Source organism: Vanellus vanellus (genome assembly GCF_965231255.1).
Source record: "Vanellus vanellus genome assembly, chromosome: 1".
Classification (NCBI taxonomy): Eukaryota; Metazoa; Chordata; class Aves; order Charadriiformes; family Charadriidae; genus Vanellus; species Vanellus vanellus.
The window spans coordinates 136,482,118-136,553,717 of record NC_138905.1 but is presented as its reverse complement, the minus strand read 5'-3'; the positions used below and the strand labels follow the sequence as shown (position 1 = coordinate 136,553,717).

General features: G+C 40.2%; 3 protein-coding genes across 4 annotated transcripts in view; 2 read left to right on the top strand and 1 right to left on the bottom strand.

The window, feature by feature from the left end:
- SYAP1 (synapse associated protein 1) overlaps positions 1-15,172 on the top strand; it is a 22,680-nt gene extending 7,508 nt beyond the window's left edge. The window contains exons 4-9 of the mRNA XM_082498512.1: positions 1,634-1,707; positions 2,039-2,178; positions 3,892-4,037; positions 11,228-11,286; positions 12,289-12,436; positions 13,988-15,172. Of these exons, the coding sequence (XP_082354638.1) occupies positions 1,634-1,707; positions 2,039-2,178; positions 3,892-4,037; positions 11,228-11,286; positions 12,289-12,436; positions 13,988-14,115 (695 nt within the window). The 3' untranslated portion in view covers positions 14,116-15,172. The remainder of the gene's footprint in view (positions 1-1,633; positions 1,708-2,038; positions 2,179-3,891; positions 4,038-11,227; positions 11,287-12,288; positions 12,437-13,987) is intronic.
- A 17,981-nt stretch (positions 15,173-33,153) lies between these two features.
- Positions 33,154-54,750, top strand: TXLNG (taxilin gamma; the record flags this gene model as incomplete). Of its 2 annotated transcripts, none has more annotated exons than XM_082479629.1 (10): positions 33,154-33,345; positions 41,930-42,248; positions 42,946-43,037; positions 46,365-46,535; positions 47,288-47,482; positions 48,899-49,018; positions 49,871-49,945; positions 52,628-52,720; positions 53,234-53,329; positions 54,358-54,750. In XM_082479629.1, 10 exons carry the CDS (start codon positions 33,154-33,156, stop codon positions 54,676-54,678), a joined length of 1,674 nt encoding a protein of 557 aa, XP_082335755.1. In that variant the 3' UTR covers positions 54,679-54,750. The 2 variants fall into 2 exon arrangements, with proteins under 2 accessions (XP_082335755.1, XP_082335756.1); XM_082479630.1 differs by lacking the exon at positions 33,154-33,345 and adding an exon at positions 39,090-39,175.
- A 10,751-nt stretch (positions 54,751-65,501) lies between these two features.
- RBBP7 (RB binding protein 7, chromatin remodeling factor) overlaps positions 65,502-71,600 on the bottom strand; it is a 9,791-nt gene continuing 3,692 nt past the window's right edge. Inside the window, exons 5-12 of the mRNA XM_082482295.1 lie at positions 70,427-70,542; positions 69,657-69,817; positions 69,103-69,229; positions 68,934-69,011; positions 68,280-68,356; positions 67,765-67,822; positions 66,862-66,972; positions 65,502-66,091 (exon numbers count right to left, since the gene is read on the bottom strand). Coding sequence (XP_082338421.1) covers positions 66,023-66,091; positions 66,862-66,972; positions 67,765-67,822; positions 68,280-68,356; positions 68,934-69,011; positions 69,103-69,229; positions 69,657-69,817; positions 70,427-70,542 — 797 coding nt within the window. The 3' untranslated portion in view covers positions 65,502-66,022. The remainder of the gene's footprint in view (positions 66,092-66,861; positions 66,973-67,764; positions 67,823-68,279; positions 68,357-68,933; positions 69,012-69,102; positions 69,230-69,656; positions 69,818-70,426; positions 70,543-71,600) is intronic.

The window sequence follows — 71,600 nt, the reverse complement described above, 5'->3', positions numbered from 1 at the left end:
ACATTGCATAAGCTCAAACTTGCTGGAAACTGGATAATTGAACTATACCTAAACCTAATCTATCAAAACTCTGATTAATGAAACACATTACAGCAGAACTTAACATATATTGTGGAAGAGGAAGATGACATTTTTAAGTGAGGTTAGTGTTACATTATCTAGGTGATTTAGATTTTCTTTTTTAACCAAATTCAGCTTTGTGAAATTAACTCAAAGATCACTGTGCTAGTAAAGCTGATCTCTTATTGTTGTTTTGAATCTTAAGCCTGTGTATTTATTGAAAACAGGTATGCTGATTATTTTTGAGCATTAGTGATCATGTCATACTTTCATAATAACATGAAAAACACGGGTTAGGGTTTGCACTATAGTATTTAATTAGTATTGCTGTAGGAGTTGCTCTGCTTACATTAAAGGCATAATTGCTCTTTTGCTTTCCCATAAATCATTTGCTTTATAATTATCTGTGATCTAAATCCTTTGAGTTATCCACCCATGTACTATTGACATCAGTGGATCTATTTGAGACTTTAAAATAAGCCAAATATTTTTTTACGTTGTGTTTCATCATGTGCTTTTATCTCTTTTAATGTGTTACCTGCATGCAGTAATTTCTGACAGTTAATCTATTGTTAGTCTTGAGAATGAGCTGGTTTTAAATGGATTATGATAAAAATTTTCATATTGTCTGTAGTTAATATCTTCTTCTGGTTTCTTCTTGCAAGACTTCTTATGTGATTGTGTTGTCTGTATTTCTGTCTTTTTTTGTCCCTTAGCAAACTTTGGCATCTGTTAATATATTTCTACAAGTTTCATGAAAATAGGTAGCTAGATTGCCGAAAAAGGAGTAACAGATGGCCTAACTGAAAGAAGCATTAGCATCAGGTGTGAATCCATGTGGGTGTAAGATCTTGCTGATGTCAGGTGCATAGGCAAATAAGCATTGTTGGTTTAAGTGCACAAGAACTATTTGTTTACTGTTACAGATGCATCATAATGTCTCTGTAGGCTGAATCTGCATTGACAGTGAAGAGATTAATAGATTTCTACACATCTGCAATATTTTATTTTCTTCTATGTGCAGCCTACAGAACTATTTTGGAAGTATCTGTGTAAATATATAGATCAGCTGAACTTGAGTATCATTATTCAGTGTGTAACATGTTGTAATTTATAACAAATTTATAACTTATTTTTCTCCATTGCTAAAGGATTGTTGTCTTCTGGGTGTTACAAAATTAATACAATAGTAAATCATTTTGAATACTTATTTTAGATAAAGTTTACATGTTTAAAGTGAATCTAGAAATTTCTATTTGCAGGTGGCTTAACCAGGTATACAGCACTACTTCAGTACCTAAAGTATGAGGCACCACTACAAAGAAATCCCCACAGTCTTTGTTTTACAAAACCAGAAATTTTTTTTTTTTTTTTTTAACCTCTGATAAGCAAAGATCCATTCTTAAGACTTTCTCTTTTATGCCATGAGCTTAGTTTAGGGAAAAGGAACAATGAATTGGCTTACTGATGACTGCTCATTTTTGTGACATCATATGCTACTTTATGTGAGGTTTGGGTGGTTGGTTTTTTTTAAGTAATACACATGCAATTATTTTTCTCCTTTCAATAACAGAAGCAGCAGTGCCTCCCTGGGTAGACAGCAATGAAGAAGAGACAATTCAACAACAAATACTGGCCTTATCAGCAGTAAGTATTTAGTTTCATGGAAGATCTGATTTTTTTCTGTTGGAAAAGTTTTTCAAAGTAATTTTGGCTGGCATTATTAATTATGTATTTTTAGTATACTTCTTCTTATGTGTCTGACACTGCATTGATTATCTGCAAGCATAAATAGTTCTTTCAGTATCAACTTGAGCCAAAGTAGAACACCAATGTATTTTTTATTTTTATAAAGGCTTTGCAGCTTTGTGGTATGGTAGAATTATGTGGGAAGGGGGATTGCTTTGCTGGTCTTGTGTATGGAATATGATATCCATTTTCTGATATTGGTTAATGATCATAAATATGTTCTTCAAAGGATAAACGAAATTTTCTGCGGGATCCTCCAGCAGGTGTGCAGTTTAATTTTGACTTTGATCAAATGTACCCTGTTGCAATGGTGATGTTACAAGAAGATGAACTTCTCAATAGGATGAGGTTTGATCTCGTTCCCAAACAGTAAGTAATTTCTGCTGGTAACTGTGTATGGTTGTACTTTTTAATGTGTCTGTAAATATTCATAAATTACTTCTTTTTACTGCCTTAAATTCTTTCTTTATATACTTCCCCTGTATGTATTTTATATCTGCTAATTTCAAATGGCATGGAATCTTGTATGTGCATTGTAGTTTAGCAATTAGAGAAAAGAACAGAAGATCTGTTAGAAATTCAGAACCTGTTGACTTAAGTACGGGAGAGGCTTTACATTTTTCTGTGTACAGTGTGCTAAATTAATTGAAAATCTTTTTCCCGAGCAAAGGTACATGCAGCAACAAAAATGTTCAGATCTATTGGTGTAACTGACACCCCAAAAAGGTCACTAGAGATAGTCAGAAGCCCCCTGGAGAAACGGTGAAAGAATGCATCACAAAACAGCAGCAATGCAAGCAAGAAAAACTGGTTTTGAATAGGCAATGGGAAAAGCTTTGCATTGTGACTGCCTTCCTTCTAGTGAACCAAACTAAAAGATCCATAAGGTCTTTGTCCCGGCAGTTTTGGCCTGTTCCAGTATGGCTTCTTGATCCCAGCTTTATTCCAGTGCGGTTCTCCTTCCTTCTCCACTCCCAAAGTCTGTTCCTTAAGCTTGTTTCACAGGTCAACGTTCTTTTAAAGCAGGACTTCCCAACATTAGTCTTTTGTCTCAGGATGGAAACAGGAAAGAAAACATCTTTCTTTGTGCACTTTGCTATCTTAAATCTCCTTTTGTAAACCTTCCCAGTTCCTTATGTTATTTACCCCATTCTCTGGTGTTCTTTGCTGCTGTCAGTCCTAAAGCTCTACCCATATTCTAGGTCTTCATCAGATCTGTCTCTGCTCTGTCTTTAGCCTCTGGTCGTGCTATTCTTACCTATCCTACCTCATTGCTTAATATTTTTTTTTTTTTCTGTTCGTACTCTCAGTAGTCACTGTTTGCCTGAATGGGGAGAAGGTAACTTCACTCTCTCTTTCTTTCTTACTTGACCTACATACCTTCCTCCCCACGGGCCTTACTATTTCTGACTTCTGTTCCCTCTGGGTTAAAGTTGGGTTTTTTCTTGCTTGTCTGGAGGATTATCAGAGGTAAACGTTACCTAAGAAATGGGATAGTCTCCTGCTTATCAGAGCTGGTCATTTGCGAGATGGCAGTTTCTAGTTATGGAAGGTCCTGCAGACATGCTGAAAGATGTGAAGATAGTGAAATAGTTCTGCTGCAATCTAGGAATTGCTTCTGCCTGTAGATCAAAGATGTTCCAGTTCCACCTCAGGTCTAGGAAAGATGTAGATGAATATAGTTTGACAATGATAAAATGTTGGGTTTAGAGCATAAGTGAACAGAACAGGGTTATTTGGTGTGTTTGGTTTGTTTACATATTTGGCAAGAGAGATGGAACAGCATAATATTTTTCCAAACTATGTATTGCTGCATGCTGTTAAGCTTTTTCATAATAAATTGTTGTTGTTATTGTTATTATTATATGCCCAAGTCCATTGTAACTGTCTTGTAAGAGATCAAGAACTTCTACAATGACAGATTTTTAAAAACTGTGTTAATATCACAAATTTCTAAGTTTTTACTTAAACGGCAGCTGTGCCTGCTCCTTCCCTCTGAGTATTTAATTTTATTTCATTGCTAGGTGATAAAAGGAACCCTATTTCCAAACGTAGTAATCAAAATCTCTTTGCTGTCTCTAGCGTAAAGGAGGAGGTCTTCTGGAGAAATTATTTCTACAGGGTATCCCTAATTAAACAGTCTGCACAACTCACTGCACTTGCAGCTCAACAGCAAGCAGTAGGAAAAGAAGAGAACAAAGGCAGAGAAGAGGATAGTCAACTGAAAGGTATGGAAAGGGTTTGTTTTAGCACAGCTTATTAAGTTAGTGTCATACATACTGACTGTACACATTAAATGACATCAAATTTCTATCGTGGATTCATAAAATCAGAGCTTCTCTCATAATTCTTGGTCTGTTTTTCTGGACGGTGGAAGAGGGGGGCTCCTAAGTGCTTTTAAGTCATTTTCCAATTTCAGCCAACTTTGTCAGAAGAGTGGAAATCTCAAGAGATGAAATTTTGTACTTGGCTTATAACAACTCAAGACCACTAGTGGTCTCTGGTGTGCTTTTTTGACTTGCCTGAAAGAAGCAGGAGGTAACTTTGGTTCACCCGATAAGATGAGAGGTACTAGCCAACCCAGCCAGCTGGCATACAGTTTGCGCTTGGCTTTTGCCTAGGCTTCAGGCCAAGCAAAGTTAGTGATATGGGAGTAGAGTTACTGTGGTAGTGGAGGCAGAGATGCATGCAGGACATGGAAAGACAGACCATGTATTATAGAAATGAAGGAAGATGGGGACCAAGAGGCTACATGGGATTCAACCTTGAGATGAAAAAGCCGCTTGAATGTAGGCATCTTCATTTACACTGATCAGTTTATACAGATTTTTCTTACTGACTTACTGAACCATTGGGCATCTTTATCTGCATGCAAACAAATTCTGCAAGCAGGAATATCTGCAGCTGAAAGAATGTAAAGCTCTCACTGACTAAGACAAAAGGTAACTAGTAGCTTATTAAATCTTAGCTTAAGACAGGTATGCTTAACACCCCTGATAAGACACCTAAACAATCTTGGCAGGCTGGGTAGGCGTTAGGCAGAAGGAGAAAGCCTTCACTGCACTTTGGAACAGATTCTCATATCCTCAAAATCAATAAACTGTCATAATCCACAAAATCCATTAATGCTGAGGTCCTGTTGACACTGCTGGTCTGACTGACAAGCAACTGATCCCTGCAAAGTTGACTCTTTTCTCCCCTTTCGAATATAGTATCTTTCCATATTGGTATTTTTCCTCTTGAGTCCTTGCACTGCTAATGAGCCCATCTTTCTAATTCTAGCTCAGTTTCTAATTTCACCTTTCTTATCTTTTTACAGACTTTCTCACAGCTCTTTTGCACAATTTAGTAATTTTCTGCACAGTCTGAGCTAAGGTTACTCAGCTGGGCCTTGGCTCCTTGGACACAGGCAGCCGAGCCTTGGGGTGAAGGGGAGGTTACAAAGGGTATTACAGAGTCGGGCTTGCATGTTGCATAAAAGATGCCTTTTCAAAAAGGACTGTAGTAGTTTCCTCAAGCTTTTTTTTGTGTATGTGTGCTTTTGCTGTCAGTTTGTCTCATTCTGTTTCTCGTAGGTTCTGTTCAGAGTGCGTGTGTGTGAGCATAGGCAAGGTCCCCATCTAGAGTGAACAAATTATTTTTATCTGAGTTAAAATCCAAGCAATGCTGACAGGACAGGTCACTCCAGAATCTACTGTGCAGACAAAGAGGCACTAATTTTGACTCCCTTTATCCGGGACAGTTGTCTGCTGTCCTAATGGGCTATATACAATCAAACATTGCAGCATGTCCCCATGTTGAACAGCATGCTGTCAATCATAGAAACATTACTCACATTATTTCAGGCTATTTAAGCTTAAAAAAAATCATGGCCTCACTTGAGCATATTACATGGAGCACAGAGGAGACTTAGGCCAAATCTATGCAAAGTGACCATAGGCCTTGTGCCCTCCAGAGGATGCTGGCCTTTGAGGAGAGTAACTATTGTCAGCACGTACCAGTGGGCTGTAGGTAGCAGGATTCCCTCCCTGGGAAGATTGACAAAGACAGTATAGAAATAGCCCAACATGATTTATGTGTTTACTATAATGATGTAATTCTTTTGTTCAGTACAGTTCAAAAGACTGCTTTAAGCAAAGGAGTACAGAACTTATCTTTGGTTTGGTTTTCTTCTGTACCTTTAATTTAAAATATGTGCAGGTTAAAAAATGAAGATGAGAATTACAAGATAGTGAATCTTCCTACTGTTTTTGTAGTTTTGTAAGGATGTTCTTTTCTCACTGCAGAAACAGAAGAGCAGTAGAGGAAATGACAGAAATGTTTTGTCTTTACCTTTTAGTGCAGACTGTATTTAGGTTCATTTCCTGCTTGCCTGTTCATGTCATGTCACTTCTGCACTCTACTTATTCAGCTTCTGTTTTTGTCATTTTCTGTGAGCAAATTGTGTTTGCTGTCACACTGTGCAGGTGCTAGTAACTCAGGAAATTGCTGGGATTCTTATAATTGCATAAACTTTTGCACCTAACTGGCATCTAAATGCATTTGTCTAATTTTCTTTCTTTCTTGCATTTCTTTATTGTTGTGATTTTTTTTTTTTTTTAAATCTTTTTGATTTCTGTTCCTCTGGATTTCTTATTACACCAACTGATAGGATTATTTTATAGACTATTAAGATTAGGGACTGTCTTCTCTGGTTTCTGTAGCGCCTCACAAGAGATCTTTGAATCATAGAATCATTAGGGTTGGAAGAGACCTTTAAGATCAAGTCCAGCCATTAACCTAGCACTGCCAAGTTACCTCTAAACCATGTCTCTCAGCACCACATCAACACATCTTTTAAATACCCCCAGGGAAGGGGACTCAGCCACTTCCCTGGGCAGCCTGTTCCAATGCTTGATAAAACTTTAAGTTAAGAAATCTTTCTTAATGTTCAATCTAAACCTCTGCTCGGATAACTTAAAGACGTTTCCTCTTGTCCTATCACTTGTTACTTGGGAGACCGACCCCCACCTCTCTACAACCTCCTTTCAGGTAGCTGTAGAGAGTGATAAGGTCTCCCTTCAGCCTCCTTTTCTCCAGGCTAAACAACACCAGTTCCCTCAGCCACTCCTCATAAGACTTGTTCTCCAGACCCCTCACCATCTTTGTTGCCTTTCTCTGGACACGCTCCAGCACCTCAATGTCTTTCTTGTAGTGAACTGAACACAGTACTTGAGGTGCAGGCTCACCAGTGCCGAGTACAGGGGGATGATCACTTCCCTAGTCCTGCTGACCACACTATTCCTGATGCAGGCCAGGATGCCATTGGCCTTCTTGGGACCTGGGCACACTGCTGGCTCATATTCGGCCACCTATCAACCAACACCCCCAGGTTGTTTTCTGCCAGGCAGCTGTCCAGCCACTCTTCCCCAAGTCTGTAGCCTGCATGGGGTTGTTGTGACCCATGTGCAGGACCTGGCACTTGGCCATGCTGAACCTCATACCATTGCCCTCAGCTCATTGATCCAGCGTGTCCAGGTCCCTCTATAGAGACTTCCTACCCTCAAGCAGATCAACACTCCTGTCCAACTTGGTGTCGTCTGCAAACTTACTGAGGGTGCACTCAATCCCCTTATCCAGATCTTTGATAAAGATATTAAACAGAACAGGACTCAGCACTGAGCCCTGTGGAACACCACTTGTGACTGGCCACCAACTGGATTTAACTCCATTCACCGCAACTCTCTGGGCATGGCAGTCCAGCCAGTTTTCCACACAGTGAAGTGTATGCCCATCCAAGCCAGGAGCAACCAGTTTCTCCAGGAGAATGCTGTGGGAAACACTGTCAAAAGCCTTACTAAAGTCCAGGTAAACAACATCCACAGCCTTTCCCTCATCCACTAAGCAGGTCGCCTTGTCATAGAAGGAGATCAGGTTAGTCAAGCAGGACCTGCCCTTCATAAACCCGTGCTGACTGTGTCTGATCGCCTGGTTGTCCTGTATGTGCTGCGTGATGCCACTGAAGATGTTCTGCTCCATGACCTTCCCCAGCACCAAGGTCAGACTGACAGGACTGTAGTTCCCGAAAATTCCTTCTGGCTCTTCTTGCAGATGGGTGTCACATTTGCTATCTTCCAGTCACCTGGGACCTCCTCAGTTAGCCAGGACTGCTGATAAATGATGGAAAGTGGCTTGGTGAGCACTTCCACCATCTCCCTCAGTACCCTTGGGTGGATCCTATCCTGCCCCATAGATTTGTGTGTGTCTAAGTGGTGGAGCAGGTCACTCACTATTTCTGCTTGGATTATGGGGGGTTCATTCTGCTCCCTATCCCTGTCATCCAGCTCAGGGGGCTGGGTACCCAGAGAACAACTGGTCTTACTATTAAAGACTGAGGCAAAGAAGGCATTAAGTACCTCAGCTCTTTCCTTATCCTTTGTCACTATATTTCCCTCCACATCCAATAATGGATGGAGAGTCTCCTCAGTCTTCCTTTTGTTGGTAATGTTTTTATAGAAACATTTTTTTTATTGCCTTTTACAGCAGTAGCCAGATTTTCTCCCTGCATAGCCTCACACAATCTTTGTAGTCTTCATGAGTGGCCTGCCACTTTTTCCGTAGGCCATAAACTTTCCTTTTCTCCCTGAGTTCCAGCCAGAGCTCTCGGTGCAGCCAAGCTGGTCTTCTTCCCCACTGGCTCTTACAGCACATGGGGATGGCCAGCTCCTGCGCCTTAAAGATTTCCTTCTTGAAGAATGTCCAGCCTTCCTGGACTCCTTTGCCCTTCAGGACTGTCTCCCAAGGGATTCTGTCAACCAGTCTCCTAAACAGGTCAAAAATGTTGAGTATTGGATCCTTTCACTTGCTACTACATTTAATCCTCTGTATAGAGGAAAAGGTTGCGTTTGGAAAGATTAGAAACATAAATTCTGCCAAAAGATATTTTCTTCACTTTTGTTTATAAGCGTATTCTCTGTGAAGTTTGTTTACTCGCAGTATGCTTCTCTTTTCCACTGAACTTTTTATTTGATTTCTGTTTCTGCATATCATTGCTTCACTAAATCAATTTCAGAAAAAAAGAAAGCTGCTACGGTTGTGGCTGACTGGCTAGTCAAATAGAAGTTACTCTATTGTTAATTACAGTGCTGAAGGTTTCCTTTATGTAAGATAAATATGTAGTTAAAGGGGCAGTCTTAAACTGTAAGTTCCTAGGGCAGCATAATCATTTTTTTTTTTTTTTTTTTTTTTTTTTACAGTACTCACATTTGCCAAACTATAGCTGTTTTAACTGAAGTGTCTCAATTCTACAGGAAAGGTGGCAATTGACCCTATTGAACAACAAAACTGTTATCTTTGAGTCATCCAAACCCTTGGAAATTGCCATTCAAAGAGAAAGTTGCTGGATAATATCCAAAGAGTTACTCTAGTAAAATTGCCATTGTGACTGAAAACAAAACATATCATTATTAAAAAAAAAAATAAATAAAACAACCAAGGACAAAAAAAGCGCACTGTCTTTTGTCCTGTTGCAGATCTCATACAATTCAGGAGACCAGTGTAGGATATACAGATAGATCTACTGTCCTAATGACTGTACATTCTTTAATGGAAAAGATACTTTTACCAGACTGGTAAATACATGTTTTGTTTGATTTGAAAATTGCCTAGATTTGGGAAGCTCTGAATCATCTGTGTTATTTTTGATTTAAATAACCTTTTTGAAGGTTGGATTCCCTAATTAGAGGCTAAAACTGGAAGTAATTGCCTGTTGGTGACTCTTCATAATGTTCAGAGTTTCTTCTTAAAGCTGACTGATGTCTATAAAGTAGAACTAATTGCCTTCCATTTTTATCTCTGTCTGTCTCCTCCTTACCTGCTGTTTTAATAAAGTTAAATTAGCATGGTTGATGTCCCTTCTTTTTTCCTTTCACAAATGGAAGATTTGTCCACTAAACAAATGTTCTAGTGTAGAGACTGTATAAAATGACAAAAGGCAAAGTTCTAGGCCTTCTCCAGGTATTAGTAACTATTTACTTGGGAATGAAGTTACCTCAGAGGCAGAGAGCATATCAGCAGTGAAGATGACGCCAGACCAGTAGATCCAGAACAGCACTAACAGTATGTTTGTCACATCAGACTGGTGCATGGCCCAGTGCAGAGCTGCTGTGCCACTTCTGCATGACAGCAGCAGATGGAGCTTGAGGCACCTCTCTTGCACAGTGCTTTGGGTACTTGGTGCTGAACAGTGAAGAGTTAGTGCCGTGTTCTACAGCCTCCCCGAGCAGGGAGTGCTGGAGCCTCTTTGGCTGTGGTGTTGGGTGTAGTAACAGAGCCTCTGAAGATTAGGAGGGGGAAGGAAGACAGGATGGGACAGAGCATTGGGCATTGAGTAGAGGAGTTGTATAAGCAGTGATGGCTACCAGGTAGGGGATTATTTTAAGTAGAACTGATCTTAATTTTAAAAATTAAACCTGAAAAAATTCTCTCTTCAGAAATTGTTGAGTAAGCAGGAAGGTTCCACCCGGGCACACTGCAATAAGCAGAGCTGCAAGCTCAGAGCTGCTTTGCACGTTTAAACAAATAGAACTGCTAAGCAAGCACTCCATCACCACCACAACCTGCCCTGTATGTTAATTGGTCTTGCAGCCACCTGGCTCTTTACTGTGACTGCTCTGCCCTACTAGTTGCATGAGGAAGAAAGCTGGTGTGTTCCTTTGCCTCCCAAGAAAAAGATCTGTCCTTGCTTGTAAATAATGGTTGTCTTCCTAGCACCATGCCACTAAATACAGAATGCACAGTGAGTTTTCTTAGGAAGTCAGGAACAGCCTTAGGAAGTCAGGAACAGCTTCTAGGGTTTATGTTTTTCAGTGACTTCCTCTGCCTGTGTGAAAGAAGGTAAGGCTGCAGATGACTCTTCTCGTGTGTGATTAGGGGTGTGGATACAGACGTAGTCTGGTGTGCCTAAGAGCTAACTAGTGCCCATGTCAGTAGTGGTACCCAACCAGGGGAGTTTGTGAACTTCTGTGATAGGCAGTAGCTAGATTTCATGACCAAGTCTACACCTTTGTAACTCTAAATATCTTGTGACATGCAGTGCAATCTGTGTTTTATAGAAGATGTTCTTTCAGGTTCCCAGCTGTTCCTATACAATTCTTTGGATTGTTTTCAGGGGCAGGGGCATTCCTGTGATTTAATTTTGGAGTCGTAATAAGGAAACGGTTTGCTAAATTTGTCTTCCTTAATTAATAATAGAAAATTGCTTCTCTTCCATTTGGTTGTTGCAAATGCTTCACCTATGGCTGAATTCAGTCTTTAACCACCAGGATTCCTTAAAACTTAAAATACAATATTTTCTTGTACATTTAGTAGCTATGGAGATTAAATGAGATCTTTATATATTTAACTGTAATCTACCTTTCTTTTTTTTCCATCTTGATAGAAACAGTACGGCCAAAAACACCGCCTGTTACAATAAAGCCTCAAATAAAATCTCAAGAGGTAAAAATGCAGTTATATTTTATCTGGTACTTAGTATGTGAAACTGTTACTTAATAGATAATTATGCATCCTTTTGAGTAAGCTGTGCTATGAAACCATAATATTATAATATCTGACAGTCCTAACTTGCTGCTGTTCTGTTGTGATATTAAGTTTTAGTGCATTTTAAACCCATTTTCAGTGGAAGAAACTGTAGTTTATTTGAAGAATACTTTCATTAGTATCCTGCACGTCATAATAAAATGTTTTTACTCTGAAGAGTGACGTTTCCAAAATGTTTGGAGTAGAAGGTTTCCATTGTGTTTAGACATGAGGAATACCTTTGTAAAAATATATTGGTGTGCCATGTTCTGTCCAACTCTTCAACAGTTGTCAAGCTTAAATATAGGAAATATAAATGATGCATTGCAATAGCAACATTATTTTATTGCAACAGCAAGAAGAGTTTTGCTTGATACTGCAGAAACCTTTAACTTAGACACGTAATGACCCTTGTTCACTTCTGGATTGTAAAATCACTGCCAGAGAACACTCTTGGCAGAAGCAGTGCTGTGCATTCACTTGCTAATAAGCAGTGGAATAAATTAAGCTAGAAAGATTTCCGAAGAACAATCATCTCTATCTTATTTGTGTGTAGAAAACTTAATGAATTGTGGTCAAAATTTAATATTATATTAGTCTTAGGTGCCATTCTAAACTACTTATGAGTTTATTATTTTTTCTGAAGATTACAAAAACAGAATTAAAGTTAAGAGAACACAAAAAGGACCCTAGGATGAAAAGCAGATCATTTTCAGTATAAATGTCTAATGTTTTTGTCTGTACAAAAACACTCTTAAAGAAAAATAGCCTATAAAGAAAAATAGTTGTCAAAGTAACGCATTTGGTTTGGGTTTTTGCTGGCTCTATTTAAAAGGTAGTCAGTCACATGAGTGGAAGTATGTATCAGTGACATTTTTTTCCCCTTTTTGGATCAATTTATACAAAACTGTCTTACTGCAGGATGAGGAAGAGATTTCCACAAGTCCAGGTGTATCAGAATTCGTGAGTGATGCTTTTGATGCCTGTAATCTGAATCAGGAAGACCTAAGAAAAGAAATGGAGCAACTGGTGCTAGACAAGAAGAAAGAGGAGACTTCAGTAGTAGAAGGTAAAGATATTATTACCTTCTGTGTCTTAAATACAGCTATTCTAAGATAGGTTGATTTTAAAAAAAAAAAAAGTAATTCAATTTAAGAAAGTAGATTCATGCCTGTTTTTCAAAGTGTGTGAAATGACCTGCAATGAAATATTGCAGAAATTAATGATAATTCTCACCACAGTCGAACCATGTCTTACAAAGAACGTTAGCTGTGAGGAGTTTAAATCCAAAGAACCTAAAAATTTTTAGGTGGCTCTTTTATGAAAGTGCCAGTGGAGTATTTTTTTCTGTCTACCTCCTCCTTTCCCTGCCCTCTCTTTCCTACGTCCTTTTATGTATGAATTTTTCTTTCTTTAATTGACGTCCTTGTAGGTAAAGTACAGTATTTGGAAGTCAGGCTATGTTTTCTTCTTGTGACACCAGCTAAAAAGGCAATGTTTGCACTAGACTGTGAGCTTGCAGGTGCCTCTGTAAAAAGTTTACATGCATTTGGAACAGTTAAAATTTAGCAAAGAGCTTTGAAATGATGAGAAGGAAATAAAGTGGAGCTTATAATTAATATAATTCAGAAGAACTAATGCCAGTGTAAAAAGCATAAAAACAATCTGTGATTATGTGCTTCTGGCCATACACAATGAACAATTTACTATGAAAACACATGTATATGTAGATGCTATTTTCAGAATTCATCTTGGTTTGGATGTTGCTGAATCCTTGTTTTCTGAAATTGTTATTTTTTCCAATACATAGCCAAGCTTGAAGAATTCTAGTAAGTAATACCAGTTCCTTGCATCTAGGTTTTTGATGGACGTGTTTCAGTATGTCATTAATGTGTAATTTGTTCAGAGACATCTCAGCTAGCCTTAGTAACTTGGACTATGGAATTACGTACCTTCAAATCTAGGCTGAAGTACTAACCAACATGTAATGCGTCACCCATTTCCTCACCCGTACTCTTGCATATGATAGGTAGAACTAATTAAAACAGAGATTAACAACACGGGAATGCCTTCTGACTCATTTTTTGCCCTGAAGTATGAAGTATGATTACCTTTAACCCTGATTAAATGAGCTTGCCTAGCTATAAATGTCAGTGAGGAGAATACCTGCTTCTTTTTTTTTTTTTTTTTTTTAAATTATCCACAGTATTTAAGCGTGATTTGTTTTTTGATAACAGTATATCCAACAAACTTCTGAACTTCATTTTTTTCCAGAGATTTAAAAGTACGAAGGGAGATTCAGTGGATAGTAGACTGAAAGACTGTAGGAAATGACCTTACAAAGGGACACTTGTTACGACTAAGCTCCATATTTGCTTTTTATATCTTTATTATAGTATGCACATAGGAATATTGTAGACATGTATATTAATTAATTCCTATCTGTGGTCAATAAGAAGGTAAAATTTCTGATCTTGAAGTTCCTTTAATTTTTAAGGAGAAATGTCCATAAAGTTTGGCAGATATAAGAGAGATTCAGTGCAAATTCATCTAGTTTTATATAAATAAGTGATATTCTATATTATCAAGTTAATTCTTGCACATCATTTATCTCTTGTAGAAGAAACTGCTGATTGGGAAAAGGAATTACAACAAGAGCTTCAAGAGTATGAGGTGGTGACAGAATCAGAAAAGCGTGATGAAAACTGGGATAAAGAAATAGAAGAAATGCTGCAAGAAGAAAATTAAGCATTTTCACAAAATCACTATAACCCTAAGTTTTTTCTGAGAACTGACATGGATTTCTGCTTTCATATTTTGCTTACAAAAGAGCTTCAAAAGACATAAAAGAATCTCAAATAGGTATAATTCCATATGGGGATACAACCAGTATTTCTGTTCTTTATATGAGCAGTTTCTGAACTTCTACATTCTTAAAAAAAAAAAAAAACACACTGAAGATTATGTGTCATAATTAAAAACAGTAACATTATTACATAAAGGAACATTTTAGTTCGAGGCATTTTTAGATGGTCAAAAAGTTCTGCAAAGAGATTTCTAAATCGAAGAATCTCAGTTTTTTTTTGTCTGCGGCCTTCTGTTTGCGATGTGAAAATGGATGTTGTAAGTAAATTAGTCATGGAAAATAACTCTCTCATCACATTTGCACTCTGATCCCTGTATAATCTGTAAATCTGTACTATTTTTAAGGTACTTGTAGCTAGTAGCTTTCATGTGAATTTAACTTCCTTAATGTATGTAGCCAAAGAATTTATAGAAAACCCTATTGAATAACTTCTGATAATTTGTTAAAAAAATACTAATTCAGACTTCAAAAGAAGTACTGATTAATTATTGATCAGGTATGATTAACTGGCAAACATTTAAGCATTTAAATAAGAACAGAGTTATAAACTGCTTGAATTAAACTGTTGCTTTTGTTAAATCATCATCTTGAGATATTGCCTTTCCCTACAGAGAGAAGAAATGATTTAACGCATTCTTTTTTCAGAAGACTGTTATGTCTTCATTTACTTTTGCTGTCTGAGTGAGAGCAAATTAAATGTTTCTCTTTAAGTGCTGAAACAATTGTGTAAAAACTTTGGCTGCTTTGGATGTCTTTATTAAATACTGTAGATATGTATAAAATTGGCTCATTTATTTGGAGGGAGGGCAGATTGAGGGGCAGGCATACTTCAGACTTTATACAGATGTCAAAAATATACCCTGTCACAGTGCTTAAGACATGGAATTTAAATAAAAAATAGTTTTCTTTAAAAGATTTTTTTTTATTGTTCTTATGCATCTGGATGTTTCTTTTAGTTTCACCATTAAGTCAGTATCTTTATGTCTATAAATGGAAATTTGATGTTTTATTTGTCATCTATCTCATAAACTTCTGTGACAAAACATTCATGAAATTCCAAATACAAAGGAAAATGGAAAAAATGAAATAGGTAGGAGCCATTAAGCACAGCTGAATTATAAACGTGTTACATATGGTAAGCACTGTCTTAATGACATAGTTCTGCAGAAAACTTTTGTGAAGAGACTGAAAAGATTATAGCTGTAATTATTCAGTCAATGTTCATCCCGTGGGAATTGAAACCAGCTAAGTAGTTTTAACTGCTGTTACTGTAAGAAAGGCCTATTTAAAATTGTCTCTATTAGCAACTTGGACAGAAAGCCCTCCTGTATTTCTCATCATGGAAAATGAATTGTTTTAAACCTGCATACATTTGGCTTCTCAAATTAGTTTCTCTATTACCATACACTTTCTCAACTGCAAATCATCTTAAGCATGATTTGCATTTTTATAGTGTTTTTGACTTTTAGTTAACAGATGCAAGATAAGTCGTGGTAAATAAGATGTATTTCAGGAGCTTTTTATATCTGGGATTAATTAGATGCCACAAAAATTAAATCTGTTACGCTCATAAAAATCAGACTATTCAAAGCTTAATGTTTACTCTCAACAAATACAACTGCTCATAGATTTAAGCTGGAGACACTAGGATCTGTCTACTGTACAGTTTGACGCAACACCTTCTAAAAAGACGGCTAGTTCTATTCTGATAGTGGCAAATCTTCCCTAGATGACTAAGAGCTCAAAATCACTGCTCCAAATGTCCGCTTTCTTAAAAACCAGCCTGATCATTCCTAGTGTTTTCAGATATATATGATGGTCTTATGTGCACGGGGTCTGTACATCAAGCTTCATCTTTCTTTTCATGTGAGCATAACCTATACAGTGGTTATATATATTAAACTCCATCTGTCACAAAAGATGGCTCCTGCATATGAAACCATAGGTTTCCAAGTCTCACGAAAAGCAAGTATGTCTAAAAAAAAAGAAAAAAAAAAAACCAACTAAAACCCACTATTTAAATTTGCATTTTAAAAGGCAATAATGTAGCAAGGCTGGATCTGACTTGAGCTCTGACATTTAAGGTCTCTTATCAAAAATCATATTAATATTTTCAAATCTGCATATCTGTTTTTAACCTGGAAAGCTGAAATAAGTTCTGTATAATCCTGCAGTTTTCAAGACTGGCTCATGCCTTTCATTTAGGTTACTGCTACAAGTGCCTAGCACGGGTTTTTTGTGCATGGTGAGAGGGAAAGAATCTGCATTCCACTTGTCACACAAGATGAACGCAGGTAGACCTCTTCACATTCGTGGTGAATTTGGTAGGCCTTTGTAGCCCAAATGTGTCATAATAATATATTTCATGAGCAAGTATGCTGGTGTTTTCCTAACAACATCATTCCAAGCACTGGGATGGTGCAGATGCTAAAATCCAGCAAAGCGACAACAGTATGAAATAGATGACAAAACCAAGAATGGATAGAAATAATACTAACCTGGGGAGACAATGTAACAGAAATTGCAGTTGTTTAAAACATTGAGGAAAAGCAAACAAACAAAAAGACTGTGAACAAGTTTTCTTGGAAGAAGCTAAGCTTGCAGATTTTGGAATTAATCTTTGAGAAACAGGGAAAAAGGTTGTCAGGAATCATTTAGGTTAGCTTAGAACAGTATATAGCTTTTTTCCGAGATACAAACACCTCCAGTTATTCTGTGCACCGAAGCATCCTCTTCAACTATTAGTTTGCTAGTCCAGTTGGTATTAGTGAGTACGTGTATGGAATTTTTTGATTTGGTAATTTGTTTGGAGAAGGAGGAAGAGGAAAGATCGTAAAATCCTAGAATAAAAAAAAGTGTAGTAAAATATACCCTTACATTTTTTGATAGTTTACAGCTGTTCTCTAAACAAAGTTAACCAAAGCTTTCAATTTCCTGAATTGTTTCAGTAAACTTTGAATTTCTTTAGTTTGCCACTTCAGTTGGATCATAAAAGTATGGGTTTTTTTTTCTCCTTGCTGTTTGGTTATCTTGGTGTTTGTTTGGTGGGGTTACATGTGTAGCACTGAAGCGCAGGATGTCAATTTTAACCTCCTGCATTTAAAGAATAACCTGGTACAGGAGCATATCACCTGCCCGGGAGATGCATCCTTGAACTGTTGGCCGCTCACATATTATTGACTTTTACTTTGCAATAGCTATTACATAAAAGGGAACGAAGCGTATCTGTCTGGTTACTTATCGGCGTGCTGCCGAGCAATAGCAGCCACGTCGGGCCCTCGGTCCATGTGCTGGATCTCGAGCCTCGTTGTATGATTACAGTGCCGAGAACCACACTGATAAGGGTCTGGGTTTCGATTCAGCAGCAGTTGTATTGTCCGGCCTCATACTGTTTGTCTCAGTAAGCGCTGACCGATATAACAACAGTACAGTAGCATAGTCTTAAATAATGTTAGCCATTAGTAGGTTTTTGTTCCCAAATACCCATTTTCAATGTTTTTTTCCTTTGGTTTTAGACGTTAAGGGGTTGGGTTTTTTTTTACATCAGCGTTCCAATTTTTTAAATGAAATGGAGAGTAACAGTGAATTAATTTCTTGCTATATTTTCCTTCTGTTCTATTGAAGTTAATTATTTCAGAAAACAACAATTCCTACAAAAAAAATCAGAAGACACACATGGCTTCATTTTCTTCTCAGTATAGCCCAGTATTGGCTCTCTATATATACATATAAAGACCATGCATATATATAAATGCAAAACCACAACTATCAGTGTGTCTAAATATACTCAAAAAATCATGATGTACTTTTCCTTTTCAGCTGTTGTTTTTAACTAGATACCATTCCATGAGGCGGAGCAACCAAAATAATTATCATTAGTTTGTCACTCTATCTTTTTTAATGAGACAGCTCTCTGTAGAAATTATCTTGAAGAATGAATCACTTGCTTCGTTTCTTAACAGCCTGGTTCTTATTATGGCACAGGTTGGGAACGTTTTCCTTTGCTGATTCAGGGATTCATGAAGCTGTGACAAACCTCTCCAGATAGACTTGGGAGGTATGCTTAATCCAAAACTACCTGTGCAGAAAAGCTATTTTATCTCAGTGTTATTCAGGCAAAGCAGGGAAAGACAAGAAAAATGCAGTTAGTTAAGGGTTAGATATAAAATTAGAAGAATAAAGATTTCATGACTGCTTTGATATATGATGCTCTAAAAAAAACATGTTTACTGTGGTTTTTTTTAATAGTACACGTGCACAAAACCTTAATTCTGCAGTTGCTTTTATTTATTTGTTCTCTTGGCTACGGTTTCCATACTCAAAGGTGCAGGTTTCAGAGCCAAATAAAGCTGCTGCTTCTCTGCATTTCCAATCCTTCCCGAGGAGAAACAAGCCCAATTTACCTCACAGTCAAATCATGGCCAGAGGATAGATTGATTACACCCAGCTTCTTGTCCCACTTATTTCAGAAATGTTTTAATGCTGGCCATGTGCCCTTTCGTGACTTTGATGCCTGCAATTTAAACATCAAACAGTTTTGCTTTCGCTGTATCATCACCGCCTTACATCCTGTATCATGTGTAACAAGACTTTCAAGCCCATCGTGTGTTGGGTGGATGAAAAGTGCTGCTGTAAGAGCATTAGTGGGGTGGAGAGAAGCCTCCGCAGACATTTAGTGTGGATGTGGAAACAACAATCTCTCTTGCTGGGATGTGGCGTCAAAGAACTAGTGGACATGCGAATGAAAGAGCTGAAACCACTGCCTAAGCAGGCAAAAATACTGGTGCATAGGATCTTTCAGGGGGAGGAACTGGTGTACTGGACACAGTTCGGGTCTCTCTGGCTACGGATATACTAGTCAACTGACGTGTCTGAGCACATGTTGAAAACTGAATGCCTATAAACAGTTAGAAAGACCCCTAAAAACGTTTGCCCTGAGCCCATTAGCAGTTTCTCCATCCGCTCCTGGCCAGTGAGCTGGCAAGCCACCCAGCTTTGGAGGCCGAGCGCCGAGGGGTATGGTAGGGAATGGTCTGCATCCTCTCAGCCCGGGTGCTGGCGCACTATCACTGGCAGATTTAACTCGCAGCCACAAGCACAGCTTCTGGCTTGGGTATCCTGCCTCCAGTCCTGGCTGGTGTAAACATGGATGCGTGCAACCTTAGGGTAGGCAGTGCCGGGTTCATCCAGACCGACCGCCTGCCTCGTCATGGTGAGCCAAGGGTTCAGACCCTGGTGGGTGGCATCTGAATTCTCTTTTGAAGTACATTTGCATGAACATGTAACTGGCTATCATTCTTATCCATACAAATATCCAGTTCCTTTTTTAATGTGCTTCATTTTTCATTGGTATTGTGGGGAAACTGATTTCTTAATGTGTGACAGGGAAAAACTTTTTATTGGCTTTAATGTGCTGCTTTGTAATTTAACTGAACTCTGTGTGACACAAGAAAACAGAAGATTCTGACTTTGCCTTTTCATCATGTCTCACTTGTTACTTTCCTGAGCCAAGCAAGCAATTTCAGACTTTTCACTCTTGTCATACAAGAGTTTCCCTATGCCCCAGACGGCAACTAGGACCACGCAGCTGTTCACTCACTCCTCTCCCCGCAGTAGGGTAGGGAGAAGAGGAAGAAAAAGGAAAAAAAAACTCATGGGTTGAGAAAAAAGCAGTTTAATAGAACAGTAACAGAAGAGAGAAAAATAATAATGGTAAAAGAATATTCAAAATTGTGATGTACTACAATTGCTCACCACCTAATGATCGATTGCCCAGCCTGTCCCAAGCAGTGATCCCAGATTCCTGCCCCCCAACCAACCTCCATTTATACACTGAGCATGACATCTGTGGTATGGAATATTCCTTTGGCCAGCTTGTCCTGTCTATGCTCCCTCTCAGCTTCTACGGAAGCTGAAAAAGTCCTGGACTTACTGTAAACATTACTTAGCAACAACTGAAGTGATATGTGTTATCAACAGTATTCTCATACTAAATCCAAAACACAGCAGCTACTAAGAAAATTAACTCTATACCAGCTGAAACCAGGACAGCCCCTAATAATTTGTGACAGCTTTCCTTAAAGCTCATTTACGTCTAGAGTTCATTTTCAGGGAGGGAGGTGCGACATGTGTAAAAAGCACGTAGGAGAACTCACCACCCAGCTGACACATGCTGGTTTCATTTTCGGTATTACTCTTCATCCTATTCCTTGTGGACTCTGACATCTTGGGGGGTTTATTTTTCATGTTCAGACAGTACGTGTTTGCAATATTGTCTGCATTGGGCCCCAGGCAATTTACCTAGTAGCTGTCATTTAATTTTAGGATTGTGTGAAGCAGAAGAGTGGTGATTGGGGTTGTTTCATTTGGTTGGTTTGTATTTTTCTATTTCCATCCTGCCTTCATTTTCTTTTTTGATTGGTCACCCTGTGAAAAGTAACACTGGAAGAATTACAGTTCCTGCTCAGCTGAGTGATGCACTTGACACACCTGAGGGACAGGATGACATCCAGAGGGATCTGGACAGGCTCTAGAAGTGGGTCTGTGTGAAACTCATGAGGTTCTACAAGGCCAAGAGCAGGGTCCTGCACCTGAGACAGGGCAACCCCCAGTATGAACACAGGCTGGGGGATGAAGGAATTGAGAGCAGCCCTGCCGGGGAGGACTTGGGGATACTGGTGGATGAAAAGCTGGACATGAGCCAACAATGTGCGACCACAGCCCAGAAGGCCAACTGTATCCTGGGCTGCATCAGAAGAAGCATGGCCAGCAGGTTGAGGCAGGTGGTTCTGCCCCTCTGCTCTCGTAAGACCCCACCTGGAGTACTGCGTCCAGCTCTGCTGAGTCCTCAGCACAGGAAAGACATGGACAAGTTGGAGTGGGTCCAGAGGAAGGCCACAAAGATGACCAGAGGGATGGAGCACCTCTCCTATGAGGACAGGCTAAGAGAGTTGGGGTTGTTCAGCCTGGAGAAGAGAAGGCTCCAGGGAGACCTTATTGCAGCCTTCCAGTACTTAAAGGGGACCTACAGGAAAGATGGGGACAAACTTTTTAGCAGAGCCTGTTGTGATAGGACAAGAAATTTTGGCTTTAAACTAAAAGAAGGTAGATTTACACTAGATACAAGGAAGACATTTTTTACGCTGAGGGTGGTGAAACACTGGCACAGGTTGCCCAGAGAGGTGGTGGATACCCCATCCCTGGGAACATTCCAGGTCAGGTTGGATGGGGCTCTGAGCAGCCTGATCTGGTTGAGTATGTCCCTGCTCGTTGCAGGTGGCTTGGACTAGATGACCTTTAAAGGTCCATTCCATCCCAAACTATTCTATGATTCTATGAGCACCAGGGGGAAAGACTTCCAAGAAAAATTCTGGTAGTACAGAGCTTCTTGAAAATTTTGCTGAAAGCAATCATCATAGTAGTCATAATGAAATGGACAAAATTAAATTTGGTGCTGCATTTCAATAGTTTCCTGACTGCCTTGTATGTTGCAACAATGCTGTAAGAAAACAAATAATATCTTTATTTCATAATTTCTCGGTTGTCATTGTTTAGAGTTTTAAACATCTTGTTCTAGTTGTCACCTTACTGATGTGTTTAAAAAAATTATGAAGCAACTTATTTTTCACCAAGTTGCCGAGGAGTCCCCACCCCAATGAAGGCAGTGAAGTACTCGAGAGAGGTGTCAAACTGGCCACTTACGTGTACAGGGTTCATGAAGTTAGACTACTCTTCAGTGTGGTAATAAACCACATAACTTGGATGTAGTCTGTAAAAGCAGATTACCTTGAAAATTAATAAAAAGTTCATGACTAAAGATTTTTATCAATGGATGCTTAGTTATATCCTAAATAATAATGATGAAAAAGAACTAATTTTCCTAAAATTTCAGCTTCTGGGCTGTCAAAACATGAGACCAATACTTTTGATGTGCAGTAATTAAGCAGCTTCTTGGCAATGGCCATGTGGATGGACTATCTACTTGGCTGCTCCTAGTATGTCGTCTGTGACTGTTCCTCCCTTGCACGAGCGATCTCCAGCGGGGTCATTAACAGGGCACAACTGCAAATAAGTTCTCATCCTCCTGTCAGTACATGTATTTACTTGCAGGAGTGCAATATAAATTTCCAGTACTGTTGATAAGCACTTTGCTGGTGTAATAAGTAATTTGGCAAAAATTTTGCTTCAGCTAAAAATGAATGTGTGCTCGCTATGGCTTCAGCTAAGATGGGTGTGTGCTTGCTATGCGTTTGGAAAAGGGATAGTTTTAAATAGGATATCAGACGAAAGCAACAGTTAGAACTACCGAAAATTTGCAGAACAAAGGGTGGTGTAGTTAGCTAAGATAACCACAGAAGTGTAAGGAGTGAAGAAGCCACAAGAAGGACATGGTGATAAAGACTTTGGCCCTCCCTCCATGGACTATCAGGAAGACCCCAGAGGAAGCATGCCGCCTGGGAGGGGGGCATGTTGCATTCCCAGAACTCATTGACTATGTATTTGGGGGCATGTTGCATTCCCAGAACTCATCGATTATGTATTTGGGGGTGGGTCGCGTTCCAAAAACTCATTGACTATGCAAACTATGTTCCAAGAAGAAACATGAATAATTATAAGGAATATGAAATAAAAACAAGCGGTTGTAAAGGGAAAAATGAGGCACAGGAGGAGAAACCCCCTGTGTAACTCCCAGCGCTGTAATAAATATTCTTTGCTCCACCGAATTTGCCCCGGACTAAAATTCAATACAGTGAGCGCGTTTCTCACAATTTGGGGGCTCGTCCGGGATACCTGAAGCCCACGTTCGGAGCCTTGGACGGGTGAGTAGACCGGGACGGCGCGCCACTGCTGATTTCAGCAATCCTCGGATTCTCCCCGCCCTCGGTGACGGACCAGCGGCAACAGCCCGGTGAAGGGGCTCGTGGACCAAAGAGGGGTCCCAGGGATAACCGCGGCAGCCGATAACACTTGTGCACGAGACCCGGGTAAGAAAATTGACTGTTAAGTACTACTCGGGCGGCTGGGTGACGGGGGATTGAGAGTGGTGTGAATGAGACGCGGACTAGATCTGCGAAGCGAGTGCGGAGTCTTTCTAACCGCGGTTCCGTATCTCCGCGAGGAGACCGGCCGGTGAAGAGACGAAGCGAAAGGCTGGAGTTGAGAGATCCCCCGGGGGAAAAAAAATGGGACAAGGGAAAAGTAAAAAGGAATCTAAGGGAAAAGCTGATCAGGGAATTCCAGAAATACCTCCGGACAGTCCATTAGGGAGGATGTTGTTACAATGGGGGCAGGAAGGAGAGTCCTGCACCCGGGATAAAGATAAAGGAAAGAAGATTATATATTGTATGTTTAAATGGACCAAAGAGCCCATAAGGCCAGAGAAGTATTGGCCAAAGTATGATTCTATAGAGGGGTGGCTGTGTCAAGCACTAAATGTATACGTTAACTCTAAAGAATCATTTGATGAAGAAGAAAGCAAGTATGCAGCGTGTTGGAAAGGAGCTGCAGGGATTTTTAAATGGGAAATACAAAAGGAGAAGGAGGAAGACCAGAGACCAGTCTGGGATCCTCTTGAATACTTACCTCCCCATATAACCCGGACCCTCCGGAAAGCGCAAAAGAGCCTCAGGTCCCCGTTAGAAGGGAAAGCCAGAGGAAATGGAGGAGGGAAGTGAGGACGTCCATAGTGGAAGAAAATGAGAAGATCACGGAACCAATCGGGCTGCATCCTTTATGGGAAGTCCCGATGCCAGGAGTTCAAAATAGGGCAGGATTTGTGAATGTGCCCCTAACCAGTACAGAAGTCAAGAACTTTAAAAAAGAAATGAAGAAATTGTTGGAAGATCTCCTAAGTTTGTCAGAACAATTAGACCAATTTTTAAGTCCAAATGTATACACTTGGGAAAAAATGCAATCCATCATGGGAACTTTGTTCTCCCCGGAAGACAGATAAATGATTTGTTTAGCAGGGATGAGAATATAAGAAAGGAAAAACGTTCATAGAGTGGCGGGGGACCAAAAGTTATCCCTACAAAGACCTGATTGGAATCAAAATGACCCCGCAAGAAGGAGAAACGTGTCTGATTATCGGACGTTAATTATAAGGGGAATTAAAGAAGCAGCCCTGAGGGGGTCAAATGTGAGCAAAATTTTTAATAAGTAAATAAGGGAAAGAGGAATCTCCGACGGAGTGTTTGGAGAGGCTCCGAAGAAATATTCAGCAGTTTTCGGGGATTGACCCAGAGACTGTGGCTGGCCAGGAATTATTAAAAGTAAATTTTGTCACCCATGCCTGGCCAGATATTAGAAAGAAACTGGAAAAGATGGAAGACTGGCATGAGAGAGGAATCAATGAGTTGTTACGAGAAGCACAGAGAGTATATGTGAGGCGCGATGAGGAGAAGCAAAAGGCAAAAGCAAAATTAATGGTGGCAACTGTAAAAGAAATAACAAAGACTAAAGATAAAGCGCCCCAGAATTTAAGGCCTGGGATGAGATCATACAAGATACAGAGAGCCCATATGCCGCCGCTCAAAAAGCCCATATGGATAAAACCTGAAGCCCCAAACGGCGGAAAGTGTTATTATTGTGGGCAAGATGGACATTTTAAGAAAGAATGTCCCAGGCGAGAGAGAGATCAACGAATGTTTAAAATATGCCAACAAGAAGAATACGCTACCGATTAGGGGTGTCAGGGGCTCTACCTCCTGGGGGAAGAAAGAATTAGTGAGCCCTTGATAAATTTAAAATTAGGCCCCCAGGAGGAAATTTATACCTTTTTAGTAGATTCAGGAGCTGAGAAGTCATGTATTATGAAATTGCCTTATGGATGTGAAGTCAGTAAAAGACAAACTACTGTGGTGGGGGCAAAGGGAGAAAGTTTTAAAGTACCAATAGTAGAACAAGTGGAAATACGAGATGAAGAAAGGACAATAAGAACAGATGTCTTATTCGTACCAGAAGCAGGAGTACACTTGCTGGGTAGAGACTTACAAGTCAAATTAGGGATAGGTACTGCCCCTGAAAATGGAAAGATTATAGTCAAAATCTTTGAATTAACCCAGGAGGATGAAAAGCGAATTATGCCTCAAGTGTGGGTTAAAGAAGGAAATAGGGGGGGTCTAAAGATACCCCCTATGAAAATAGAAGTTAAAGAAGACCAGCCAGTAAGGATAAAACAATATCCCATATCTTATGAGGGAAGGAGGGGTCTAAAACCAGTAATTGATTCATTGCTGAAAGACGGATTGTTGGAACCATGTATGTCACCTTACAACAGTCCAATTCTACCAGTCAAGAAGGCTGATGGGACATATAGATTAGTTCAAGACCTACGAGAAGTCAATAAACGAGTACAGACTCGGCACCCTGTTGTTTCAAACCCATATACCCTCCTGAGTAAAATATCACATAATCATAAATGGTTTAGTGTCATAGACCTTAAGGACGCCTTTTGGGCCTGCCCATTAGCAGAGGAAAGTAGAAACTTATTTGCCTTCGAATGGGAAGATCCGGACACTGGGAGGAAGCAACAACTCCGCTGGACCTCCTTGCCTCAAGGGTTCACAGAATCCCCAAATCTATTTGGACAGACGCTAGAAAAAATCTTAGGGGAGTTCCAGGCGGAACCAGGAGTGGGAATCTTGCAATATGTAGATGATCTGTTAGTATCGGGAGAGATGGAACAGGAAGTCAGAGAGACATCGATACGTTTGCTGAATTTCCTAGGAGACCAAGGATTAAGAGTCTCAAAGACAAAACTGCAGTTTGTGCAAAAGGAAGTAAGATATTTAGGGCATCTAATTAGCGAAGGAAAAAGAAAAATTAATCCGGAAAGAATTTCTGGGATTACAGCACTGAGTGTCCCAAAAACAAAAAGAGAAATAAGGAAGATTTTAGGGTTACTAGGGTATTGTAGACTATGGGTTGAGGGATACACCCAATCAGTAAAATTTCTGTATGACAAACTGGTAAAAGAAGGTCCAATAAAGTGGACAGAAGAAGAACAAGAGCAATTTAAAGAATTAAAACAGAAGCTAATAAAAGCCCCGGTTTTAGCCCTCCCCTCCCTAGAAAAACCATTTCACCTTTTTGTAAACACAGAAGAAGGGATAGCGCATGGGGTCCTAACACAGGAATGGGGCGGAGAAAGGAAACCGGTGGCATACCTATCCAAATTAATGGACCCAGTATGTCGGGGGTGGCCCACATGCATACAGGCAGTGGCGGCCACAGCAATATTAGTAGAAGAGAGCCAAAAATTAACCTTTGGGGGAACTTTAATTGTACATACCCCCCACACTGTGAGAACTATCTTATCTCAGAAGTCTGGCCGGTGGTTAACAGATTCCAGAATCTTGAAATACGAAACCATTTTAATGGAAAGGAATGATTTAACCCTCGTAGTAGACGGAAATCTGAATCCCTCACAATTCCTGTATGGACAGGAAAGTGGGGAGCCTGAACATGATTGTTTAGACTTTATAGATTACCAAACGAGAGTAAGAGAGGACCTAATAGACACACCAATGCCCTATGGAAAAAAACTTTTCATAGATGGTTCCTCCCGATGTATAAATGGAAAAAGAGCAAGTGGTTATGCCATCATTGATGGAGAAGAAAAGGCAGTAGTCGAAGAGGGGCAATTACCAGCAAATTGGTCAGCCCAGAGTTGTGAACTATACGCTCTAAAGAGAGCATTAGATTATCTTCAAGGAAAAGAAGGCACTATCTATACAGACTCGAAGTATGCATATGGAATAGTGCATACCTTTGGGAAAATTTGGAAAGAAAGGGGACTAATAAATTCGCGAGGAAAGGGGCTAATACATGAAAAACTAATCACTGAAGTATTAGAAGCATTGGTGAAACCAAATGAGATTGCTATCGTGCACATAAAGGGACATCAAAAGGGAACATCTTTTGAAATACAGGGAAACAGATTAGCAGACGAGCAGGCAAAAATGGCAGCACAGAAAGGACCTATAACCATGTTAGCTTTAATACCAATGGAAGAGCCTCCAAAGCAAATTCCAAAGTTCACACAGAAAGAGAAAGATGAATTAAAAAGAATAGGAGGAACAGAAACTTCCGAAGGCATTTGGTTACTCCCAGATGGGAGACAAATGCTGAATAAAGCTTTAGCTAGAGAAGTAATGACACAGCTGCATCAGAGCACCCATTGGGGAACCCAAGCTTTATGTGACCAATTTTTGAGGAATTATGGGTGTATAGGAATATATACGGTAGCTAAACAATTGGTAGATCGATGTTTAATCTGTCAGAAAGTAAACAAAAAGGTAATGAGAAAACAGGTGAGCGGTGGGAGAGAACTAACTCTAAGACCCTTCCAAGCAATACAGGTGGATTTCACTGAGTTACCACCGGTTCAGCGATGGAAATATTTACTAGTCATAGTGGACCATCTAACTCACTGGGTTGAAGCATACCCAGTTCTAAAAGCTAATGCCAATAATGTGTCCAAAGTTTTGCTCGAACAAATAATCCCTAGGTATGGGATTTGTGAAAGAATTGATTCAGATCGAGGGACTCACTTCACATCAAAAATAATACGGAGCTTGGCAGACGCATTAGGGATAGAATGGGATTTACATACTCCATGGCATCCCCAGAGCTCAGGACGAGTAGAAAGAATGAACCAAACACTAAAACAAACTCTGACTAAATTATCCCTAGAGACACAGATGCCATGGACAAAATGCTTGCCTCTAGCACTACTGAGGATCAGAGTGGCCCCCAGAAAAGATTTAGGAATCTCTCCTTATGAAATGATGTTTGGGCTCCCCTATATGGGCAATAGGGAAAGGATTTTAGTCCCAGAACTAGGAGAGTCCTATGCTCGTAAGTATGTTTTGACCATTGTAAAGACACTGGAGTTACTCCGAGAGAAGGGGAAACTCCCACAAACCACTCCACTAGATTTTAAAATACACAATATCCAGGCGGGAGATTGGGTACTAGTGAAAACATGGAAGGAAGAAACTTTAAGACCTACTTGGGAAGGACCTTTTCAAGTGCTGTTAACTACCGAAACAGCAATTCGAACAAAAGAAAAAGGGTGGACTCACATAATGCGAGTAAAAGGACCAGTAGAGCCACCTGGGGATTGGGTGGTAGAGACACACAAAGACCCCTTAAAATTAACCATGAGAAGGAAGTCTCGTGTTTTTGATTTGACAGGAAAAAGCCCTGGTGAGCTTTCAGAAGGCGCATAAGAATCAGCACTGCTGCATGGAAGCAACAGACAGCAAAAGCCTCGAAAGTGCCTTCGGACTAGAGTGGCATCGAACCCCTTTGACCCTACTTTGCTGCGATTGTAATTGTTGCGTGTATATACGGTTTAAGTGTAATAATTGTAATAAGGTCATTTTAGGTCCCCGTGGCAGACAAGAGCAGTACCTCTCCCAAGTCTTCGATCTTTAGTGTATCTGATGTGAGTATACCCCAATAGATAAGTGTAAGTAAATTAGATATTACTGTTGCAGAATCCACAGAAAATCACTTAATGTGGACCGACCCAACCAGAATATTCACAAATCCTTGAGATATCAACTCCAATACGAGTCCCAGGACCAAAGACAGAACCCTATTGTGCCACAAGGACCAGGGATACCGAACTGAAGAAGATGGAGGGCAAGACCAGGTTGGCCTCTATACTCGCTGCCAAGAAGAAATATTTCTCGGCTGTTGGAGGCACCCCAATAGGCACGAGAGGTAGGAGTATAAGCCATGCTGGACCTCCACTTCTAGTGGTATTATCAATAGTGGCATCTCTAGTATCTGGTGACGAATGCCAGAAGTGCTATCAGACGGTCTCCTGGGGTAGACGATCCTTTTATACTATGACTGTGCACACGCATATCAATCACCAATGTTATACCCGTAAGAGTTTAAAAGTGTGCAGATACGACGGACAAGAATATTGGGTCGGACAAAACTTAGGAATAGGCGGAACAAGATTAGGAGTAGGGTGTCCTAAAGGAGAAAAATGGCTCTGCTTCACTAAGGCAGGACACTGGGATATTCCAGATGGAAGGGGAGTACAAGATATGGTGAAGGAAGAACTAGTGAAGGGTGTGACAAAGGTCACAAAACAGAGAAGAAAAAAAAATTAAAAGTACAAAACAAGAGCATATACCAAGAAGCTGCAAAGACAGTTACAAAAAGAGTTAGGATTCCCCACTCTTGGACAAAACTTGTTTTTAAATCTAGCAACAGACATAGCTAAAGAATGAAATGTGACTGACTGTTGAGTCTGTGGGGGGACCTTTAATGACTGAAGAGTGGCTGTGGAGATGTGCAAGTTTGAGTCCGATTGAAATCCTGGAATGGAATTATACCCTCACTTGTTTGACTTGGGAAGGGGGGAACTTTTCAGATCGAATGGGGGAGACCCCATGTAAAAAATAAAGTCTTAAAAATAGATTCAAATTTCACCCGAACTTGGTTTCCTTAAAAACCAAAGTCATACCTAACGTTTCAAAACAAAGCCAAAAATTGTACCCGGTGTCCTAGTTTGAGGTAAAACAGAACCAATTTTGTTCAGTAACTTCGTTTCTTAATGAAAACATTCTGTCGGTCCCATCTGGGGTCCGCCAGGTCCCAGTAGCGGATTTTGGCCTAAACCACGACACCCGGGTACCAAAAAGTAGTCTCTTTAAACGTAAGAAGGAGAGTATGAATCCATTCTCAGGAATGAAAAACAGCTCACAATATTAAGAGAATGTAGAAGATACAATGAAAGAGTTTTAGCAGGCACCGGATGAGTTGTTCTGGATATGTAAAAACTGGGCATTCTAAATTCAATGGTAAATGCCAGTTGGTGAAATGAATTACTGAAAATAGCTTGGTGGAAGAAATTAAGACTGATTCTGCTGTGTGCCTTTTGAAAGTTTATTATTTCTGCCTTGTTTAACTATCCTGTTTCATAAGATTAATTCACAGTGTAGTCCAAAGACTGCAAGTGGCAACCACTCCTCAGAAAATCATGATCTTGAGAAAAACCAAGAAAGAAGAAAACTTCGAAGAAGCCACTCAAATTCTTGCTAAAATAGAAGAATCCTGCGAGATAAATGTAAAACGCTTCAGCAAAATTAGATGATAAAAAGAAAAAGGGTGGAATTGTAATAAGTAATTTGGCAAAAATTTTGCTTCAGCTAAAAATGAATGTGTGCTCGCTATGGCTTCAGCTAAGATGGGTGTGTGCTTGCTATGCGTTTGGAAAAGGGATAGTTTTAAATAGGATATCAGACGAAAGCAACAGTTAGAACTACCGAAAATTTGCAGAACAAAGGGTGGTGTAGTTAGCTAAGATAACCACAGAAGTGTAAGGAGTGAAGAAGCCACAAGAAGGACATGGTGATAAAGACTTTGGCCCTCCCTCCATGGACTATCAGGAAGACCCCAGAGGAAGCATGCCGCCTGGGAGGGGGGCATGTTGCATTCCCAGAACTCATTGACTATGTATTTGGGGGCATGTTGCATTCCCAGAACTCATCGATTATGTATTTGGGGGTGGGTCGCGTTCCAAAAACTCATTGACTATGCAAACTATGTTCCAAGAAGAAACATGAATAATTATAAGGAATATGAAATAAAAACAAGCGGTTGTAAAGGGAAAAATGAGGCACAGGAGGAGAAACCCCCTGTGTAACTCCCAGCGCTGTAATAAATATTCTTTGCTCCACCGAATTTGCCCCGGACTAAAATTCAATACAGTGAGCGCGTTTCTCACACTGGTAAGTGCATTTTTGCATTTTTGAAGGAAAACAGTTCACAAAAACACATAAAGAGAAATAGGGAGAGAACCATAAATGTAGCTGAAAATGCTAAAAGTAGTTATTTTGTTTAATTTCACATTTGTGTTCTTCAGAGGACAATAGCACAATGAGCAATCTGTGCGGCGGCGATCTGTGACTGAGTTCGGAAGCTGATGGTACTTTTCTCACACCGGCTGCATCAGCTATCCTCAAAAAATCCTAAACTGCAAAAATTGACTAACTAGGAAGCAGTATCTTTCTTCGCAGAATGATTATAATTGATCTGTGTCACTGTATCAGCAGAAAAAAACCCTGCCAGTTCAAGTGTGAAAAGAATTACTGCTGGAAATCTATTCTCTAACATCTGGTAGTTTTTGAAGAAAACTTTGTCCCCCTTGACGGAACAGCCTCATGCCTGCTTCTGCTGCACAATATGTGTTAACCTCTCTGGTACTCAAATTCACCAAAATAGGCCTTACAATGTAGATTATTACAGTAAAGGCTTACAGCCAGCAAGAACTCTGTGGTTCTTTATTCCATTCTCTCTCAAACTAGCTCATGCTTGGAATTCATCTTCCTTCTATTCCAACAAGTGCCTGTCTGGGGGAGGGGACGTAGGGCGCAAGAGTAATTTATGTTTTGCTGCCTGTATAGATACTCTCAAATAATGCTTGGGAGAAATTAAAAGCAATCTTAAAGCCCTATTTAAGGATTGCATGAGCCATCCTGGAACCAGCCGGACCATATTTGCATGGGTCTCTTGCTACTCCCAAACGGAAGGGATACATCAGGAAAATTCTAAAGCACTAAAATTCTGCTGGGGGAGAAGAGAGGCCCTTTTTTATTTTCCCAAGAATTGCACCAGTATTAGGCATGCTTGTAAAAGAACAAGTGTTATCTTGGGGGAGAAAAACTCCAGCTAAAGATCAGGATGACACCCAAAGAATGTAAAATTATTTTTCATCTTGAAATTAGCAATTGAATAGTTCTGGTGTGTATCAATTTGTGATGTAAAGACAAAGAAGATACCTCTTCACAAAAGCTACTTTATTCAACATAATTATCCACTCTACCTGTTCTCTGAAGTAGGAAGTGTTTAGGGAGGTTTAGAGTGATATTTTCATTCAGTAACTACATAAAAGAACGTAAAGATTCCCCTCGTATTATGAAGAGGTTAAGTTTATTTCCCTGGAAAGCAAGAACACGTCTCTTTCCAGGATGTTTGCTTGTACCAGTTTTAAGTTATTCTACAGCAATCCGCCAGAAGGCCCACACGCGCCCATGAAACTGGTGGTGGGTTCAAGGGACCGCATGTTCGCCTCAGCAGCTTCGTTCTTTCCTCCAGCACATGTTGTCACCCCTTCTTCCACGGAAGCAAACCTTGAACCCACAGCAGCGTCCCTTGAAGCCACAGCAGCCTTCCCGCCAGCAGGAGCAATGCGGAGAGGAGAAGGGCTTGGCCAAGGCGCGGGCCACAGCACGTCGCCGCGCTCCCAGGGAAGGGCTTATGGCTCCAAGTGACTCCTCCAGCAGCCCCGGCCTCGGCGACATGTGCAAAGCCATTCCCGGCACAGCTCCCTGTTTCCCCACAGACCTCCGACTTCTCCTCCAGCAGCAGCAGCAGCAGCAGCACCTGCCCCATGCTTGGCCTCCCGCCATTGGCACGCCGCTGAGGTTCAAGGCCGTGACAAATGCAGCAATAGCCGCAAGGAAGGCGGAATAAAGCTGGAGGCAGGGGAGGGGGGCAAGGTTTCCTTCGGTGACCGGCCGTTAATAACGCTGTACGCCCGGGGCCGCGGCCCCTGGCCGGCGGGACTACATCTCCCGGCACCCCCCGCAGCAGACCCTACTACCGCTCCCGGCATGCCCTGCGCGGGACGGAGCGCAGGGGAGCCGCGCGGTGCATACCGGGGCCGGGCGGCCGCGTCCCTGCGCAGAGCACGCTGGGAAGCGCAGTCCGCCTCTCTCCCGTGTGGAGCCCACAAGCCGCTCCGCCACCCGGCAGGCGCAAGTCACCCACGAGGGGGATGGGGGGAGGGGGCTGCACGGCGATTGGCTGTCGTGGGGAGAAGGGGCGGGCCCGCCGGGAGAGCTTCCGGTGTCCCTCGGTTCGGCAGCTTGTTTGGATGCTGCCGTCACATCATGGCGACGCGCGGAGCGGAGGCAGCGCGCGGAGGAGGTAGCAGCAGCAGCAGCAGCAGCAGCACCAGTAGCACCGGCGGCGGCAGCAGCAGCAGCAGCAGCAGCAGCAGCAGCAGCGCAGCGGAACAGAGCCGGCGCCAGAGCCAGAGCGGCGACGAAGAGGAGGCGGCGGCCCCGAGCGGCAGCCCGCAGGTGAGGGCGGCGCGCAGCCGGGCCCGGCGGGAGGGCGCTCCGCCTCCCCCGTCCCCATGCGGCCTCCGCGCTCCGCCGCAGGGCCCGCCCGGGCGCTCGGGGTTGGGGCATGCACTGCCACGGCTGCTCCGCCCCCCCATCCTTCCCCGCTTTCGGGAGCCCTGCGCCGGGCAGGCCAGACTCCGCTCCGCTTCGCTCCCCCGGGGCCGAACCCGTCGCTGCAGCCGCGCGCGGGTGTCGGGGGCGGGAGGTGAGAGGGGTTTCGCCATCGCCCCCCGGGGAGTCGCGGGGGGGCGCTTCCCTCCCCCCGCCGCCCCGCGTCTCCGAATCCCCCAAGGGGCGGGCCCTGCCTCGCGCGCGCGGCGGGCCGTTGGGGGCGGCGGCACGTGGCCGGGCCCGGTGGGGCGGGGGGGGGGTGGGGGGCGTTGGGGCCGAGAGGGGGGAGTGCTCCGCTGGGCGGCCGCGCTTGTGCCCCGCCGGCCATGGGGTCGCGGGCCGGCGGTGTCGTGCGGCCCCGGTGCCGGTGCGAGGCGTGCGGCTGAGGTGCGAGGCGCGCCTGGCGGGAGCGGAGGCTCTGCTTCCCTGCCTGCCTCCGGCGCGGTGGGGGTGCGGGGGCGGCGGGAGTGTTTCCTTACTCTCCGAAATAAGTAAAAATGGCCTTTCTTCTCTTTTCTTCTCCTCTACCGAAACGACGCTGAAAGGAACGGTGTGCTGGTGTCCTCGGTGACTTTACAGTGATTTCTCGTTGTGTTTCCGTGTAGGAAAAGCCTAAAATATGTGTACTTGGGTACCAAACAGCAAAGACTTAAAACGTGCTGTAATTCAGCTACTGTATGTTATATCTCCAAGACGGTGTTTTGTGTGACAGAACTGCCTTGGGAATCTCATGTGCCACTTTAATATATCATCCTGTGTCTTTACATAAATTCAAGTGGATTTTTGTGGTAACTTTTTTCTGTGGCACAAAAGATAACAACACCCCAGAAATAGCAGCTTTGTGGTAGTGGTTGTTTATTTCAGCTGTTGGAGAGAGACTTAGGAGGCTGTGGAGCTAGTTTTCCTCAATGAAAAAACATCTTTTCTGCTGTGTGTTTTCTGAGTTCTTTACTAGGAAGTGGCGTGTAAGTAACTTTAGTGTCTGCTGTGAAAGCAGATGATGACATAAAAAAAAAAAAAAAAACCAAAAAAAAAACCATACACCAAACAAACCAGCATCTTCATATTATTTCATATACTCACAGTCAAATGGAATTTCTTTTTTAAAAAAGGCAAAATGTGCCAGAAAATATACAGCAAAGTTTGAACTTTTTTTGTGAATTAAAAATCCTTCAGCAGTCTCTTGCAGATTTCCCTCCCCCTGCTTGATACACGGGAGCTTCTTTATTTTTAGGTTCCTTGTGACCTGTTTGCATTGGGAATTCAGAACTTGTCTACCCTGCTTTTTCCAGAAACGTACTGCAGATGACTAGAAAACTATTAGGTTTATAGTAAAGAGGAAGTGAAACCTCATTGGCGGAAGTGATTCATGCTATATTAAGTGTTTTCTTAATTAGCACCTGTCTCAGATGCTTGCATTAAAAAAGGGCTCGTGAAATGTACAGCACTTTGCACTGCATATAAATGTACTGAAAGTTTCCATTTAAACTTTGGGTTCCCCCAGTGAAATTTTTGCTAGAATTACAGAAAACTTTTAATGTCTTAAACTAAAGCAGGGAAGAGATCTTTCTAATCTTTTTTCAGAGCACAGAAAAATGATACAAAACAAACCCTTTTTTTTTCCCTTTGAGATTATGTTTGAGATAAATATAAAAGCTATTTTTAAAAGCAGGAATGTTGTTGGTGTCGTGAGGCCACTGAAAGACAGAGCAAGAAGTATGGAAAGGGTAGCAGAAAAAAGTAAGGACCATAAGGGGTCATGTAAGAATGGGTCTGAGCCAGTATGAAAGACCATATCTTGAATGTAAGGCCAGCAATATTAATAGTGGAATTCTATTAACATTGATTCTATTAACTTTCATAAAGGTAAAATACAGATTTTCAAGGTAGATATTTCTTAATCATCTTCCTGCTGTGTTGGATTTCTAACCTTGCAATGCTTTGAAACTAATGATGAGCAGTACTGCAGTTGCCTTAGTCCAGTGTTTTGAAAGTAGATAAATGAGTGCCTAGAACGTAATTTTTAATGTAATGACAGAACAGAGTGAGATGTTTGTTTGAAATTACTTTCTGATCTTAGTTCAGTGGGAAAGCCACCTCAGAGGCCATCATGTTTTCAGAAAGGTATAATTAGACTGTGTGATCATTCAGGTCAGTGAGCACAGTATAGAGAACTATTGCATGGAGAAATAACCTTAATAAGCTAGTCTTGCGGCTACAGGCACCTGAATTATGTCTAGACCAGTGGATGAAGGTGCACCTGCTATAAAATTCAAACTCAAACGTTGTGACATCCCAAAATGCTAAGTTTTAATGGAGAAGTCATGAACAAAATTACTACCAAGAATGACTGATTTTTCAGCACAATAATGTTAAGTGAAGTTGTTTTGAGTATCGGCACTGAGGGAACATATATTACACACATGTTTTCAAAGTAAGTTTTCCTGTCTTAGCAGGCAAAAGTAAATTGCTGAGATGCTGGAAGTCTAAAATTTGTTATAGACAATAAACATTTATGATAAAAAAAATCTTGTGGCAAAAAGTATGTAATATTTATGTAATTGGTCAGGATAAGGGGTATAAGGCTTTTATGTCCAGTTGCACGTGTGATAACTTTGAAAACCTGACTGCCATGATTTTTCAAATATCATGGCAGAGTGGCTTGGCAACTACATCAGCCAGTTCCCTCAGGACTCTGGGATGCATTTTATCAGGTCCCATAGACTTCTGTATGTTCAGGTTCCTTAGGTGGTCACGAACCTGATCTTCTGTTACAGTGTGAGGGACTTTGCTCCCCCAGCCCCTGCCTTGCAGTCTGTCCACTTGAGAGGTGTGGGGAGAGAGGTTGCCAGTGAAGACTGAGGCAAAAAAAAAAAGTTGTTGTGTACCTCAGCCGCCTTCTTGTCCATTGTTACCGTTTTGCCAGTCTTGTTCATCAGGGCAGTACGCTTTCTTTGACCTTCTTTTTCTGGCTGACATACCTGTAGAAGCCTTTCTTATTGTTCTTTGTGTCCCTTGCCAAGTGCAGCTTCAGCTGTGCCTTGGCCTTCCTGACCCCATCCTTACAAAACCAGGCAGCATCCCTATACTCTTCCCAGGATACCTGTCCCTGCTTCCACTGCCTGTGCATTCCTTCTTACCCTTTAGTTTGACTGGCAGGTCTCAACTCAGCCATCTTGGTCTCTTGCCTGCCTTTCCTGATTTCTTACACCTGGGGATTGAGAGCTCTGTTCTGCTCCCTTGTCCCCAAGGGCAGTTTTGCAGGGGTCCTATTGACTAACTCCTTGAACAGCTGGAAGTTTGCTTTCCTAAAATTCAGGGTCCTGACTTTACTCTTTGCCTGACCCGTATCCCTCAGGACTGCGAACTCCATCAGTGCATGATCACTGCAGCCCACGCTGCCTCTAGTGGCACCGATTAACTCATGATTAGTTCTGCCTAGGTGTCTGTTTTGTCCTCATGTGCAGTGCATGTTACTGAAGCAGTACTGTTTGAAGATAAGTTGACTTAGGCTCTTGTGATCATAGCCAGTTTCATAAATAGGATACCTATCTTATACTCTCATCTTTTAGGTATGAAGTAAGGTAGAGTTTTCCTGATGTGCACCTTTTTTAATCAAGGTGCAAGTTGAGAGAACAGAGCAGAAGACTGAACAAAAACTTTGGGATGAGCAGGAACGATGTTACCAGTAGTTTTCCTACAGGCATCCTCAAGTTATTTGGCCTGTAACTCTATCTTAAATAGCTTGAAGACGATATGCTTATTCAAAAATGTCAGTGTCTTGTAATAACTGGTTTCACAGTTAGGTAGGTGATAAGTGCCTTATTTTTTAATGGTACAGTTTTGAATTTTGATAAATAATTTTTTAATCCTAGGAAACGGCACATTATCTGTGCAACGTAGTCTTTTTTTTTTTTTTTTTTTTTTCCTTTTGTCTCTCACTGAAAAAAATCTTTCTAGGTATGTGACAGTCTTGATTCCGGTCCGTCAGATTATAAGCCACCTATGATTAAAGCTGCTTAGAAGCTGGAGGTTGGAAGCCAGCTAGAAGCTGAGAGAGCATGGTAGCAGCTAGAAAAGGTAGTGGTGATTTCAGTAGAAGGTCTTTGGCGGGTGGTTTTGTTTTGTTTTTATTCAGTCAGTACTGAATCAGCGCTATTATACAATGTGCTGTTGGAAGTGCTCTGTTCTGGCTGGAATGTTAAACAGAAGTTCACTCATCTGATGAGCACACGTTTGAAAAGATAGAGGTAATATTTGGGGTTGCTCTGATCATTGTCTCAGTAAGAGGGGGGGCAATTTTAGTGATGCTAATATGGTTTAGTACTTACCATTGTCACTGCAATGTTTATTATTGCTATAGTCCAACTAAAAGCTTGTTACAGATCAAATCTGTAACTATCTATAGTTAAAGAGTTTGAATAAAATTGAGTGTAAGAAGGCTGTTTAGACTTTCTGGTTATGTTTTTAATATCTAAAGTGACAGCTAGTGTAGAAAATTCTTTGTTAATCATAATCAGGATGTCATCTAGCCATTAGTGTTTGTGGCCCCTGTCAGGCAATAGCAGACCTCTCTGTTTAAAATGAAAAACAAACACTTTCTAATCTAGGTTAAATACATTAGAATTTTAGTATGTCATGCCACTACTGTCAGTTTTGCTAGAATTTATAGACTACAACTTGATAAGGGCTTTTGAAGTTATTTTTGTATGTTGTCAGGTGGTTCTAGCTGCTGATAGAACCACTTCTTTGAATACAGTATTCTAGCCTGTGGTCACCAATTTTTAATTATATTGAAGCTAAGAAAATTAGATATTGTTACAAAAACTGTCTACTGCCAGACTAAGCTTCAGTTTTGCAGGGGGCATGCTTGCTTGTCAGTAAGCTTGGATTTGTTCCATGTTCACTGGAAAACCAAAAGAAGGTTGACCAAGTTCTGTAGTTTTTCTCACTATCGCTATTATTTTCAAATATATTTGAGATGTGTAAGACACTTCTACACAAACCTTTTTCTTCAATTCAGTATTCTGATAGGGTATTTCTGCCTTCTCTGTCAGACTCATTCTCCGACATCTAAAGTTCTGAAAATCCTTGTGGGTTTTTTGGCGAAGGACAGAGAATACCCAGAGTTGAGAAATTATTGTCAGTAAAGAATTGGACTGACACCTAATTTGACTTCTACAAAAAGCTCTGCTGAATTAATGAGATGGTAGTGTTCACTCTGTGAAACTTCCACATGCTTTGGAATGTGCATGTTAAGTGCCAGCTTTGAATTGACAGGTGTTTAGGTTACTATGATGGTTTGCTGTTAGAGATGGGCATTTTGCAGCTTATTGGTCATGTGTATGCTCTTGCCCGTAGTTGTTCATTTTTCCACAGAAATGGCAGAATTTTCTCAGATGAAAACCAGTGAAAATCTCTGGGTTGCCTAAATTTGAAGCAGTGCTTCTCATGAACATCATCTTGCTAACAGTATTTCAGTACCTCAGTAGTCAGTTAGCTAAGTACTTGTGGTTAGGATAAGGTATTTTTTTAGTTCCTTGTGCTCTGTGATTAGGCTGGCTTTTTTTTTTTTTTTTTTTAGTGACTCTCGTGCTTTGGCTTCTTTCCAACCATCGTGCTAGCACTTCTGGTTGGCAGGATTGCCTGTTGCTGTGCAGTGAACTGGGCTGAGGTACTGATCTGGCTCTAAACTGTGTTAGAACAAGTTGCACCAGTGTTGTTGCTAGCACAAGAGGGGTATGGAAAAGGGGAATGAGAGCTGTTTGGGCAGCACTGCTGTTCAATGTGTAACCACAGCCATGGCCAGTCAGGCCTTCCCGGCTGCTTGTTGGGTTCCTAGCAATTTTGTGCTCTGCTTTCAAAAAGAAAATTTTGAGTCTGTTTATGGATTTCAGTAAGTCTGTAAATACTGTGCAAACCCAGAAACTTTGAGTTTAGAGCAGACTTTCCCTACTGTTTGCCAGGCTTCATAGGCACAGGAATCTGAATTGGAAATTCATGTTCTGTGTGATGGAAAACCTGCAAGCTTCAGCTGTTGTGTTGGTACTGCAGTTCTACTTTGGTATCATGTTTTGTTCAGGTACCTCTGGTCTTTCCTGTCTTGTCAATGTAATGTGACACAGTATCTTCAACTGTACAAATCCTGTTTTTCAGAGAAGTTCTGTACCATGGTTTCAACTATTGGTACTACAGAAAGGTTAAGTGAGCTCTACTGTTCTCCCATCTCTTGTCCTTTTTTAAGAAGCACCTCTTGTTTGTTTAGGTGACCTTAAACTTGGAGGGGTAAGCCTTTCCCATGCCAATGGAAGCCCCACAGTTTAAGGCGATCTAAGGAAAAAAACATGTGTGTTACAGGTCTAAAAAGCCAACTGTTAAATGTTGGGGCTGGTTATTTGTAGTAGCTATTCTATTACTGCATTACGTTTGCAAGGTATTTGTCAAGTACATTGGCTGACATGATTGGGGAATGAAAAACCGCAGTGCATTTATATTTTTCCATGAAGCACCTACATAATTTCCACACTTGTAAAGAGCAGTGCAAAGTGAATTTTCCTTAATAAGTCAAAAGTTGCTTCTTAATGTCTGTACAGATTATTTGCAGCTAAAAAGCTTTATTGTCTTTGTGAAAGGTATTGTATGAATTCCATCTTCTCAAGAATGACTCTGCCTCAAGATAAAGGTGTAAAGCAATAGACTTGCTTTCAGTATAGAGGAAAACTAAGCTGTTTTTTTTTTTTTACAATATTAATGTGTATTTGTTTAATGATTTTTAAATCATTCTTCCAAACATGCTGAACAAATTGGGAGTTGGAATATATCTCACAATATACTATTAGTGTTGGCTGTGTTCCTTTGGTGTCGGCTAATTCCTTTTGAAGAGAACAGTCCATCTGTGCAGCATATAAAACTCCTGGCTTTTAAGAACTAGTGCATTCTTTAATACTAAAATATAAGATAATCTGAAATTAATTTGTGCTTAAACAGCATAACTGTGAATATAAGCAATCCCTGTTTTTATAATTTCTTGAGGCTTTTTAAGGAAATTTACTTTCAGTTCATGGAAAATAAATCAATGAGAACGATAATGTTACTTTGGCAGGAAAGTGGATTCAACTCTACTTACCTGCTTTTAACTATGTATGTTGTGTAGTAGCATTGCAAATGGACAGCAAAAAGATACCCAGTTGCTTCCAAGTATTGTCCTGAGTCCTAGCCTCTCTAGTGTAACAAAACAAAGAAAACACCCATCCAGGCATGCTTGAACTTCTCATAAGAATCATTTCTAGAATTTGAGAACGTTCTGGTGATTGAGAGGGGAGTCTGTTGGCATAACTCCTTAATAAGCTATAGAGTGGCATATCAGCTGTATATCAGTGTATATATATCAGTGATATATCAGTTGTTCTGCTCCAAAATATGGACATATCACTGCAGTGTTAAAACAACTGGTGATGTTTAATTTCTTAGTTAAATGGTTAAACATTTGGGGGTTTAAGAAATCTTTCAATAAAGTTCTGTTTAATTGAGCAGAAATGATGTATTGCTAAAAATCATAGGTAATAGGACTCGAAATCTGAAGCCAGTTAGTATTCACTTTCATGATGATTTCTTAGATGTGAATTTTAACATTTCAAAAATGGGTCTGCCCCTCATCCTGTTTACCATTCTTGTTATAGCAGACTTTATCCAGTCATGACCTGACAATTGTATTTGGTGTTCTGAGTGCAGAAGTTTAAACTCTTACCCTCTATGTTATCAAAACAATATATATTTCTGTGGATTTCTTTAGACTTCCTAGTAGGTTAATTTTTTCCCCCTCTTTCTTGAAGTATATCTCTTGAATTATTTTAAAACTGATGTCTTTCAGTTTTCTGAAACTAATGTGTAATATATTTGGCTTTTATGCTGGTGTCCTTCTGTCTCAATTTCTGTACCTTATTTTTCAAATAACAGTACATAAAGCTAGTTAAACTCTTGCTGAGTTTTAGATTTATTATACTTAGTGATGATTTGTGAAAATCCATTTTTAAGAACTATGGAGGAGAAAATTTTGCATTTGAGATTGCGTGCTTTAACAGCTGAGTTGATAGCTGATAATTGATAGTTTTGGAGCTTTAAGAACAGATTTCTGTGTGAACTTTTTAATTTCTAGAGTAGAAATATTTTTGCAATAACAAGGTATCAAAGTTGTTTCATAATACAGTAATTAATATTTTGGGCTGTTGCATGTACTCTTCACTCTTTAGACTTATTCTCTGTGCACTTCTTTATATACCTGTCTTAACAACAGTTAGTATCAACTCGATCAGCTTGAATAACGGTGGAATTTTACTCTTATTTGTCCATGCAAAAGAAAGGTGGAAGTTTTAATTTTAAATACAGTTGCTTGACTGTTTACTTCCACTTCTTCCTTTCCTTTTTGAAGTTGGTTGGTGGTGCAATGGAAGAAGCTGGATCTCATGAGATGGGAATGAATAACCAGGATCAGCTGGATGAGCTGGTGAACAAGTGCAATGAATTGTCCGATACGGCGTTGCAGCATGTGCAGTCCAACTGTTACAGCCTGGAAAACACCGGCGCCTTGGAAGAAGCTGAGTATATCACAAAGAACAGAAAGCACCTGGGGTCCATATGCTGCTCTCAAGAGTCTCGTGAGGAGACTCCTGGGAGAGAAGAAGCCCGTACTGACCCACCTGATGGCCAACAAGATCCAGAGAGTGAAAAACACAAAGAGAAAACTTTGGGTATGTTCTCTTTAGTATTTTGATTTTTAAATGGTTTTAATATTTTCACAAAACAGATATGCATTTTCTGTCTTTGTCTCAAGTTTACTTTGTAGCAAAAACTTGTCATCTTTAACAAGATGTTCTGAGAAAATGTGTACTTCTGCTTAGGAAAAGACAGTTCTTATTGCATATGTAAGAATCCTTCTGCTGGTAACACTGTCCTTACAGGAACTTTAATAATAATAATGATGTGTTAATTACTAATCAGCTTTTTTAACTTTACAGTTGTTGGATTAACTTTTAAATTTGGGTTTGTGTTGTTCAATGCTGCCAAACCAGTGCTGATATTTAAATTTCAAAGGCTTATTAAAAACACTTGTGTGAATATCCTTTATTAGCAAAACTTAACCTTTTAAACTTCACTCTTTCACATTTTTCTTTTTATCTGTTCTATTATAAATTAGAAAACAATATTTTTGTGGTTTTAAATTTAAAGTAACTTGCTATCCAAGTTGTGTAATGGCACATAGGCAAGACAAGTTTATTCTTACTGTGATGACTTCCCATTTGTCATCTGTTAGGATTATGCAGCTATCAAACCAAAGAACAACTTAACTCACACTAATTTCTCATGGTTCTATATTTTACTTCTAAAGACAGGCTGCTTTTCTGCTATACTTTTTCTCAATGTGGTTGTCTTTCATCCAATTCATAGGAAAAGAAGTGCTGTTATTAATGAAAGCCTTGAACACACTTTCTACTCCGGAGGAAAAGCTGGCAGCTTTGTGCAAGAAGTATGCTGATCTGGTAAGTAATTTGTAAAGATAGCAGGAGTTATTCATGTGTTAATATTAACTGTGGAATGCAGGAACTTCTAATACAGGACAGTTAATGATTTTGAGTGTTTCACAGTGTTGGTAGGAAGAGGGGAAAAAAAAAAAAAAAAAAAACACAAAACCAAATGCTCAGGCTTATTATGAGTATTGCTTCAGCCAAACTTGCATGTTGTGATTTCACTTCTACATGACTGCCTAAATTCAAAGAAAAAATAGGTTATGATAACTTTTTGATAACTTGGTGCTGAAGCATAACATTAGGATTAACAGAAAAGCTAAGAGTTTCTTTTGGGAGTATTTATTTTGTTAGGTTTTGTCTGTTGATAATGCTTTTGTGCTAGCATTTTATAATTTATACCCTTTAGGATAAAGGGAAAGAACATACTGTGATAATGAGATTAGGGGAAAAAAAAAAAAAAGGTCAGTTATACTTACCCCTACCCCCCAAAAAAATCACTAAAGAGTTATTTGGAAAGATCTAGGTTTAATTTTGCTATGTGCTTTCTGATCATGCAAAGGAACGGATAGAAAAATATACATTTCTTCAGTTAAAAAAAAAAAAAAGGCAAAATGTTATCAGTAATTATAAAGTGTATTCCAACCCCAAGAAGGAGAAATGATATTTTATTCTGTAAATTAATTGATGGCAAAATTGGGGGGAAAAAAGGCTCGTATACTGACTTTTCAGAATGTGCCTGAATGTGCATGAGTGCTTCATTTGCTCATCTTGAGACAGGGACAGACAAGAATGGAAAGACTAGAAATACTCTGTGTATATGTTTTCCCATCGTATTTGTAGATTTAAAATGAATGCAAAACTGAAGAGATAACAATGTCTTGGAAAAAAGCATGTTTGCCTTCTGTAGATGTTAAGTGTATTATATATATGAAAATGACATAATGGCTGCACAATATGGCATAACTCTTCTGAAATAAATTTATTTTTCCTTTGATATTATTAATGTCTCCAAAGCTTTGAGGATGAGCTAGCAGGTAGTCTTTTTACTCACAAGAGGCAATACTGATTACTAAGAGTAGATTTAGATTAGTTCTGTTTAGGAAATCCTGAGTCCACCTTGGAGGTCTGTTACGTTTTTGCTTTTTTTTTCCCTTGTGCTTTCTCACATGCATGCTCTTGTTCACAAGTCAATTTCCTTCAAAACCAGCAGCTTCTCGAAGAAGTCACTTTCATTTAAATAAGCAACAATAATGCTTCCATAGTGCAACTCAGGAATGGGGAGCCCACCTAAAAATAGTACAGTAAATGAGTTCTTATAAGCAATTGCTTGTGCATGTCTATTAGAAAAGTCTATTTGAGTGAACAGCTCCTATGTCAAATCAGGGGTGATCATTATGGCCTGCATGAGGAGCTAGGTTGGCATGAATTCCTTGCTTCTGCAGAAAGAAAACAGTCTGCACCATCTTCACTTGAGTTTTCTTGTTGAAGGAAAGATCTCAAAACAATTAAGTAACAGCTAGACCAAATGAATTGTAATTTCCTTCAAGAGGCTTGGCAATCAGGAGAGATGTGTTGACATTGTTTTTTCCCCTGCCAGGAGAGGATCTGTAGTCTACAGGTAGAGTAATCATTCACAGTCCACAGATATTCATCATTCTAGAAAACCAGTTGCTTTCCTCATGATGCTCAGAACTGCTGGGAAGTTGGGTGGGAGCTTACCCGGGTGTAACAGTAGCTCTGTTTTAGCTGAGTGAGTCTTAAAGGTACTCTGCTCCCCTTAGAAAGTTTACGTTGGATCCTGTTGTTGTGTTCCTTTTAAGATGCGTTCTTTTCTTCGTGATAGTGGTGGTGAACCACTGGCATAGGTGTCAGCTTTAATGCCATCAGAGGTTTGAACTGTTTATGACAGTGCACCTACAATGCTTTTTTTCTTTTTTTAAAGATTCATCATCTTTAAAGCTCACTGTCAGGTTTTTCAGTGGTGTCTCATGAAAAGGACTGTACAATAAAGGTAGGAATGCCTCTCTCCTGGCAAAAGATCTTCCACAATTTTTTTTTTCCTAATTTGGAATCTATCAGGAGATCAATTTGTGATGCAGAATAGTTTGCGTCCTTGGTGATGTCTCACAGTGGCGTAGTTTTATGGGCCTGAAGTTTCATAGGTATGCAAACAGCACAGCCACTTGAAGTGTGTTTTACGGCCACCCAAGAAAAGGGCTTTTTATGTCTGGATATCGAATACTTCCTTAACATTCCTTTCTTTGAACTAGATTAAATGTACATTTAATTTACTGTTGTCATGGAGGTCCTTAACTTTATTCTTTCTTCTGTGCTTCAGCATTATTTTGAGCTCTTTCAGAAAACCAGCATTGTTTTCTTCTCTGTCACGGTGATGTTCCTTGTTGCCAGCCTTCTTTTCCTGTGGTGTCCTGAGGCTGAGGCACTATCTAATAAGGAGCAATGTTGCACATAACATTGTTAACTTCTTTGCAATAGAACAGAATCTATATAAAATGGTTTCTCAGGGAGCCCAAAAGTCATGTACAGTGGAACTTACTCTCAACTAGATATTAATGCAAGAAACTTTTATGCACTGGGTATTCATAGAATAGATTTTGAAGTCAGCACTGTATACAAAGTTTAATGCTGTCATCTAAGATCTAAACAACCTAAAGGAAATAAAATAAAAGTTTTGTTTCAAATGGTTGAGACTACAGACCTCTTAAGTCATTGAAGTCTGGGCTGTGCAGCTTTAACAGTATTTGACTTGATTTGTCAGGGCTGCTAGTTGTATCTGTTCCTTTCTGAAATACCTTAGCATTTTAAAACCTTGTATAAATTACTGCTTCCTTTGGTAGGAGCTCCTGCTGACAAGGAAGAACTCTGTCCAGTCATGTGGGGTTTTCTTTTTTGATAGTTTATCCAACATGCCTTATTTTTACTGCTGTGTGTACCTTCCAGATAAGAGAGTGGAAGAAGTTGTGACTTGTTGAGAAGCCAGTCTTAGTCAGCTTGTCACAGCCTCCTTTTTCAAGGCTAGTCCTATACCTGTAGCTGAACAGAACCTGATAGCCCATGGTCGACAGGTCCATGGTCCCTGTTCCTCAAAGGCAAATGTTAAGTTGCAATTTGTATATTTTCATCTTGTGTCCTTACGCATTTTGACTTGTCTGTAGGATGGTGGGAGTTTCTCTTTAAGATCAACTTGGGGATCTTAATGAAATTATTGACTTCCTTGCTTTCATCTGAAATGTTTAAAAGTTTGTTCAGTCTGCTCATCTGGATGCATAAGGATAGTTTCACCTATGTTTGTTTAATAAATATACTCTCTAACGCTAGTTGGAGGAGAGCCGGAATGTTCAAAAGCAGATGAAGATACTGCAGAAGAAGCAAGCGCAAGTTGTGAAGGAGAAAGTCCACTTACAGAGTGAGCATGGCAAGGCCATTTTGGCACGTAGCAAACTGGAATCTCTCTGTCGGGAGCTTCAGCGTCATAACAAGACTTTGAAGGTTAGTTTATTTACATAAATTACAGTGCCAGTAGTGGTGGAAATCTTACTGATTACTGCTTAAAATCAGGACTGCTGCTTTTTACTTTCCACTTTGTCCATTACCTGTACCTGCCTTCTGCAGGTACATGTGGCATGGGACATAAGTGTACCTGATTTTAAGGTAAAGAATATGGGGATAGTTCAACTCGCTATTTTTTTTCCCCCTCAGACTGGTTCATAGATCATATTACTTGCAGTATGTGATCTTGCCATGTTTGTTTCTGGGAACGGTGCTGATGACAGTTGGAAAAATAGCACAAGTGAAATAACAGCAGTGTGAAATGGCAGGATATCAAAAAAGGCTTAATTCTGTCAGAATATAATGAATGGGAATGAAACGGAAGAGAGCCAAGAGGTTCTTATCTGCAATCACTGTAGGAAATGTCATTAATTTCATCAATGCTGTTTCTAACATCTGGGTAATTCTTACACTTGCAAAGGTATTCATGTAGCATCTTATAATACCAGCCCCTATGTATTGTTGGTAGTGGTAAGGACAAGATTCTGTAAAAGTTCTGGAATTTCTAGATTCTTCATACCATGCACTTTATATGGGTAGTCAGCATAGCATATTATGATTGTCTTATATTAACTCTAGCACTATAGAACTTGAAACTGTACTCAAGTAAATTATTACCATTGTTTCTGACTCAAAAAATATGAAAAAAGTGCGTGGTTTGGCTTGAACACATTAATGTTCTCTCATAAAAGGAAGACAACATGCGTCAAGCGCGTGAATATGAAGAAAAACGGAAAGAAGGAACTGCACACTTCCAGATTACACTGAATGAAATTCAGGCTCAACTGGAACAGCATGATATGCATAATGCCAAGCTCCGTCAGGAAAATATTGAACTGGGGGAAAAACTGAAGAAACTCATTGAGCAGTACGCGTTGCGAGAAGAGGTGCTTACATTATGCTTTTAATGGGATTCTGTTAGTTCTTTGACTGTACGGATCAGATAATTATTTAAAGGGGAAGAAAAAACCGTAATACTTTACAGCCATTGTGTATATATATATATATATTTTAAATTATTCTTTTTACCTCACTGCTGTGAAAAATTAAGTAGCTGTTTGGCACACTAGCTGCCTTTCCTGTCTGGTTTTGCATATGTAGATTCAAGATGTATTGAAAAAAACCTTCACAGTGAAAGCAGTCGAATAGAAATAAGTTGTCCAGAGATTGTGGAATCTGTCTTGAGAGGTATTCAGAACTCAACTGGGCACAGTGTGAGCAACCTGATCGGACTTTGAAGTTGACCCTAGTTTGGGTGGACTAAATAGCGTCCAAAGGTTATTTCCAACATAAATATGTATTAATACTTGAAGTTCTTCTAAATTATAATTTCACAGTATAATGGGAGGGGGTATATGAGTTATTCTCTATCTTATTTGTTTTGGTTCATTAACGTTTGGGGTTTTTGGCAAGCTCCTTTGTGTATGTAGCTCTTCTTATTGGCGTAGAATCAAAATAAGCTATCATGCTTTAAGAATATATTTGGACTGGTGTCATGGAAATGACTGTATTTTAGGGCTAACTGAGCTGCCTTTAATTGGCACCAGTATGTGAGCTAGCCAGTTTAAACTACAGAAATGGAAAACAGCCAGTTCTCCTTGTCAAAGAGAGAACTAAGCTTCAAGGAGTTCTACAGCTTAGTTAGTTGGCATAGGTTTGGAATATTATTTCTCAACTGGGTTTGTGTTGGGTTTTTTTTGTGGTGTGTTTTGTTTTTTTTTTTTTTTTTTTTTTTTTAATCTGGATCAGTTAGAAAGCTCTCTGTAGACTCCAGTTCTTCAGCTTTTGCGCTCATGGAATATTTGTATTTTGGGGAAGAAAAAGATAGGAAGCTGCCTTGTGCTACTTTACAGATGGAAGACTGCAAAGTTCAATGATTTGTGGAGTTCCATCAGCCAAATAAACTGTCATTGCAAATCTTGTTCATTTTGAGCTTTTTTTTTAATGATGAGGACTAGAGCTTTTAGATGTAACAAAGTACAATTAGGATTAGAGGTAGATACACTGACTTCAGAAGAAAAGATGTACATTACTTGTTACAGGATTTTTGAAATGCCTGGTGTGAAGTGATTGACAGTATTGTACTGGTTTAAAATATGCATCTGGCTTCTGTGAAAGACAAAAACTGTAGCTATAATGTATGGCAATAACAGGATGAAAACAAAGCATGTAAAAGTCTTCTGCTGCTTTTTTCTTTTGCATGAAACTTCTAAACAATATACATCCCGCATACACCTACACTTACCTTAATTGACCAATGCACTGTTTATATTTGACTAATAGGATTTTCTTTCTTCTTCTAGCATATTGATAAAGTGTTCAAACATAAAGAACTGCAGCAGCAACTTGTGGATGCCAAACTTCAGCAAACTACCCATCTTATTAAAGAAGCAGAGGAAAAACATCAGCGAGAAAGGGAGTTTGTAAGTGAATTCTCTGTATGTTAAGAGAAATAAAATCCACCAAAATGGATTTTTCATGATATAAAGCAAAATGAGAGGACTGTCTTTTGGAAGTTAGACTAGATTTCAACATCAAGACTGAGATTTGTTTTTTGTATGTGTATACAATGCCTACAATATTAATGTCTGTATTCACAGGCGAGCATTGTTACTGTTTGCGTTTTCTCAGCAAATGTGCTGGATATCATTTAGATTTTTCTTAGACTAGGAAATACCTTGACCTGAAATACCAAAGATACTTTCTTGCTGTCTTGTTGTAACTTGTGGTTTTATGCTATAAGAAGTAACAAAAGCAGAATAAGGCATATGCTCTTCTTATCTTTCTGTCCCCAAAACTATGCCTGATGTTTTATTTGTGTGTTGATAGTCAACAATTTACTTGCAGTCTTCCAAGAAGTTAGCTTCCAATTTAAAAAATTAAACTAGTTTGTAAAGGTGGTACTAGTGACTGGAAAAATGGAGGTGGAAAATAAATTAGAGAGTTACAAAACAGGTATAAATTACATACAGTTCTTTAATGAACTACCCGTGTAAGTGTAGTGGTTCAAACTTGCTACAGAAATAGAAACATTGACTCATGCTGCCAATTAGAAAAATGTCTCAATAGAAGTAATTTCTGCATGCCAGCACATGCTTTAAATAGTGTTTATGAAAGTATAGTGGTATAGTAATGAAAAACCCATGTGAGAAAACATGGTTGAATGGCCCTTAGGTGATGTTAACCTTTGTTCATTTTTCATCATAGATCAAGTTCTTTAAGCCATTCTTAGAAGTACTTGCTTCATTATGTGGCTTTCTGCATATTTTTTTTAGCTGCTAAAAGAAGCTACTGAGTCCAGACACAAATGTGAACAGATGAAGCAACAGGAAGCTCAGCTGAAGCAGCAGGTATTTTTTTTTTTTTTTTAAGAGTGCTCTTCAGTAACAGTTGTTCTGAAAAGTACCAAGAGATTTGTGATGGTAGTGAACTGCATGTTATGATTCATCTGATGCAATATACTACTTGTGAAAAGCACTTGGTATTTTTTAATTAAGTCTTAAATTTCATTTCCAGTTAGTAACTCTTCAATAGTGCAGTGTGAAATGTAAATTGTAACAACTTGACATTTTGTACTTGCTGTTTAATACATCTGGAGAGTACTGTTACTGGAAGGTGCTAAACATTGAATTGCTCGAGTTAGTATCCTTTTAAATTAACAGTGTTAATATTACAAATAATAGAATATATGAAAGCTTAAGAATCTGTTTACTGTGGCTACTTCTTTACCATTCCTTGGCTTCTCTGAAACTGTTGATCTCTCTCTTCCAAAGGTATTTTTATCTTTTTTTATAGCTGTTCAGGACCAGAGGCCTTTGTGACTATAAAGAGTTGGGTGGAGATTTTTACCCATGCAGGTTTTAGAATTTGTTCCTTACTGTTTCCATGCCATCCTGTTGTGGAGCAAGCAGTGTCATGTTTATCCTTGTTGTTATTGAGGCTGTCCTGGTTTCAGCTGGGATAGATTTAATATTTTTTTCCTAGTAGCTGCTGTGTTTGGATTTAGTATGAGAATAATTTGAAAACACATACTGGTTTTGTTGTTGCAAAGTGATGTTTACATTAGTCAAGGACTCTTTCAGCTTCTCACAGAAGCTGAGAGGGAGCATAGACAGGACAAGCTGGCCAAAGGAATATTTCATACTGTAGACATCATGCTTAGTGTATAAATGGGGGCGGGAATCTGGGATCACGGCTCAGGATGGGCTGGGCAATCGATCATCAGGTGATGAGCAATTGTATTGCATCAGGGGGTTTTGTATATTGCTTTACCATTAATATTATTACTGGTTTTTTCCTCTTCTCTTTATTGTTCTGTTAAACTGTCTTTATTTCAACCCATAGGGGAGGAGCTGTCCCCTATCCCCTCCTCCCTCCCTCTTCTCCCTGCCCTACGGTGGGGTGAGCAAGTGGCTGCGTGGTCCTAGTTTCTGGCTGGGGTTAACTGTGACAGATTTAGTAACCTAAAACTGAGTGACTCTGTCCACAAACAATTACTATCTTCAAATTGTTTTCTTGCTCTAAATGCTACTGCAAAATCCTCTCTGAGAGTGGAAAGATGGTCTCCAGTTTTTGTGCTGTGGTTCTGCATCACCTGCAGTCATTGGCTGCACGTGAGCTCAGTACGTAAGGGAAATTATAGGTTAAGCTAACATAGCATCTAAGAAGCAGTAGCTATTCCTTTTATTGTATACCTCTTATTGCTTCAGTTTTGTGAGGTTTTGTATTAAGTCTCCTTGCAAGCTCTGTTTCGTGCCTTTTTTTCCATGCTTAGTGTACCTAATCCTTTTCCAACAGTTACATTTTAAGTGTATGTGTGTATATATATGTGTAGTTAAGTGTAATCATACACACACACACCCCCCAGGTTGTCCAATGTCTTGGAGTCATTAATATCCAGATTCTCCCAAGTAGTTTTTTGCCACACTTAATGATTTTTTTTTTTCCAAGTTGGTTACCCTTTATTTAAAATCCCACTGCCTTTTTGTTATGCTTTTTAATAGTAACAATGGGTATGGTTTGTGGTTTCCTGGGGCCAACAGATTTTGTTGTAGTATAAGATGAGCTAGAAAGTTCAGTCACAATAATGGCAGAGTCATGATCCACTGTTGACAAGGTAGGCTAATTCCTGTTACGAAATTTCCTCTGTTATTAGAGGAAAATACAGTATTTCTGTGCTCTGAATTGAATTGTCCTGCAACCCGCAATATAAGAATTGAGAGAACTGATTACTCTTCAGATAGAGTAAGAAATTCCTGGTAAATGGTCACGTATTCTCAGAACATCAACATCAAATCACAACACTGGTAGTATAAATTGTTTTAATAAGAAGCATAACCTAATATGGTTTTATTTTGTGGAAAAACTATTTTAATTAAGGTGTTCTGCAGTTCCTTCTTGATGATTGACCTTGTGGTGCAGGGCAAGAAGATTTTCTGTCATTGTTAATGCCCTTTGCTTGTTTAAAAAGTAACGCTTTTCACTATTAAATGAATTCCTTGTCAATATTCTCTTTCCATGATTTTTGATCACTAAGCAGATTTCATAGGTTGTGAATATCTATTTTGATTTCTGAAATCAATCATGTTTATTTTGTCCCAGCCCCAATTGGTTTTTAACTTTGGCTGGTTAAGGTGGAAAGGTAGGTCTTTTCTAAGTTTAATTTCACTAACCATGTGCTGAATTTCCTGTACATTAAGTACCACAGATATTTAGTTGTTTTTATGTTTTTTAGTGGGGAAGCAAAAATGAGATCGTGATGAACTGTGGTGTCTTCCAAAATTTTATTAAACATAGAATATATTTTTCTTTAGCATATATTGCTGTTCTATAAACATAGAAGTCTCCTTTCATATATAATTTCAATAGCATGTTTTCAGACATGCACGCTCCTCAAATGGAAACCATAGGATATTATAAAAAAAAAGATAAAAAGAAGTTCATCCTCTGCTATTTTAATTTTCTCTTGTACATTTATTTTTTTTATTTATATACAGTTGTTCAGATTAATGTTCCTGCCTCTGTCCCAACAGCTTTCTCTTTACATGGATAAGTTTGAAGAATTCCAGACCACCATGGCTAAAAGTAATGAACTCTTTACTACCTTCAGGCAAGAAATGGAGAAGGTACTTAAAGGATTACTTAGCTTCATAAAAAGTAATATAAAAATGTGTGATCTCAGTGGGATGCATTTTAGATTTTATAACAGTGTTTGCCTTCTGAAAATACATGGAGTATTTTGACATCTAATTTGGATCATAGGATGGGGCATAAGAATTTGTCATATGGAAGAGAAATGTAATTTTTTCTGGGTTTTGGTGTACTTGCATAATGGCTAAATCCCAATTTCCGTGTTTTATCAGAGGCATACAATATTCTTGGTCTTTTTGGCTGTGCTTATATTTTAAAACTTATTTTCTTGGAGCTTTTTATTAGTTGTACTTAAAAGAAACAGACTAGCAACCTTCAACAATCAATCTGTTTTTCTTTGAACGTGGAATCTGTGTTTGTGGGGTTGATTTTGTGCAGAAAGACTTTTCTGTAAAATAACTTGTTCAAAATGGACTTGGAAAGTAACACTACTTTCCAAGTGTTGCAACGCAGGCCACAAAATTAAGTCTTCTGTTTATGTTTTGTAGATGACGAAGAAGATTAAGAAACTGGAAAAGGAAACCATAGTGTGGCGTACAAAATGGGAAAACAACAACAAGGCTCTTCTGCAAATGGCTGAAGAGGTAATTATCTTTTAAACAGCATTATGGCTAAATTAGAGTCTGTGTCCTAGAGAACGTCATACAGTCTTTCAGTTTTAGAGAACTGGAAATAATACGCAGTAGCCTCTTCTTGGATTGTCTGCCTTATGTTTTCTGTTGTCTAAGTGGTACTGTTCTCCTCAGGCATGGAAACTAAAAAGCTGCTATATAAATCTAAACTCATGATGCACAAAAAACTCAGCCTCGTCTTTCCTTGCTTACTGTTTAATTGGTGGGATAATGTGTATGAAATTGTACAAGCTGAATGAATTGAATGTATTTTAATATGCTGAGCAAAGTTCTGTCAGTGCTGCATAGAAATCTATTTTAAATGTACAGGACTGATATCAAGGAAACAGCCCGTGCGTAAGGGATCAATTACTTTTCTGCAATGCTGCTGCTTTTGAGGCTATGAGGTGCCATTTCCTTATTGTAGACAGGAGCTAAAACAATTTTCACACAGGTCACCGGCATACAGTTCTGCCTACACTGTCTAATGTCTAGTTCAAGTCTATTAGGTATGACCTTGCTAAATCATCCTAGGTCATACAGGTACTGCGATAGCACTGCTTATCTTTCTCTGTTCTTGTAAGGAGCTAGTTAGGAGAGCCATGAGTATGGTACCTTCTGACCTAGGTTCTGCTGCTGGATTGTAGATTTCCCACTTGTATGCCTTTCTGCTCCCTGTAGTTGCCATTATTTGGGTTGTAATTGACTGCTTTATGGGACTTCCTATCAGGAACCTCTCTGATACTCAGCCCTCACTTACAGTTAGCATTACGTAGTCATATAGTTCTCACTGCTTGTTTCTGAAGGTGCCTGTTGCCACTCCAGTTTGGACCATCTGAAGTGTAGTGGTCAAGTATGCTGAGCAAATTTGCTCTAGTGCAGCTGGAATTTGACCTACTAGATTCATTAAGACTTAATATTCAGGATTAAAATGTGGTGATTCTTTAAGGAAAAAAAAAAAAAAGTTGGATCACAGAGCTTTTATTTTCTTTGTCCTTTAGAAAACAGTAAGAGATAAAGAATACAAGGGCTTTCAAATAAAACTGGAGCGTTTGGAGAAGCTATGCAGGGCTCTTCAGACAGAAAGGAACGAGCTGAATGAGAAGGTGGAAGTCCTTAAGGAGCAGGTTTCTCTCAGAGAAGCAGATGTGGATCTAGCTGTGCAGGTGTTGCAGTCCTGCACACTCAATTTCCACGAGGAGCTGGGAACTCCCACTGACACAGAACCAGGAATCCAACCTGATGTGGAATCATGTGCAGCAAATAATTCGGAAAAGACTGTCTCAACAAGTCCTGTTCCTGGCACTGAATCTGTAGACTAAAATGAAGTGTAAACACTGTATTGAGAGATATATTTTGTGTATAACTTTCTCTGTTGGTGGTAACTATTTGGTTTTGTGGTGAAAATTTTCTTACTTTTTCTACCATATCTGTATTTTCTTAGAACTACTGGACTTATGTGGTACAGGAAGCTGCATAGCAGCTTTAAATAGCTTAAACTATAAATTTTCCACAACTGTGTTGCACATCTGCCTCATTTTTTAAAAGAAAATATTTTTCCATAAAAGGATGCATGTGCGTTTCCTCCCCACAACACAAATCACTGTCATGGAAGACCGTGTACAGATACAACATCGTTCTGGGGAAAGTAGTGACAGCATGTCACTTCATTGGTTTAAAGAACAGCATTCTGGTTTCATTCATTGATTTGACACTCAGTATATTAAAGATTACCAATTTTTCCAGCAAATTTATCTACATAAGGATGTCTAATGGCCAGTAAAAGTCAGCTTTCCCCTCTAGTATGTTTTCATATATAAGAATGCAAAAGTAAAGGTCCAGAATATAGTAAAAGATATGTTTAAAGGGTTTTATGTACTTTGTGGTATGAAAAAACACCTTTGAAATCCATTAATTTGCAGCTGGTGAAACAGGGTGTACAACTTTTTGCAGACTTCTCAGGGTTGTGTTGTAAAGGTTAGTTCGGACTATTTGCCCGACCTGTGAACATATTAAATATAAATGTGTGAGAAAATGTGCAGCAATGTTACCAAGTGGAATTTTGCAGTTGTGTAGCAGATTGCACAGGTGTTGGTCACGTTCTTCCCTCTCAGCTGCAGTGTGCCCATCACATGGTTATCCTGACTGGAGAAATCCATTACTGTCTAGACAAATCTCTGGATTATCTGAAGGGCTGGAAAATAGACATTTACTGCTGTAGGTGTGGAAGACGCGAGTGTGTGGCATACGGGCTTTCTCTAATAGCCTTGTATGCGTTGTATTTAAGCGTTAGTTAAGCATATAGTGGTTATAATTGAACATGTAGATTGAAATACTTTTCCTGAAGTACAACGTGGAATTTCTTGCACATTCAGCCTTGAAGCTGTACCAGTTGGCAGAGTGCCTTCCCAGTTAGGTTATCTGGTAAAGATGGTACTTCGGATTCTTACAGTAACATACCGCAAGCAAAGCTCCCTTCTTAACCGTAAACCACATAGTCTTTTCCTAGAAAATTTGATATCAGCGTTTTGACTACTTTTCCTGAGAGAAACAAGGACCAACATTTATTTTTTGGCAAGACAATGTGTGAAGTAACTACAAGCTACCCTTAACTTCAGTTCCCATGTACGTACTTTCTAGTTTTGGTTGCTGTCATTGTAAGAAATACAAACACGTGTAGCCTTTTCTGGTACTTAAAGTTCTTTGCACTTACTTGGGAGGGGATTTCTGAATCGAGCGCATCTCTCAATGAGCTCATTGCCCCTGACAGTTTAGTGGCTAAATTACTTGAATGTTCAGGCTGCACTGAGCTCCTGATCCTTTTCCTGTAGTGATGTACATTGAAATAATGTAGCTGTCTCTGAAAGAGAGTAAGTTTAAATAAGGCCTGATAGATGTGTGTTAGCTCATACCACTGAGAGGAGCTGTGCAAAACTGACATTTCTGAAATGGCGGAGCACAGGGGAAGCTGGCCATCTTTCTCCTAGATTTGCGCGGGTTTCGTGTTTGTGGCCCAAGCACAATGCTGGAATGAAAAGAAGGTAGCAATGAGCAGTCAGTCAGCTTACACTCAGAGCTTTGAAATGTTAAACATGCTAACCATATGGCATAAAAAAAAAATACTGGAAAGAAGTATTTCAGACTTGCTTTTCAAAGGACTTGCTTTGTAGAATCAAACTGTTTAAAAAATAGTTGTTGCGAGAACTGGTTTTCAGCTAAGACTTAAGCATGGAGTAATTTTTCTGAGGAAAAGTGAAAAACTTTGTACCTGATGCATCATACCCTTGGCAAGGTAGGACGTGCCGTTTTCTATTTTTACAGTTTATTATTTGGACATTTGTATCTTTAACAATTCTTTCTATAGTGTTTGTTCTATATGGAGGCAAGAGCGACTTTTTGGACCCTGCTGCTGGAATATTTTAAAGGGCTTTTAGAGATGTGACAGATATATAGAACAGCAATACAAATATATTTGCTACTGACATAATATGTAAATGAAGCAGAATGGCCCAAGTGAAAGGCTTTTAAAATGGGGATATCTTTTCTCTTTCCTACCCTTAACATACCCGTATCGTATCGATTTATCTGGCCAAGGTGAGCTGTACTCTGCTTCCTGAAACCAGGCAATACAGTTCCACGCATTGCTTAAAGAGTGTTCTTTTAAAAAAAAAAATAAAAAAATACAAATTTACATAAGGGATAAGCTCCGCACTCTAACTGATCTGCCATACAGCAGGCTCCTGCACTGCCAGTCTGCAGCCAAATTGGCTCCAGTAGGGTTTTTAAGTAAACTTGTATTAATGCCTTTCTCCCACCACCATAAACTGTTTAACCTGGGCTGTAAACTGATGTAGCCTGAAATAAGTATGTCTAATTGTCAAAACTCTGGGGCCTGATTGACAGTTTCACCATGATTAAGCTGCAAAAAGCTAAATTGTATGTGATGCAAGACCCAAATATGTGTATACATACACAAATAAATTAGGGCTGTATCTCTAATGTTTTGTCCTTCCTTTCATTACACCTGGTTACGTTACAGTTCAATTCTCAGGTGTTGAAGAAAATCTACCTCTTTGGACTGTAGATGGAAATAACTGTGAAAAAAGTGATGCAGAAATCTAGTTTGTGCTAAACACACTGCTTTATTTTTACAACCCATGTCTGCTTTCATGACGAGAAATTATAAATGAACAGGCAGTTTTTGTTTTGCTTTTCAAAAACATTTTGTAGAGATTTTTCACTAATGTGAATCTGAAATTTTATCTACTCGATTCTGTATAGATTAAGTAAATAAGTATGCTTAATATATTGGCTTCTGAGTTTTTCTTTAACGTCCTGTTTGTGTCTTCTGACTGGATCTACAGAGCTCATTGTATCTGTTTGAAAACTTGAGAACGAAAATTAAAAGATGCGAAATTTGAGTTCAAATGCATTGCTCGAGTGAAATGCCCTAAGAAGGGTGGTATTACAGGGTCGTGGTGATGACTTGCATGTCACTGGTGGTGGCCAGTACAAGCCGCGCAGGCCGTGTACGGTAAGAAAAGCGCTGTGCCTGTCACGCTCGCCCCGCAGGCTGCAGGTCGGGGGTGTCGTAAGGTGGAGGGCACGTGGGACCACAGAGAGCAGGAGCTCTGGCTGAACCTGTGGCTGCCTGCTTTGAATTCTGCTCGTGCCTTCCGTCGCCAAAAATTTATCTACCATAGTTGAGTTGGTGCAGTGTGAAAAATGGGGGGGGTTGTCTTAAAAATCAGGTTGTCTAGTAACTTCATGGAGTGCTTCCCATTCTGTCATATGATGTGGGGTCATTTGTTACTGATGTACAAGTCTCTCCCAGGTTCCTAATAGTGCTAAGTGTTCTGTTTGCCTTTTTTGGCATATTCCCTAACATTTGGCAGCTTCCCTAAATTTATGAGAACTGGTTTTGAGTTCAGTTTTCCTTTATGTATACTTTTTTCTAGGTAGCACATAAAATATTTTTAAAACAATATACTATGATATTCTCTGTGACTCTTCAAATGAAGATAGTATTAATTTTTTTTTTTTTGTTGGAAAAAAAAATAAAATTGTTCACTTGTTAGAAGATACCCGTTTCATAAAAGCTGAACAATGTAGGTCCTACCCCTGAGTCTTTTAGAGAGCTGTGCCAGGTATTTTGGAAATCCGAGTGTATTTCCCGGTCTCGGTTGCCGTCCTTGCTGTACTTGTTTGCTCTTTCAAAGTATTGTCTCACATCTGAGACTTGTTGCCACAAAAGGCGCTGCCTCTGCCCCTGTATAAGCATCTCTACTGTTTCTGTCCTTTCTTATGACGCACACTGGTACAGAAGCCAAATCTACTGATAGTGGTTCCATGGATCTCCCCAGTCTTCCCAAATTCCTTACAAAAACTGGTCAGATTTGAAAGCTTTTGCTAGAGACAAATTTGGTTATACAGCACAGTTAATAGCTGAGGACTTCTGCCGTTTTTTCAAGGTGTTTTTGTTGTTAGGTGCTGTCTCTTCTGTTAATGTATGTGCGTATGCACACGTGTACGTACACATTTGAGGCTGTACTTAACTCTTTCCTTGTGAAGAGTGGCTCTGATGCGAGAACCTCTTTCACCAGCTGCATTCCGAGCCCTTCAGCCCATCGTTGCCAGGGCTTCATCTCCCTGGCAGACGGCAAGTGTGTTTGATGTACTTGAAAAAGGTACTCACTTTTAGGCCTTTAGTAAGTTATTCCTCACAGTTACTTCTTTTTTTTTTTTTTCTCCTTTCTGAATTTTTTTTCTTACATTTAAATTTCCCATTACCCACCTTTTTCCTCCTGTTTAGACATGTCTTCTTGAACAAAGGATGGATTTTCGAACAGTCCAACTCAGCCTCATCTAACTAGACTAGCTTTTATTGATCTGGCGGACTCTGGCACCCATCTACGTAATTTACCTCTAAGTAATTTAAGAATATTGTGCTGCTTGCAAAGACTTCATTTTAAGTTCCTTTAAAACCGTTTGTTACCTTTCAGCTTTGAGGTTGCATGTTATTTTGGATTTCCTGCTCAAAGGAGGCTCTGGGGTTTGCCGACCTTATGGGCTGCCACAGTTGAGCCTTGAAGCAGGCGTAATTGTGCATAATTCAAGACTATGCCAAGAATACCGCTCCTAAAGCTCTACTTCAAGACAGTGATCACTTGCAGCATCTAAAAAATGAAATACCCTGTTACATGTTGTGATATTTGCTCAAGCTGAGGAAATGAATTCAAGTCCCTCATTTTTCCCCTTGTTCTAACTACAGCCACGTGATAGATACTGCATACTGATGTAATTCGCTGTCACTTCCACCAACTTTATGTCCTGGTGTTAAGAGTCAAAATAACAACCTCAGTTCTGCCAAGTCCAAGATATGTTACTGGTATTTAATCCAGGTAATTTGTCAGGGTTGGGGTTGTTGGGATGGTTTTTCCCCACCGCTGGTATTCATATAAAACCATTTGATCTTGGTCATAGTGCCTATTTTTATAAATCCTGTTCATCAAAGCTTTTGCTGGTTTTGACTGCGCTTCTGCTATTTCCTACCAGAAGGTTACTGACCCTTCTCCTAACCCTTTTCCCTTTGTTCGAGAATGGGTCTTACGCAGGCTTGATGTTTAAAGCAGAAAATTGTTGCCTTTTCAAGGGGAATAGTAGTTACACAACTCTCAAACACGTTCTGGTGTCTCAGTCAATCGGTTACCATTTGTTACGCAGGTTTGGCCATGTCAGGACTGGGGGAAGCTTTGGGTTTGGAAGTCATTTATTTGAAGTTCCAGCTCACAGGACAGAAGCTGACTGAGAGAATGAAGAGAATCGATGGCATTGGACTTCCTAGTGGCTGGAAAGCAAAAGGTCAAAGTGGGTGTTGACAAAGTACTTCTCATTCCGTGTGGGGAGTTTGCACAGCTAATGAGCACTTTTTTTCAGCTATTTCAGTGCTGAAGTGAGAACGTCCGGCACACCCCCCCCAATAACAGAATAGAATATTTTAGTTGGAAGGGACCTACAAAGATCATCTAGTGCAACCGCCATACTATCAGAAAGTGTTATGGATAAGGGCATAAAACAAACAACAAAAATTGCCTGGCATCCAACAGTTGATATCCTTAAGGGTCTCGCGTGCAACAATAACAGCAGCGCAAGTAAAGAAAATGCAGTTCTTCACACTCAGCAAAGGAAAAGCCCTGACGCTGCTTCTTGTCTCGTTGAAGCAAAATGCAGGGAAGTTACACGCTTGGAGTTTTGCTGTTGTATCAGTACGGGTGTTCCAAAATACTTCGGTATCAATTACGTTTAACCACTTCCACCTCCTCGCAGAGATATTTCTGTTGTTCAAGTTTACACTCGGAGGAGCTGGCGAGGCAACCCATCATCTTAAAGAAGAAAACAGCAGGAACAAAAATTTATGATGCACACCAGTAACGTGCCTTGGCCTTATCAGTAATGAACCACCACTACAATGTGGCGCTGGAAGCGTGCGAGTGCTGCTCTCCACCACTCTTCTGAAGCTCTCAAGTGGCCCAATGAGGTGGCAACGGCCGAAGATTTTGTCATTCAACTTCTGGAAACACAGGTCTGTTGCAATAAAATAGCAGTTTTTTCAATGTAGTTTACAATTCCACTGCCATTCATGTTTTATTTCAGTACAAATCTAGATTTCATTGGTGCAGACTGAAAACCTTAGCAACAGAAGATACCCTTTACGCTGAAAAATTGCATCAAATACGTAGGTGTTGAGAACAAACAAGGAATTCACCCTAAAATGGCAATTTTTCACTTTAAATTACCTTCTCTAGTTTTTGTTACGCCTGCGCTTCTGGAAATAACTAACACAAAAAAGGTAGGTCTCAAAACTCTGTACACAGTTCCCTCTAAAACAAAGGCCAGTGGATGGAAAGTGCTCTGGTTTTCTCCTCCCTCTCCCCCCTCCCCCCCAGCAGGTACCAACCTGCAGAAGTAACTTAGTGCATTAAGTATGCTCCATAAGTACTGTGTAAGCACACCTAAAGTACCTATTGTTTAATGCAACAAATGAATATCTTGGTGTAGCCGTTGTTCAGGTTGACTATTTTACGGCTTACTTTTTTTTCTAACTTGGAACTCCATTATTCTTACTACTAACTGCAGTACATAAGCAGTATATACCTACTATGGAGGGCACCAATTTTTAAAATCAAAACATTAAGGCAATCTGATAGACCAAGAGGCTTAAAAATCCAACGGTTCACAAACATTCCACTCGGGCAATAAAAAAATGGATAGGACTTGCAAACTAAAAAACATAATGATCCCACAGCAGCGCATTCTCACTCAATAACACAGATGTTTAAGTCTGCAAGGTGCAGGCTAAGTCTTAAATTAAATACCGGCCCCATGACCTGGCTGTGGGCACAAGCTTACGGAAGTTGCCACTGAAGTGGCAACCTTGCCACTACTGAAGGAAAGTATGTGCGGACACGTGCACCGTGAAAAGACAATTCAGACTCGGGGGGAAAAGAAATCAGCACAGAGGTTGTATTTACTGGAGCACTTTGAACTGCAAGTATATTAAAGATAATGAAATTATGCTCTTCTGTTGTTCCATAATAAATTACCCCATCCTGCTGCCTTTCAGCTGTATGAAAGCAGGTGCTGAGTGCTTTGAGGGACGTTGAAGATACCCACCAGTGACTCATAGAGCTCCAGCTTGGAGCTCTTGGCATTTCAGCAAAGGAAATCAGGGCCACCGACAACCATTTATTTTTATTTTAAAAGATAGGTGGGTCTGTACAACAGCATTGTATCAGCGCTAAAACTTCTCTTGACAGTATGCCACTAATCAATCAGAGAGGTATGCTTCTGCAATAATTTACCTTTATCCAGTTAACCAGGATGCAAAACAAGGTCATTAAAAAACCAAAATAGCTTTAAGGCTTTTTCAAGTGATCAAGTGGCGATCTGTCTGGGTCCTGCCAGACACAGCGGTGCCTCGGCAGGTGTTCAGCATCCTGCAGGAGGAGACCCTATGTCCAACAGGAATGAATTCGGAGAATCTGAAGTAAAAGTGAGAGGGACAGTCTATCATGAAACCCTTTAACACTGAGGCTTTCTCTAACACTTTCCAGCTTCCTGAGAGGGCCTGAGGCATTTCGGGAGCCGGTTAGCAAGTTGGACAGCTGGGGACAGAAGCTTCTCGCCCAGCAGCTGCATCGGCTGCCTCAGGCCAGATGGCTCCAGCAGCAGATCCCCCCACTGCCAATCTGTGAGTCAGACCAAGACCACGCTTAGAGAACGTGCTCATCTCCTTTGCCTGGATTCGGCATTTTAGTGGGTTTTTACTGCCGTGAGCACCAGCGAGACCAAAGCATGGTTAATTGGGCAATGGCCTAGCTTCAGCAGCTTTCACGCTGTTTAGCAGAGGTTATCTCCAGCTGCCGCCTGCCTGCTAAACGCTGGCAGCATCTCTGCCTTCCACAGGAACGTTCAAGTGCTTTTGCACCTCCCTGCATCACTTTTTGAGGAACCAGTCTGGCAAAAGGTGTGGAAGGAGACGCGTCTACGCGTGATGACCCAGTGCCTACAACATGGGGTGTTCCTGGCTAACAGCAGGCCAGGAAATTACAAACAAACAGCATAAGAGCAATGCAAGAAGAGCTGCAATGAGCAGTTCGCCCCCTCCTTCCCCCTCTGTCATCTCATTAGTGAGGCAGCAAGAAAACTTCAGCGTTAACAGCCCAACCGTAACAGACACACGAAGCTGAAAGGACTCACTGTAGGAGTGAATCGCACCCCACACACCGGTGCAAAGCAGCCAGTGGGTCTCCTTGAAATCAGCGCCGAGGAGCACTGGCAGGGCTGGTCCGACAGCCACGGCTGCATCAGTGCCAGGAAGAGCCGCCACGGCGCTCTCCGGGAAGCAATTTTGTTTTTCCCAGTAACAATCAATCAGTCCGGCCATTGACCTCTTCATTTCCTATTTTTCAAAAGCCGCCTGTGTCAGAAGGAACGTCAAAAGGAAGTAGGACCTGACCAAAACCCATCCCTGAGTTCAGTATGTTTAATGCTTATCATTTACTGCCACTTGCAAATTAAATTGGCACCCAGAGCAGCCAGAGTTCCCTCTAGATATCACTGCAGGGGCCTTCCTGTGAGGCAAGGAGAGCTGCTGGCCTGCTTACATGTACCAAGACCTTGTCAAGAGATGTTGACTCTTTTGGAGTGACCATTACCAATATCTTTGCTCTACGGCTTCACTGCCATTCCCTCACAGCGCCAGCACGGGGATAATCTGCTGTAGACGGTCACCACAGGGTGCATGCTGGAAGGAAGTTGATTCTCTCAGTGAGCACCTTCTTTAGGAACAAAATGCCAAACCACAGACATCTAGAGTCAAGTTCCAGCTACCAACTGCCACTTCTGTCCTGGAAGGGGCTAGCTTTGGCTGAACATTAATCAGTACTACTACATGGTACCAGTCTCATGAAAGTGAATTACCTCCTTTGTCAAAACCATCTTTTGTTCGTTCCCACCCCACTCCAAAGTATCACTGCTTTTAAGAATGGGACATCACATTACACTGGTCTACTAGAATCATAGAATGGTTTGGGGTGGAAGGGACCTTTAAAGGTCATCTGGTCCAACCCCCCTTGCAACGAGCAGGGACATCTTCAACCAGATCAGGCCTCTCAGAGCCCCATCCAACTTGACCTGCAATGGTCCAGGGATGGGGCATCTACCACCTCTCTGGGCAACCTGTGCCAGTGTTTCACCACCCTCAGCATAAAAAATTTCTTCTTTATATCTACTCTAAATCTTCTTTCAGTTTAAAGTCAGTACCCCTTGTCCTATCACTACAGGCTCTGCTAAAAAGTTTGTCCTCACCTTTCTTGTAGGTCCCGTTTAAGTACTGGAAGGCTGCTATAAAGTCCCCCCAGAGCCTCCTCTTCTCCAGGCTGAACAACCCCAACTCTCTCAGCCTCTCCTCATAGGAGAGGTGTTCCAGGTGTTCTTATCCATTTTGTGGCCCTCCTCTGTACCTGCTCAAACAGGTCCATGTCTTTCCTGTGCTGAAGGCTCCTGAGCTGGACGCAGTACTCCAGGCGGGGTCTCACCAGAGCAGAGTAGAGGGGCAGAAAACACAGGTGCATTATCAACACCCTTCCAGCCATAAATCCAAAACACAGCACCATATCCGCTTCTTGGATGGAAGCAAACTCCATCCCAGCCAGACCCAGTACAGGTAGCTGAAGATGCACAGCTTGAGCCCAGTAACCTACCAACTTGTTAAAGTCAAGTAAAGAAAAGAACAAGTTACTCATCAAAGGAGGTAATATTTTCTACCTCCCAAAAAAACACTTTCAGTACCAGTCACCAAAGTCTTCTATTTTTTTCAGTTTGAGCAGAAAGATAAGGATAGCCAACAATTCATTTAATTGAGGCCTGTCTTAAGTAACTAAAAACTTTCATTTAAACTCAAGTTAGATGCCAACTTAGATTTGTCTGACTGATATCTCCCAAGCTGATCCGTAACTTGTCTGTAGAACAATGATAGATATGGAGATATCTTACCTCTACATGGTCCAAATTCTCCAGCTTTTTCAGTCAGCCAGAGCTCTAGAAGCAGACTGTGTGTTTGTCTTGCATTTGTTCAGATATTAACGCATTTTAGACACCCGCCTGATTACCTCACATCAGTTTATTCAAAAAAGGCTAGAGGAGGGCTCTAACTAAACACAGGTGATACCAATTCACTGACACCACACTGCCATCTTGGCACCCGAGACCAGAAAAGGTTAGAGGACAGTGCTTCCACCACTCTAAACAAAAAACAAATGCAAACACATCCAAAACCAAACTCAGCAGTTACTTGAGTCTGATCAAGATTTATACTGGAACTTTACAGGAATCCTACTGGTCATCCCCACGTATTCCCCAAACCTCATTCTGTTTGTGAAGGATCCAAGTTCTCTATTCCAGTTTTTTTGCATTAAGACAACTCTCATGTCCACAGACCTTTAATTGTGGGGTAAGTTATTGTCCTGGTTTGAGGACTAAAAACTATACATCTTTATTACCATGCAGAAATTAAATTATATTCAGGCAAGAAGGCATTCACCTTATGTCAATGAACAATAATAAAACACACCAAACATTTTATTCAATAAATTTTATTTATGCAAAGCCAATCCAAAAATGTTGTGAAAAAGTGAAAAGCTCTTTTTACATATTAATAAAAACTTCGTGGTTTTTTTTTTTTTTTTTTGCACACTTCTGTGTGAGAAAAGTGAGGATTTGACTGTTTTATTTACAGGAACCCACTAAGTTTGTTTAAAAAATATAGACATAGGTATTAAGTCATTCTTATTTTCCCTAAAAGCTAATTGCTGTACAGTATACAATAGCTCAAAGTGCCCAGATAATCAAGGGTATCCCATGATAAGTTGAATATACATGCTTTTCCTGCCCAATTAAGAATATTCTTGTTTTGTGATGTAATGCTTCTGCCCAGTGCTTGTTTTTGTTTTGGGTTGGTTTTTTTTGGTTGGTTGGTTTGTTTTTGTTTGGTTTTTTTTTTGGGGGGGGGGCAGCTTTTTTTGTTTTGGATTTTTTTTCCACCCTTCCCCCCCTTAAGTAGTAGTCAAATTATATGTCACACCCTGTATTTCCTTAAGGAAGTAGTTATGTTCCTTGACCCTCCAGTTCAGCTGCCGCTATATCCGGTTCTTCATCATTGTAAATGTTTTCTGCCTAAAGACACAAAATATTATAAGTGGTAGACACAATTGCTTTTAAACAGTCTTCTACACTTTATATAGAACACACACAGTAATACCAAGAAGGCACAGACATCATCCCCTCCTCAAACAGACCCTCTCCCTGCCTTTTCTTAAAGGGCAGCCAAATTTAGGCATGTGCATACAGCAGCAGTGTCTTCTCATGTTTTATTTCAGCAGGATAAGCCTTAGCCATTTAATTCCTTACCATGAACATTTTGTTATTTGGACCCATCTCAACCTCAGTCTGAACACACAAAACAAGTTAAAGAATAGGTATTAAAAACTGAAAGCCAGACTCGTGACACACACTTAAGTCTGGTATATTTTTCACTTGTTATTCCCAAGTGATTTTATTCCACATTTATAAGACAACTGATCAAATTCCTGTAACGTAACATAACACGAACTAACTGGAGAGTTAAAAGGCATCTTGCTTCACAGTCAACGGGGGCAGAAGTAAAAAACAGTAAGTCTTGGCTAGTATCGAAGTTCACAACTGCCATGTTTATTCTTAATATTAACTTGTACCTAAGACTTGGAGTCAAGAAATAGCTAGCAGTTACATCTATTCAGGTTGTTTTAGTCTTTGTTTTCTTTTGAAAGCCCTACTCTCCAATCAGTGTAAGAAGTACAGGGGACAGGCTAAGCTGTCCTCAGAAGCTGCCCTGAGAAGAACAAGCCATTTCATTTTCATTTATGCAACAAGCTTCAGAGTAACTCAAGAGCTGTCATGACACTCACCATTTGCCATATCTGCATTATGTTGTCCTCTGATACAGAACAGATTACCCAAGGCTCATTAGGATTCCAACTGAAGTCTGAAATTTTGGCAGTGTGTCCTCCATGAATAAACTGTTAAAAAAGCCACAAGCTTCAGTAAGCCACTTCACCTCTAGAGAGAAATCTGTTAAAACCCGGGATTCAGAAGTTAAATTCATCATGCTGATGACTACACAAAGAAGAAAAGCTTGCTACTAGAGAGTCACAATACAGACATAAAGAAGGCTTGTGTGAAACTGCATTCCACTCGTCACTTATGGACATGGATGCAATTGCTGAGACAGGATTTAAGCCAGCAGTTCATCTTGTAGCAACAACTGACTGACATCCTCAAAATTATGCTACTTCACACAAGGTTGGCCTGTGAAATCCAGCCATATTTTATACCCATTACCTCATCTAATTGTATGAGCTCTTGGACAGTTACACAGAAAACAGAGAAACCAAACTATAAGCATTTTTGTTTGTTTGTTTCCTAAGGAAGCAAAGCAAAACATAAGCTTTTGTGCTTTCTACATCAGTAAGGTTAGATATATGGGACCTAACTGGTCTAATGCAAGATAAACAATGTGAGGCCTTGGCTTTACACGCGTTTAGTTATAGAACAGTACAGGCAAGCACATGGCTGAACTGTAAATACTTTTGACAGTAAAGATGTATAAATCATGCCCAGAACAGCTTTGAAAAAAAATCACTGCCTTCAGAACTGAAGAGAAGCAGCCTACTGCCAAGCTAGAGCAATGGACTAAAAACTGGGGATATGTGAGAAGATTTAAAGAACTGCTGCAGTTTTAGTAGCACAGCCATAAGGCATCATACTGCCATATAACACATCAGTAGATTGAAACCTGAACAAAAGCGTACCAGCAGCTCAGGAGGCCCATCTTCTGCATCCTCTGCAGACTGCTCTTCTCCAATTTTACTGTAAGAAAGTGGTTTGTACTTTTTATTAATAATGAAAATTGCATCCTATATCAGCTTAACTTAACAGTTCCTAGCCTTTGTTTCCAGTATTTACTTTTGCTATTGGTTTTTCTCACTGTCAAGTGACTATAAGCTTCAGGTATAAAACATCAACTGTTTGGCGTTATCATTCCTGAAATGGAATATAACTTGTGAAGCACATGGAGGCAGAAATCGCTTATTACTAAATAAAACAGAAAACAACTCTATTAGCAAGAAACCCTTGCAGAGGAGTAACATTAGGAGCACTGTGCTGCTTCTATTATATACCCAGAAGAACCAGGTCTGAGTTAAGCGAGCAAGGAAGGCTACAGAACAGCACAAATGCAGTCTACCAAGTCAAATACGTCTACAGCCTTTTTTTTTTTTTTAAACTATCTGTTCATATATACTAAAAATAAGGAAATGTTTTTCACCTCAGATCCCATACATTAAGCCGACGATCGGTACCACTTGAAGCAAGAATTGTTTCATTATGAGGAGACCAGTGAACCTATTGAAAGAAACAAATTGACTGGAGCACAGTTACCGATTTCTAGAAGCATATCCTGAATAACCGTCACCAGCACCTGGCCACTAATTTTCAACAACTATACTCAATAAATCAAGTTTCTTCCAGCGCAAAGGATATCCTATAGCTCAGAGTGCTTTAAAGTCTTAAGATTTCTCAAACTGAACAGCCAACTTTATTTCACTATTACAGATTTACCATATAATGAAATTTATGTGTCTAAAATTCACTATTACTTGCACCTACTAAATAGGCAGAGTTCACAATATTAGATTTGAACCCAAGTCCTCTCTACAGCAGGACATTTTAGAGAAACCTTCTACTTGTACTGAAGGTACTTGCAAGCTCCCAGTATATTTTTAGCACTAAGCTGACTACTTGCTTCAGAGTCAAGTGAGGAAAGGCAGAAAGAAACTATGTGGTACTGTATTTGTTGAACGAAAATTCACTATTTAATGTTGAACAAACTTATTGTGGTGGGTCACGACATGAAAATCTACATGTTCTCATCCAAGTCAGCACTCTTCTAGTTTTTTCTACAGCTTGTGAGTTTACCCACCTGAAAAATTTCATCTTTATGTGACTCAAAAGAGTGGAGTTTCAATTTTAAGTTTCGAAGATCCCATAGAGCCACCGTCTGGGAGAAGTAACAAGAAATTGTTTTACTATAATGCCTACAGAATTACCATCTAGAATACTTATGAATTTAAGTATACGCAAGTAAAAACCTTGTCAGCAGAACCAGTTGCTAGAATGAACTCGCTGTAAGGATTGAAGGACAGACAGTTGACCTCGGCTGTATGAGCATCTACTGAATGACTTGGCTTGGACGTGGTGTTAGATCTTGTGTCCCAACTGTTGCAATGAAGGGTTTGGGGGAGGGCAAAGGGCAGGGAAGAGAAAGCAAGAGTGAACACAAATTTTCACAGGAGGTTCTTTTTCACTACACTACATATTAATTTAAGAGACTACATTATTACTAAACCTAAGTCTGAAACTACAGTTTTTATTCCATAACCTTTCAGTGTGTTGTGCCTGTGGTACATGAGCTGTTTGCACCAGCAAGCTGACATACATATTAATTACATCTTATTTTCAAATCATGTGAACACATTAAATGACATGTAGCTTTCTAGTGCTATCAACTATAGCAGTGCTGCAGAATCACTGAAATCTGCATTAGACCATTCCATAATTTGTATTTTTTTATCCAAGTGCTCTGGACTGGTCCACTGATAGCACACAGCAGACACTATCCAGAAACCGCTTAACCCCAACTTACATCATAAGCTTCTGGTCATCCGCCACAGATCCAAACAGAGATTCATGGAGCAGATGCCATGCCACATCTTCTACTACTGCAGAGTGTCCAGTAAAGATTGCTTTTGCATCAACAATTTTGCCTTCTTTTGGTCCAGCACTTACATCCCATAAGCACACAGTCTATAAATAAGAGTCATATTCTACTGTTACATGGACTCTGACTGTATTATCTTTCAAATACATAATCACATTCTACATATAAACAGAGAGATGACACTCCTGAAACAGTTCTTTGGTTTTGAAAAGGAGCATTTAATATGCCATAAGTGAGAAGTAAGCTAAGTTATCAATCAGTTTTCTGCAAATTCAAGGAATAAGGATTACTTATAAGGTCACAAAAGCAATTTAAAGCCCACAAAGAAATTTATAAGCTACTAGTTATATTGATCTTTGAGAGTCTTACTAATTTATGGTCTCAGACCCAAGCCAGTTTAAAGGGTTGTTATACAACAACTTCTTCCAGCAGACAAATATAAAAACATTATGTTCTTAATCAAAAATTTTAGAAAGAACTAGTTGTTGATTACAGCCTAAAGTCAACTGACAGCTTTTAGAACTATAATTACAATATGTTAAAGCTTCCCCACATAACAGTATACAGCTACACTAACCTAGCTTTTCTCTAATTATCTATTACAGCATAAATTAGGAGTGGTTGTTTGGTTGGGTGGGGTTTTTTTTGTTGTTTGTTTGGTTTTTTTTAAACAGAGGAAAAGATGTGGTTTTTACATGATCATCTGATGCACTGAGAAGATGTCCACTCAAATTTGAATTCCATGATAATCCATAGCCTTCCTTCTGGTGCCCTCTTAATCTAAGGTCAGGATTACACTCTCCACTTGGGTCTGAAAGAGAGGAAATTCTTTTCATTTAGTTTCACCTTGCACATCAATCCGTAAGAGTACCATTATCACCTAAGAACTTTGTTTCCATTGCAATAATTGTATTTTATACAACAGCCTCTTAGAGGAGATCTTCTATTAAGATTCTCAAATAACCAGGGTCAGTACTGAGGCCTGTACTGTTCAACATCTTTGTCAGCAACATGGACAGTGGGGTTGAGTGCACCCTCAGCAAGTTTGCAGATGATACCAAGTTGTTTGGCGAGGTAGACATGCTGGAGGGATGCCATCCAGAGGGACCTGGACAGGCTGGAGAGGTGGGCCCAAGCCAACCTCATGAAGTTCAACAAGGCCAAGTGCAAGGTCTTACATCTGGGTCAAGGCAATCCGAAGCACAAATACAGGCTCGGCAGGGAATGGCTGGAGAGCAGCCCTGGAGGAGAAAGACCTGGGTGTGCTGATTGACAAGAAGCTCAACATGAGCCAGCAGTGCGCGATCGCAGCCCAGAAGGATAACCGTATCCTGGGCTGCATCAAAAGAAGTGTGGCCAGCAGGTCAAAGAAGGTGATTCTGCCTCTCTACTCCACTCGTGAGACCCCACCTGGAGTACTGCATCCAGCTCTGGAGTCCCCAACATAAGAAGGACATGCACCTGCTGGAACGTGTCCAGGAGAGCCATGAGGATGATCCGAGGGCTACAGCACCTCTCCTATGAGGAGAGGCTGAAAGAGTTGGGGGTGTTCAGCCTGGAGAAGAGAAGGCTCCAGGGAGATCTTATTGTGGCCTTCCAGTACCTAAAAGGGGGCCTACAGGAGAGCTGGGGAAGGGCTTTCTACTAGGGCATGTAGCGATAGGACCAGGGGGAATGGCTTTAAACTGGAAGAGGGCAGGTTCGGATTGAACATTAGGAAGAAGTTTTTCACTCTGAGGGTGGTAAGGCACTGGCACAGGTTGCCCAGAGAGGTTGTTGAGGCCCCATCCCTGGAGGTGTTCAAGGCCAGGCTGGACGTGGCCTTGGGCAACCTGGTCTAGTGGGAGGTGTCCCTGCCTATGGCAGGGG